The 72,089-nt window shown below is 33.2% G+C and overlaps 2 protein-coding genes and 1 pseudogene across 2 annotated transcripts; all 3 read right to left on the minus strand.

Moving 5' to 3' along the window:
- Window positions 1-11,769: 11,769 nt before the first annotated feature.
- Window positions 11,770-13,121, minus strand: LOC137829034 (uncharacterized). The gene is made up of 5 exons (XM_068635831.1): window positions 13,028-13,121; window positions 12,890-12,951; window positions 12,460-12,738; window positions 12,278-12,379; window positions 11,770-12,201 (listed from the first exon to the last, which is right to left on the minus strand). The coding sequence occupies exons 1-5, from the start codon at window positions 13,119-13,121 to the stop codon at window positions 11,770-11,772; spliced, it is 969 nt and encodes a 322-aa protein (XP_068491932.1).
- A 10,086-nt stretch (window positions 13,122-23,207) lies between these two features.
- Window positions 23,208-24,673, minus strand: LOC137828250 (transcription factor WER-like). Its single transcript, XM_068634732.1, has 3 exons — window positions 24,469-24,673; window positions 24,174-24,303; window positions 23,208-24,038 (listed from the first exon to the last, which is right to left on the minus strand). Exons 1-3 carry the CDS (start codon window positions 24,602-24,604, stop codon window positions 23,540-23,542), a joined length of 765 nt encoding a protein of 254 aa, XP_068490833.1. The 5' UTR covers window positions 24,605-24,673; the 3' UTR covers window positions 23,208-23,539.
- An 8,838-nt stretch (window positions 24,674-33,511) lies between these two features.
- Window positions 33,512-36,580, minus strand: LOC137828605 (large ribosomal subunit protein eL18y-like; annotated as a pseudogene).
- Between the last annotated feature and the right edge of the window lie 35,509 nt (window positions 36,581-72,089).

Raw genomic sequence — 72,089 nt, forward strand, 5'->3', positions numbered from 1 at the left:
ACCAAATTGGTTGCCAAGGGCTTCAATCAGAAAAAATATGTAAAATTTATAAATTCATAAATTAGGGGTTATTTTATACTTATTTTAGCAATTAATACTCATAAGTTCTTATATTTTAATATGAAATATTACTGCAATTTTGCACTTATCACTTACCCATGACCAACGCACGAGAATCCTCCACGAGAGGCACGATGAGGAGGCCTTTATTACTAATAGGGCGATGGAGGTTTTTAATTCTTTATATGCTCATCATCTTTTTATAAGAAATGAGGTACTCGACTCTAGACTTGAACTTGTTCGGCCGTTGCCAATATAAGGGAAATTTAGGTGTAAAATTTGGATAAGAGAAAATGGGCTTTTGGTTGTCTTGCAACGAGCATTTCAAAAAAAAAATTAACTTTTCGAAGGAAGAGGCGTAAATGGTAAATAGAGAACCATGTTGAGCTTCGTTCAATGAAACTCAACTGACCTTAGAATTGCATTTCAAAGTAAAAATACTTAAAATCATTTATGGTAGGCCTAATATGGAGATGATGGCATAGTATTTGAAAGAATTTTATAAAAACCCAGTTATTTGGGAGGAACAACTTCCTCCAAGGAGTCCTCTTAAATGGAAAACAAGTTTGTATGACTCATTGAAGAGTCATCTTCGATAGAAGTAACCTCTCTTCTTACCATAGGGCTATTACTATTGGAGGAATCAAAGTGAGAAAACAAAGGCAAAGAATAAGCCATTAAAGGAACATATCTAGAGAGAATAGAAGAAAATGGAAGTAAAGAGGAAAGATGAATGAAATGCTCGAGCAAGTATCAAAAGAAGCAAGAAGAAAAGTGTAAGAAATAAGAATATCGTAACTTTTACAAATGCCTAGCGACATTTCACTTTCTTGTGTAGGGTTGGGTCTTAAAGCGTGAAACATAATTTTTAAGCATTGTAATGTTTTAGGGCAACATGTCATCCTAAGCCAATGTGGCAGGGTCGTGGTGAAACATCAACCACCTAACTGACATAACCATAAGAACTCATCATTAGGTATAAAAATTCATCATTAATTTTCATGGTGTTTCATACTATTTTACAATTATTACTATTTTAATTACCATTTCTTAATAATAATAATAATTATTGTTTTAATTATACTTTAATTATACTGAGTTCGGATCATCAAGTTGGATAAGCTTGGACCATCGAGCTAGATAAACTTGGCCCTTCGAGCTATATGAAGGGTCGCAAAGTCTGGTCTAAGGCTAGTCGTGAAAATACGACCCATTTTTCAAAGCTCGGCCAAAAAACATTACCAAAGTTTAAAGTTTAGAATAAAAGTCTGGCTACCCTAAAACCAAGTTTCCTAGCTTGTGGGGTTTGTGTACTACTTAGTGTAAAATAATAATAATAATAATAATATGGTGTTTTCTTCCTGCACCTTTGTACATTCTTGATGTGAATGTAACTACAAGAACACATGATTCTTGACATTCTTAGGAACAACTTGAGCTGGATTTGAAAGGCACTTTACTTTTTAGAATTGGATCAATGTTCTAAATTCAAGAACTCACCAAAACTAAGCACCAACCAAGACTCATATGGAAGTCCATGTATTGTCAAATTGAATCAAAACAAAAGGAAAGAAGAACAAGAATTAAAACTGGACAGAATTTAAATGATAGCTACTGAACCAAAACAGAATTGAGAACACAATGCTGGAAACACAAAATTAAACGGTAGAAAAAGAAGTAAACTCTAGGAATCAAAACTACCGAATGGAAAATTGAAGAAAAGGGAAGAAGAACACTTATAGAAGAAGATGCTTGCTGGATTTTGAGAATTGGAAGAAGCCATTCACGCCACTTGGAACCTTGAACCAAGATAAGTGATGGAGTGCCACCACTTGAAGCTCACCATAGCTCACAAGATAAGGCAAAGAAGAGGAAGACTCAAAACTCACAAATTCTCTCCAAAATTGAGTATAGTCTCTCTACTATAAAATTCCAATCTGAATTGTGAAAGACCTAAGCCCTCCTTTTATAGGAGTAAGGGCTGGTCATTTACATAGCTTATTCCCTAAGCTACCCAAAAAACTCCTAAGATCACACCCCCCTTACTAAGCTCACTCCCCAAGCTTCTAGAATTTGCTAAACTAAAGCCTAAAGATGCTTTTACAAAAGAGGTGTCTCATGTTTCCCTCTAAGCACCTTTCTAAACATTATTCTATATTATTTACAATTTAAAAGAAACTATAAAGAGAGATATTTAATATGAAGCCTATTATTTGAGAGTTTGTAAACTTCTTTATCTTTAGGCTTGATCTTCTCTTTGATTTCTTTTAATTTGTGAGAAGACTAGAAGGAAGAACTTCAAATGTGTAGGTGAAAATCCTCTTCCTTCATTAATAAAATCCTCTCCTAGTGGATATCCATCAATTCTTCTTGCACCTCCATACTTTTGGTGAAAAATCAAATTTACCCTTAATGAAATTAAAAAATAAGCCTAAGTCCTTGCACCCTCCATAATCTTCTTCGTTCTAATGTAGACAATAATCCAAATTCTACAATTCGGAAGCCATTTTATGGATTCATAAATGACTTCTGAATTGTAGAATTTGGAAGCCAACTTTGTATTTCAAATTCTAAAATTTGGAAGTCATTTATGAATCCAGAAAATGACTTTCGAATTTTAGAATTCAAAAGCAAACTTTGTATTCCAAATTCTACAATCTGGAAGTCACCTATACAAATCTGAATAACTTAGAATTATTTGAAAATGGAATTATGTTACAATGGAAATCAACCAAATATTTGATAACGTATTGATAAGCTCCAGTAACCATTTAATCGATATTTCAAAAGGCTATAAATATAGCTTATTTATCGAGGGAGTACTCATACTCAACCTTTTTTAATCACTTAAATACTATTATATTTTTTCTAAAATTCTTATTGACTTGAGCGTTAGAGAGTATTTTATAGGTGGATCACCACCCCATCTTTATCTACAAAGCTTAACAACTCTTCACAAAGAAGTCAACTCGCTCGACATCCAGTTCAAACAGTTTTAGTATATATATATATATATATATATATATATAATTTTTTAAATTTAAAGAACACCATTAATTTCAGTTCTCCCACATGCTATGAGTTTGGTGAGTAAATGGTATACAAAAAATTTGGATATCAAATCTGATATTTTTCTTATACTAAGTTATATATTATTCTTAGTGAAATAATTTTTCAAAGAGGGCCATCAAATTTAATTTATATTTATGCTTATACTACTATTCCAATAAGTTGGAATAAGTTAAGGTTATTGATTTTGGCATCAAACTATTTTGTACGTGTTCTCACTTTCGGGATGAGAGGAGAAGCTCATCCCGTGCGACTATGGAGTATTTTCCAATTTCTTGTAAGACAATAAAAATAAAACTTGTAATGAAAAAGAAGTCACAATAATTTAAAAAGACAAGTTTGAAAAGGTAAAATAACATTTTTTTCCATATAAATCCATGTAAAATTTACGTAAATGACATATAAAAGTGTAATCACATATATTTTTTAATCAATTATCCATCAACTAGTATAGAGAAATTATAGTACTGAATTGTCCAATATTTTTTTAAACAAATAATTTCTGATTGTATGTTTTTCCCCAAATCATCTAAAATATATATTGAGATACTTGGTTCTAGATAGTTATCAGTCACCAATTTATATACGCATTCAGGTGATTTCAAGTTGGCTGAGTATGGGTCTTGGGTTAATGGTGGTTGGGGTGACATGTGGCTTGGAGAATGAGGCTTTTTGAATGGGAAAAGCAGTTGGAGAGTCTTTTTTTGAAGGAAATTCAAGGGTTGAGGCTTGACGTGGGTTTTGAGGATAGCTGGGTGTGGAAGGATGGGGAGCTCTTAAGGTATTCGATTAATTCTGCCTATGTTTTTTTAAGGAAGGATTCAGAGGGGGAACATAAGTATTTGTACGACAAGTTTTGGAGGTGCAAATCTTTGTCCTCAGCTCAAGTCATTGCTTGGAGGGTGTTGTCTAATAAGATTGTTACCAAGGCCAATTTGTAAAAGCGTGGGGTTGTGGTCGAAAATAGTTTTTGTGGGGTGGAAGAGAAGACAAGTCGTCATTTGTTTTTTAAATGCATATTTGGCTCATTTGGAGACAATGTTATGTTTGGCTAGGTGTGGTGTCTATGGATCACAATGACTCTTGTTATCATTTTTTACAATCTAAGTTGGGTAGAGCATCTGAATCTGTTAATGATGTTTGGGGAGCGTTATGGATTGCTGTAGTAAGTGAGATTTTGAAGCACAAGAGCAAAGTAATTTTTAAAGGTGGTGTGGTTGATGTTTCAGAAATTTTTACTATTGTTCAGTTAAAGGTTTGGTAGTGGGTCTCATCCAAGATATCTTCATTTTTTTTTCTCTTATTCTGATTGGTTTCGTGATCATTTGGTTTGTATGAGGTTAGTTATTTGATGGATTTTACAAAGTTAGTTTGTTCCTTTGTTGTGTTCACGAGCTTTGTTTATCTTTGGAGGAGTGTTTGTTGATTGTGTTAGGGAGAAGTTAACTTTTTCATTTTAGATTTTTATAAGGATTGAACCATTCATGAACTGGTTTACATTAATTTATTTTTTCTTACTTATTAAAAAAAATAATTCATATACACATCACTAAGAATATATTATAATATATTATACCATAAACATATATATATCTCAATAAAACGAACACTACAAGAAAATCATCAAATAGAAACCAATTTTTAGAAACCAAAATAATTAGTTGCAATAGTAACTAAATTAGAGACCATTTTAGAAACTAAAACAAAAATTAGTTTCTAAATTAGTTTCTATTATTTTCTATTATTGTTAAATAGTTTCTAAATTGGTATCTAATTAGCAACCAATGTTTTATCTACCAATTATTTAGTTTCTAAATTTAGTCTCTAAAACCTTGGTTGCTAATTAGAGACCAATTTAGAAACTATTTAACAATAATAGAAACTAATTTAGAAACCAATTTTTGTTTTAGTTTCCAAAATGATCTCTAATTTAGTTACTATTGCAACTAATTATTTTGGTCTCTAAAAATTAGTTTCTATTTCATCATTTTCTTGTAGTGGAAACATAAACTTTATTAATTTAATTTCATCTTTCATATTATTTGGAGGCTAAATTTTATATATAAGAATATCTTTATAAAAGTGAGTGATATCTAAACTTACACTTTCTTTTGCATTATCATCATAATTTATATATCTCTTATTAATCGAAGTGTTAAATATTTTTCTATTTAATAATAGAATATTATGTGAGAATCACCTCTGCATGTTCTATAGCTCGATAAAATGATTTCTTACCCTCTAGAGCTTCAGACAAAAACAAAATACAATCCATATAAAATCAAACTAAAATATTTTCCATCACATGTCCAATTTAATGTAGTCCCAACATGTTCGTCCCATATAATAATGAAAAGTCACAGATACAATAACATAACGTAGACCCTATCTTTGACGCATGTCCACATCAGTTTGAAAACTCTTGACAACTATTGTCGACCTTATATGTCCTTGTTTACTGACGCACGCATACCCTTGGTGTGCTTCGTCACACTGAAGGGACATGGTTTTTCACGTTTTTCTTTCCATTTCTGTTCTCATAGATCAGATACTAATTACCTAAAAGTGTATTCAGTCCCGTTTTATTTAAATTTGTATATCAAATAGTACATGAGACAAACATAAAGAGTAGAAGATTGCAGGGACTTGATATGTACTAAACAAAGAGTAGGTTTTTATATGAAGTCAATTTCTGGTAGTAATCAAATAAAAGTTTAAATTTGTATAGTACGATTTTGAAGAGATCTCAATCAAGATTATTTATCAGAATAAATTTTAAATAATGTAATGTTTCATAGATATCCTTTGACACAAAATAATTAATATAATAATATACAAATTTTTTTATAAAATATAAAATTAGTCTGATAATCTACTTTATTTTGTTATAGTTTTAAAAGTATCACAATCTTATAAATAAAAACACCAATTAAAATAAAAATATATTTATTATACTAACCTACTTCGTATCAAATTCTGACTTAAATATGACATTGAAGTACTTTTTTTACAAATATACCATCCATATTGATCGGAAATCAGATACCCCAGGACATCATCAATCCAGTAGCAGTTTAGAAAGTTTAAGAAAGAAAGATATTTCTGACATTTTAGTAATACAAAATTTATTTTAATAAGAGATTAGTAAATGTACATCATTTGTAAATGATTAAGTTTAAGAAATTTAATGACACGTTTGAACACATGATCGGAAACTGAAAACATGTTTGGTCTGCCTTCCTGAAGCAAATATGAAAAATTTGTTTTCAGTGACATAATCACAGGTCATCCTGTGAAGTAGTATTTGTTTGGTATGTAAAAGGAAGAAGAGAGAAAAAAGAAGAGTCACATAAGGGGAGAAGATCTTGGTAGCCAGCCTCGTGGTGCCTCCGCGGACAGTCCAAGACCCAAACTCCGAGGTTGTCATTTCCACTTCGGTCCCACTTTCTTCAGTGACCTCACTTTAGTGATTCACTTTACCAATATACACTCAAAATTTATCTCTCTTCCACTACTTAGTTCTACATAATAATCAATAATGCATCTAAAAGAGGGTCATTTTTTATCATCTGTTTCTATAACCCGTGTATATATTATAAATGTTACTTTGTGTACTTGTGAAATATGTTAGTATAAGTACGGAAAAATCAGGAGGAATGTTGATAATAAAAACGTGGATGAATAATGTTGTGGACTATAAAACATTACCTCAGGTCAGAAGTCGCCAACACTGCATGGCTGCATTCACTTGGTGTCCCCGATAAGTGGAGCAAAGCTTCAAAAGCAATTTCCAATCAGCTTCATCAAAGCTCATCTTTTAACGCCTTTCTTATTCCCTTCAATCTTTTTGACAAAACATATTCTCGTTTTAGTTAGGTCATCCTTATTCTAAATCAAAAGCAATTAGTTGGCCCCTAAAACGTGATTCTATGCCAGAAAGGTCATAAACCATAGAGAATTATTAAACAAAGAATAACTTTTCTTCCGAAACACCTACGCTTCAAAGTCCTTGCACTTGAACCATGATAGTGGGGGATTTCTTTAGAACAACAACACGTATATATTATGTAACGATGACTGATACCTTTTATTTTACGACCAGACTTGGGTTTTAGTTTTCAAATCATATTATATTAGTAGATTTTGTTCTGAAAAATTATTAGTAGTGGTAAAAAAGGAAAGAAAAAAAAACAGGTGCGGTAAGCGATGATTACAGCTCTGTACGTATATGCGTGTGCAGTTCATAATGCAGAGTGGTGATAAGTGATTTTACGTGTTTTGCTGTGAAAGCTGTTGCCATTGTCGTGAGAGTGCAAGATGGCCGAAACAAAAAAAGAATAAGCCATGATATCTTTATGAAACTTGAACTAGGTAGGATTCATCAAATCATAAAAGAAGTTAATGTTTCTTCTCTTGATATTTGGCCTGAGATAATAATTCAACCGTTGGAGTCTGGGTCTGCAACTCTTTTCACGTAGTTTCAAGCCTCCTCAGAAGGATCACCAAACACTAGAAATGGAAAACGAGAAAATATTATATAGAAATCATGAAGGCTGTGTCACCACATACAGAAAACACTCATTATAAATTCCCTTTCCCATGAACTCAGAACGTAAAAAGCTCATGAGGAATTTGTCTTTTCAGCAGACTAAGTAGCGCTGTTCATCATTTGTTTTGTCACTTCTGGTTCTGGTCCTGATTATACCTTCTCATCTTCCCATGAATGAACATTTGTAAACCTTTTATTTTAATACAAGAGCAAGGGGTTGTTTACATTTGACAGAAAATACGTGTACATAATTAATCAAATAAACAAATTTATCTTTCTTACATTTCTGTACTTTTTTCTCTGATTTTTATTATTTTTACGATGTAATTTTCCAGGCTTGTGATTGAAAGCCCCATTATTTTAAATCTTTAATCTTATTTAATGGTATTGTAGTGGGCTTCATATGATTGATAATGGATGGAATGCAAACATGATTGACATCACAGTCTTTTTAGAATGTCTTTGCATACCTTTTTATTTATAAAAAAAAAATGGCTAGTTGAATGGATATGTCATGACTTTGAAATGAGTTATAACCGTCTTCAAATAAAATAATTTAAATATGTAGATCATATTCCGATGATGAAGAAAGTGTTGCTTAAGTTTATAGAATATACACAATACATGTTCATGGAGGTAGACAGATTTAGGATAGTGTATTAGTAGTAAATGAAGTGATTGAAGAAGTAAAGAGGAAAAAGAGTAGTTGTGTATTCTTTATGTTTGACTATAAGAAGGCATACAACTTAGTTGTTTGAAAGTTTATTTACTACATATTGGATACAGGAGAGGTTAGATTTATGTGGCAAGTAGATTGATTGGATAAGAGCTTGTCTTTTGTCTTCATCGATTTCCGTGTCAGTAATCAGGAGTCATACTAAGGAGTTCAAACCAAGGAAGGGGTTGAGACAAGGAGACCCCTTAGCACCATTTCTTTTTTTTATTGTGGTAGAAGGTTAGTTGGAGCTATAAGCGAGGCGGTCGAGAAAGATTTGTTAGAAAGTGTGGAGATCGGAGGCTGGTCCATAAAGGTTAATATGCTTCAGTATGCGGATGACACGTTTTTTTGCAAGACGAAAGCACAAAGTGTCTTCGTTATCAAGGTCATTCTAAATTCCTTTGAAATAGCCTCTGGCCTAAAGGTCAATTTTCAGAAGAGCAAAGTCGGAGGGGTAGGATGCAGATACCTGGGATTGCCGGTAGGTGGATGTCACCAAAGAAGTAAGTTCTAGAAAAAGGTGGTGGAAAAAGTGAGAAGAAGGTTAAGCAAATGTAAAGGTAAGTTTATCTTTATGGCAGGTAGACTTTGCTTGATTAAATCGGTGTTGTCTGCTTTTCCTCTATTTTTCTTGTCTTTGTATAAAATTTCGATTATGGTGATGAAGGAAATAGTAAGGTTGCAGAGAAACTTTTTATGGGGATGGGGATCAGAAGGCAAGAAAACAGTGTGAGCTTCATGGAAAAAGGTTTATGAGTCAAAAGAGGAGGGAGGGCTCGATATGATAGATTTAAGGCGTTTTAAAATTGCCTTGTTGGGAAAGTGAATTTAGCAATTAGGTTTTGAAAATACGGGTTTGTGGAAAGAAGTTCTAGATTCGAAATATGGAGGTTGGAGGGAACTCCGGAGTTAAAGAAGACTGTTACATACGGATATAATCTGTATGTAACTTATTTAAAATTTTATTAAAAAATAACATATAATAATATTAATAATATTAATATTAATAATAATGTTAATAAGTATAATTAAAATCATAATATGACAAAAGAACTTGTCTAGTGTAGTGATACACACCAATAAACCCTATCTTGGCCCCAACAATTACAGAAATACAACATGTCCTTGGTTTTTCTCAAATGTACTCAAACTAAAAACATTTTTTATGTTATATATTAAATTATTGTTTTCAGTATATAAAACATATTACATAAACTAACGTAAATTACACACTTAAAACCGTCACATTATACAATGCATTATATGGCGTCTACTACAACGGTTCTCACTTGACTGCCACATTAAACTTTGTGGCGGCAAGAATGCTGGCGTTACGCGGTACCGCCATAGATGTAAAATGTGGTGGTTATAAACGCCAGGTTATACGAAAATAACCGCCACCACATACACGTTTTTTTGTAGTGATCTAAAAACTTCTTAGTATTTTCAATCAATTGATTTAAAAGATAACATATTGAAAAACTGTAACTTTCCAGAAAACAAAATTAAAACCAGTTGAAAAACTTTTTAACCAGTTGAAAAATGTTTGTTCTTGGATTCATCATCATTCCAAAAGGTAAAAGATAAATCAAGACATACAAAATAAAAACTAAACTACCTAGACACATAAGGCATCAAGTCTTCAATCATAGTTTCATTAAACACCAAAGTTGGATCCTTGAGATGTCCAACAATATCAACCTTAATGATAACATGAATAAGGAACATAGGGAGATTTTGAGCCAACTAAACATTATAAGTATGAGAAACAAATCCTTATTTAAAAAAAAAAAAAAAATTGGGTTACAATGGTTTAAACATGGGGATTCTAATTATATGTACTTTCATGCCATAATTAGATGGAGGAGATTAAAAAACAAAATTAGTGGAGTTCATAGTTTGGGCAATTGGATTGAAGAACCACTTATGGTTAAGGATGAAGTCCAATTTTTTTACACAAATAGGGGTAAGGTTGGACAATAATGAATTTCATAGGATACTGAAATCGAATAATTGTTTTCTGATTGCCCCTTTTGAGGAAAAAGAAATTAAGGAAGCTATTTGAGACTGTGGGAGTTGCAAAAGCCCTGACCCAGATGGTGTAACTTTCAACTTCACTAAGAATAAGTGGGACATTCTAAAAAAGATGTTATAGTTGCAGTGTAGTCTTTTCAGAGTTCTGGTAATACACTTAGGGGATGCAACACTTCCTTCATTACTTTAACTTTAATCCCTAAATATGTAAATCCATAATCTGAATATTGTACAATCTGAAACACAAGTTTTAGCTTCCAGATTCTATAACCTGAGAAGTCTTTGATTTTACATTCCAGAATTAAAGAAAAAATATTCAACGAAAAATGTCAATGAGTAATTTGAGTATTTTTCTTAAAGTATGGGATGCAAGAAGATGGGCATGGAGGTGCGTTAGAAACTACCCTCAATCCCTAATTCATAACACCTTCACGAAATTCAATAATGGTTTTTTAATATTTTTTTTATCTTTTTAAAATACATAGATTGTTTAGGTTTCAATACTCATCAAATGCTAAATGTAGTAGTCAAACCTTTGTTTCATGGATCATTAAAAATAAATCAAAGTATAATAAAAAAATCATTTTGTTTCATATAAAAATATAACACTACAAGACGGACGTAAAAGCTAAAAAACGGACGCTTATGCGTCGGATTATCGTCCGTTCCACATCCCACGAAAAAAGCCTGGAAGCAAATGAAAACTAGCGTGGTCCAGAAAGTTGGACGCATCTTGCGTGGGCCAAGCCCACGCAAAACGGACGCAACATGCAGAAGCTGGGTAGACGTAAAATGGACGCATATGCGGCGGCTTTTGCGTGGGCAGATCCGACGTATAATTTTTATTTCGCTTATGCGTCGGTCTGGCCGACGAAAATGATAAAAATATATATTTAAAAAATATCAGATTTTGCGTGGGCTTGGCCCACGCAAAAGCGGACGCATGTTTTAAAAAAAAACTTGTGTGGGCCTGTGGCCGACACATGTGATGAAGAAAAAAAAACATTTCATTTTGCTTTCTAACCAGATTACCTGTAAAAATTAAATACCAACCAAATCACATTCAAACAAATTACTATCATTCACAATACATCCATAAACACCCAAATCCACAAACACATCCAAAGTACAAAAGTAATAGAAATAGTTAAACAAAAGATATGAATACTTAAAAAAATATTACAACTAAAATTGTACATTACAAATTTAACTAGAAGTAGCAAAATGAATCTCATAGTGATGTGATAAACCTGTAAAAAAATATAAACAATATAAATAAATAAATCAAATAATTAAAATACTTAATATATAATAAAAATATCAAATAGTTAAACTTACATTATAGGATGCACTTTAAGGAACAAGGTTGATCATCTTGTTCTGGATCATACTCATAATCGAATTGTGTTGTGCTATTGGAAGTAGTTTTGTCACGTTCCATAGAGATAAGTCTATCTTTTATAACCTTCAGCTCATCCTCCAGGTGTGCATACTTCTGACTCCACATACTAAGTTCAGCACGAAGCATTTGATTTTCAGTCACATGTCCAGATTGTGAAGTGCCGGAAGCAGAGGCTTGGGTGAGAGAAGAGACTCCTTGGCGGATGTTAGCAGCCAAGTCTGCCGTACCATACACCCGACCTCTACTCTTTCCTCCGGCAGCTTCCTTCCATGTTTGAAGCTTAGTTGTAGGATCAAGTTGGTGGACATCAGTGTTAGAGTCCTGAAAACTATTTGCTTGAATGGCCTTCAAGCGCTCATGATACTTTTCCTACACATATCATTACAAAATGAAAATGTTATAAAATTAAAATATAAATATAAAACAATTTAAAAGAATAACTTACATAAGTTTCTCGAGCACGAGAATCAACCCATTCACCCTTCTTATTTGTGTGGGTGGCCATAAATAGTTCATCAGGTTCTGGAGGACAGCCATATTGACGTTCCTAACAATGTTGTACAATTTAAAACATTATAGGTTGCAAATGTAAAATGATTTTCATGTAAGGCAGTGACAAGTACTTACCAAGGTAACTGCAATATCTGAATGTGATTTTCTACCTGTGGAGTGCAGTGCTCCACCACGAGCTGAACTCCTATTGGCTTTATTTTGAGTTGATTTATCTTTGAATTTTTGTGAATCCCAATAGTTTAGAAGTTCAACCCATGCTTGCTCACCTATCCAACTAGGGCGGACAACCTTTGTCCTAGCCTTAGTCAACGTGTCACAAAGTCTTTTTTTGACTTTAGACTCGTAGACCTTTTTAATTTGGCATTCATCATGGGGTGCCCAAGTGACTCTAGTCTGTTAAAAAGAAGAAAATAGTTACTTTGAGTCCACAAGAAAAACAAGAAAACAAGTGATTGTAGTTTGTCAAAAATTAAAATTACCTGAAAGTCAGTCCATCATTTCAGTTTTTCCTCCTCAGGCATGGCATCATAATAATGATATGGACCTCTAAATTGAGATCGAATGCAATGTCCAATGGCCTCACTAGCAAAATGATTTGGTGTCCAACTACAAATACAAACAAATAAAATTACAAACATAGTAATATAAAGATAAAATTAAATGTACATTTAGGATGACTTACCCTCTACCAAGAAGTCGGATGATGACCCTACTAGTAGGGTCACGCTGGACCTCCTCAGGGGGGAGGTTATGCTCTGAAGCAGCAGTGGCACCATGGTCAACATGGTCAACATTTACTCTCTGCAGCCCTTATTTAATTTACACACCCTACATCCCTTTTTCTAATTTTCTGCTCCAATATGCTGCCCAATTTTTTTACTCTCTGCACCCCTATTTCATTTTAAACCCACGTCACTAAATGAACTTTATTGTTTCAATCATCAATATTTTTTTTTAACACTACAAAAATTAAAAACTTCATAATTATTAAGAATTCTAAATAAATAAAAATTTAAATTATTTAAACCATGGAAGTTAGCCTTACTATAGTTTTCTCTACTGGAAGACCAATTTAATATTGAGAAGGACCCAATCACACGGCTGAAAATCAAATTTCTACTATTCTAATAATTCATGTATAAGTAAAATGATTTGGGTTAACAACCCAGGAAGTAGATTGAAGAAAAATAGTTTTCGAAACTCAATTTTACAAAACAGTTTGATTTAAATTATAAATAAAGTTGTCAACTTAGATGAAACATTCACTAATTTTGATAAGAAATGACTTCAATAAGGCGTATGCAAAAGTGTATGAATGATCAAGTTTTGTTGTAAAGAAACAGAAAAGAAAAGACCATAAACAAGCAATCATGTATCTGTACACAAATATCCAATTGTGAAGACAAAAACGAGATGGTATTTGTCTATTTCATTAAACACTGCACTATCAATTATTATAAGGAAAAAGAGAAGTGAAGACAAAAACTATTTGGTAGAATAATTGAGTTTCATTGACGGGATTCGTTTAATAATTTTATCCAGTGGCTTAAGAAAAGAATTATTTACAACAATTCTTCAATACAACAAAAGTGGATGAATCCAAATTCAAAATCGGAAAGACGAAATTTAACATCTTTAAGAAACTGCGAGTGACCCACGAGGCTCATATAAATGCGCGACATCACAATAATCCAAACCAGCAACCAACAATAATCCAAACCAACAATAATCATACCAGAAACCAACAATAATCCAAACCAGCAATAATCCAAACCAGCAATAATCCAAACCAGCAACCACAGCTCAATATCCAAATAAAAAATTGGTAAAATGTGAACCTGAGGAGGAGGCAGACCTGGACCGAAGGCAGAGCAGGACACGGAAGGAGAGCTGCACGCGCGGAGGAAGCTCGACGCGGAGGAAGCTCGCGCGGAGGAAGCTCGGCGCGGAGGGGAAGCTCGACGCGTAGGAAGCTCGACGCGGAGAAAGCTCGACGCAAAGGAAGCTTGACGCGGAGGGAGAACTTGACGCAGAGGAAGCTCGACACAGTGGAAGCTCGCGCGGAGGGAAAGCTCGAAGAGGAAGCTGAACGCGGAGGAAGCTTGCGCACGGAGGTAACTGAAATTGGGAAATTAGGTTTTCAGAGATTTGGGGGTTTTGATAAACCGGGAACAAAAAAAAATTTCTATATACTCCCAGTATGCGTCCGACATCCGACGCATACTTTAAAATATTTAATTTTATTTTAATTTAAAATCGAATTCAAAATTTAATAAATAAATTAAAACATTTTTTATATAAAAAAATTTAAATTTAATATAAAAAAAATAATTTCATTATATAACAAAAACTTTTATTAATTTATAAAAAAAATTAATTTAATTTATACAATACAAAAATTAATTAAATTTACACAAAAATATTTAATTTAATTTATACAATAAATATTTACTTCAATTTATATAAAATAATTTAATTTAATTTCTACAACATAAAATTAATTTAAATTGTAAAAAAATATTATTTAATTTATATTAAATTTATAAAAAATATTTAATTTAATTTATACAATAAAAAATAACTTTAACATCTACTACCACAAATATCAATGAATCCTATTATTGAAATTGCTCATGATACCCTCATCATCCCTTCTAACTTATAATCCAAAATCTAATAATCAACTATATTCCATGATTCTAAGTTAATTCTATAACTATCACGAAATGACTCATATTTCTCAAATTGCTTATGATACTCTCTTTCAGCCTTTACAATGCACTTCTTAGTTCAACTCTTACCTTGACAATGGACTACGTTATTAACTTCTTCCTGCTAGGGAGATGAGACCTAGACAACTATTGAAGTCTTCGTCTTCTTCCCTCGGTCAGGCAGATTGTTGGGTGCTTGCCTGGGGTCCTTCTCATCTTCGTGCTTCTTTCCTCGGCTCTCGGTCTATGGCGAACACCGATGGGGGATACCTGTGAAGGCACTCTGACGCTCAAGTCAGTGAAGCGGGTGATCAGTATTCTCGTAGGTGAACAGTAATAAATGACGTACCTTTCTTCTTGGAATGTGTGCTTTGTATATTATTTTAATGGGCTGACCTTATTGGGTCTGATTAGTGGAATGAATCTCGTTTAGGGTTGTATTACCTTATCCTTAATGACGGATTAGCTTCACTGACCTTAGTTTCAGCGTTAACGGTAGTATGGGTCGGCCGACCGTGATGATTCCACTCGTCTCAGCCAACCTTCCATGGTCTCGACCAAGTCTCTCAGGTCTCGGTTGCCTCAGTCAAGTCCCTCAGGTCTCTGCCAGGTTCCCCTTGGTCTCTGCCAAGTTCCCCTTGGTCTCGGTCAGGTACACCAGGTCTTGGACAGCCAGGTGGGTCTCGGTCAAGGAGACCAAGTGTCAGTCTTGCCCATACCGGCACATAACTTATAATCCAAAATGTAATCATGAACTCTATTCCATGATTTTAAGTTCATTTTATATCACACACAGTCGAAACTTACTTATTTATGTTACATTTATTAAAAACTAAGTCTACTAAATTTACTATGTCAAAGACCTATTATTTAGTATATTGGGAAACTATATTAACACACTTATAAGGAATATTGCATATGTATCATCTCGTTACTTACTACATTATTATGTGCTTCAGTTGGAAAACATTAATTTCTTTTCGAAATCATACTCAGTAACTATAACAATGACATTTATAGAGGATGTAGTCAACTTTAGAACACTTTGGATATTGTATCAATCTAACAATTAAGAATAAGTTACTTACTCACGCACTTAATCTTAATATGTTTGTATCATATACATTTTCGCTAATTCATTAAGATGATCTTATGATTCATTTATGAGAAATAACATCTTCAAAACTGTACTGGATATCTAAACAAAAATCCTAATTCATTCATCCATTGCACACATATAACATTTAAATTTATTTAAGTTACTAATCAAAAGTTTTATCTAACTTTTTTTTTCTTAAACTAAATAAAACATTTTTAGATCAAATTTATTCTCTATTTTTAAATACATCCATTACCATTTGCATTAATTAATTACTTCATCTTGAATTGATATTCTTAAATTTATGTATATTTTATATAATATTTACAAAATTTAAATACACATTTTATTTTTATTTTTTTTTACTATTTTTTAATTAATTATTATTTTTCTATATGTTTTCAAATCTTTATAAACTTTTTAAGATAACTTCTTTTAAATAATTTTAAAATTAAACACTTCATCAATTTAATAAATGTAATTTAACTAATTTATATCATAATTTCAAAAATAAAATAGTTATAACAATATATAAATAAAGTAAATTTAAAATAAATAATTTTTGAAATAATAAAATATTTTATATAACATTTAAATAATTTAAATATATATTTTCTTTTACTCAATTAATTTTAAATCAAACACTTATTTAATTTAATAAATTTAATTTAACTAATTTATATTCAAAATTGATAAATTAAATAATTTATTATAATATTAAAGAAATAATTTTAAAATAAATATAATAAAGAATTAAATATTAAAATATTTATTATACATTAAATAAATTTGAATTTTAAAATTCTAAAAATGCGTGGGCCATTGCGGACGCATATGCGTGGGCTTTGTGGCCGACGTATATGCGTGGGCCGCGGCCGACGCACACTGATTTTTTCTTAAAAAATAAATTAAACCCATTTGTGCGTCCCTTTTGCGTCCAAGGTTATTCTTGCGTGGGCTTTTAGCCATTTTGGCCGACGAGAGTAGCGTCTGCAAGTGGCCCACCCAAAATTTTGGAAGCTAATTGTTACTTTTCTTGTAGTGTAAGTAGTTGAGGTTTTCAATTTTTCAAATTATTCTTTTCTATATTTCAATTTTGTTTATGCATGCTACATTAATTTTTTAATCATTATGTTATACTTTCGAAATACTTTCAATGGTTAATGCAGCCATACATATCAATATTTGAAAATATAAAATGATATTATACTGATTACCACAATAAAGATATAACTCTATTTAAAAATATATTTATTTTATTTTAAATTTATTGAGAATATTTTAAACATTATTTCATATTAATAGTTGAACATACAAAAATAATCATAAAAATAAAAAAAAAATTAATATCAATACATTTTGTAAATTTGGGTTACTATCTCATTGATTAGTTAAAAATCACTATTACAGTGAATTGTCTTTCCATAAAATTATATACAAATTTTAAAATAATATTACATATTTTATAGCACTTATAATTAAGAAGAGAAAAATGTTGATGAATATGCTGATACTACATACAAAGTGGTTCTTTGTGACATAAAGTTGCTTCAAATTATTGAAAGTATTGCTTGAATGCGAGAGAGTGATGATTTGAGATAGAAATTTTTTAGAAGAGAATATCTAAATTACAGATACTACGTTCTTTTTCACTAATTTTTCTAATGAGTTCTATGAAAAGGATTTATGGAGAATTTTTTAGCATTGGGAAAGAGTTCTAGATGTCTTCATCTCTAGAAAGTTAAATGTAAAATAAAAAACATTTTGGATTTGTTAGATTCCATGGGGTGAAGGATTCACTCGCCTTGGAAAGAAAGTTGGATTCCATTTGGATAGGAACCTGGAAGTTGTAGGCAAATAAACCTGAGTATAGTAGGTAAGAGATTCCAAAGAAAGAATGGACTTCCAGGCAGCGAGATGTTCATACTCAGAAAGTCTGGAGTCAAAAGGATCAACAACGTTCTTTTGCTCAAGTTGTTAAGAGCGGAAATGCGAGCAACGCCCATAAGAGTGTAGAAGACAACATGCCCCAATTCATAGTCAAGGTGGAGTCATCCAAGTGACTCGATAAGTGCTTTTTCGAAAGGTTGTTGGAGGCAGCAAATGTGTAGTCCATCAAGGAGAGCTTTTTTCTGGGAGAGTTTAGTGAGATTAAGATACCTAGGGGAAAAGTATGTGCCCTTGTGTTGCGAATACGGGGGCATAATTGAGAAGGCAATTATTGAGAACAAATATTGGTTTGACAATCTTTTTGGATCAATAGTTCCTTGGAACAACTCTTTTGTGGTAACTGGGAAGTTTGTATGGGTTAGTTGTAGTGGTATCCCGTAGGTACTCTGGAGCAGTCAATGTTTTGAATGCATTGGGGCTTTAATCAGTATTGTTGTAGAGGTTAACGAGGCAACCATTGCAAGAGAGGTGTTAGAGTTCGCGAGGTTGCGCATCAGAATCCCAGTGGGAGAGGTGGCAAAACTAGTGAAATCAGTGATAAAAAATGACATCTCTGTCAGGTCTCCCTTGAGGAAGAGAATTGTATTCCATTTCCCTTGTTAGGGTCTCTCTAAAATAAGTGGGGCGCAGTCACTAAGGATGAATCTAAGGCCCACTTGGGCACTAGCGTTGGAGAAGAGTTTTTCGAATCCGAGTGTTTCGACTACGATGGTAGGACTTGAGGCAAGGGAGGTAAGGAGAAAATTGTTTAGTTTCCAGTTGAGGTGGGAGAGTTTCCAAAAGGTGACGTATGCATTAGTGGTGGAGTTATTTTTGTTGTGAAAAGTCAAAACATTGCTTTGGAAATGAGAAAATAGGGTAAAGGCATAATGGGAAACGTGGCGGGGTGTAAGTCTAATGATCTCTTAGCTGGGAATAACTGCGGAACAACTTTTGAAGGGACATGATCTGATTACCTAATTTTAGGTGAGCCTTTTCAGGCCCAATTAAGGGCAAAAAGTTGGGTGGGAAAATTTGTAGGTTTTGGCCCATCTGCTGAGGTGACTGAGCACTTTAGGCATGTTGTTCTTGGAGGAGATGTTGACAGGGGTGTGCTCGCGGTGCTGCAACGGCGCCAAGATGGTAGGAGGTTTGAGAGCCACTCCATTCGTGGGCACCCATGTGCGATCTATAGTGGTTTGCAGAGTAGTGAAGGAGCTCGATGGTGGCTTCGCGCTCGAAGAGGTGACAAAGGGTGGCAAGGTGGAGGGCGATGTGGCTCTATGCAAAGCCATTGTAGGAGCTGGTTCAGGTGTGGGGTGGAACGAAGGCATGACAGCGAGTGAAACAGAGAGACTGTGCGGCAAGGGGCTCATGCGAAGTGGAGATGGTGCCATATGACGACCATATGGTTGACTTCTCGGGCGAAAGGGTGGGTACTAAAAGTTACAGTGAGCTTTATACCACCTTCGGTGAGGAAAAGAATTGCAAGACCATCAAGATCTGATACTTGGTGATTGACGCAAACAGTTCCTATAACATCCTCCTGGGACGACCGTCCATCAATCGGCTGATGGCGATGAAGTTCCCTTCGCTGTCAGGAGACATCCTCACGGTCCATGTTGACCAAAAGGTGGCGAGAGAATGTTATGCCGAGAGTCTAAGGGTGGAGCCTTTGTGGGATGATCGCTCCCCTAAATGCAAATCTTCTCACAAGCAGGGCTCTCCCCGAGAAACCCAACTGACACCGGTGATACCCACAGTCGCTTTGGTGGACCTTAATCCCTAAACGACCGAAGATAGGCTGGAAGGTAGGGAATAGTTACGTCGAGTGCCCCTCCTTGACAAGGAGCACAACACCTGCGTCAGCACGACCATCGTGGCCACTAAGGTCGAGATAATGCACGTCACACTAAAAAAGAACGTAGATTTGTTCACGTGGACCCCATCCAACATGTCGGGGGTAAGTCCGGATATTATCACCCACATGCTCTCGGTATTCAAGGAAGAGCGACCAATCGTGCAGAAGAAGAAAGATTATGGTGACGAGAAGCGTCTTGCGGCTAAGGAGGAAGCCTAAAAGCTCCTATCGGCCAGGTTCATCTGCGAAGCCCGGTACACAACTTGGTAATACACCTTTAAGTAAGATCCACCTTACTAATCCGACCCAACAAGGTAGGTCATTAAAATAATATAAATAAGGCACATTCCAAGAAGTAGTTACGTCATTTATTACTGTGCTCTAACAACTGACTACTGAACCCTTTTTGCTGACTTGAGCATTGGAGTGTCTTCTGTAGGTACCCCCTCCATTCAGTATTCTCTAGAAGACTGAGTGATCGAGCAACCGAGATTGAAAGAAGTAGCGAAAAGTTTGGAAGAGGAAGCTTAGGCATAGACAAACTGCCCGACAGGAAGGAGGAAGACGAAGCTTCTCAATAATTCTCTAGGCCCCATCTTGTTTTCGGTTCTCTCTAGGGAGAGAACAAAAAACAAGATTGTTATTAAGGTCAATTTGGAGAGATGTGGGGTTGTGGTCGAAAGTAAGCTTTACTGCTTGTGTGGGGTGAAAGAGGATTCGACAAGTCATTTGTTTTTTGGTTGCAAAGTTTCTTGGCTAGTTTGAAATCTTTGCTATATGTGGTTAGGAGTGAGTTTGGTAGACTTTCTTACCTCGGTTTCACATTTCATGCATTTTAAATTACTTGACGTGTCCACGTCTCTTAATCTAATTTTTGAAAATGTTTGGATTGCGTTGGTAAGTGAGATTAGGAGACATAAAAATATTTGCATTTTTAAAGGTGGAGTGATTGATCATTCTGAAATTTGTCCTTAGCACAACTAAAGGTTTGGTCTTGGATTTTCTTAAAAGTTTCCTCAGTGGGCTTTTTCTTCTCTTATTGGTGCCTAAAACTCGTGGTTTTTATGTACTCGATTAAAAGTCTTTGATTGCTTATAGGGTGGTTGGGTTGGTCTGTGGTGTCTTTGAGGGGTGTTAACTCTTGTGGTGCCTTTGAGTGGTAGGTGTTATTGGCTAGTGTTGTTTGTGTAGGTAATTGGTGGCAAAACTTTTGCTTTTTGTTTTTCTTTGGAGTGAGGCGTGTATGTCCCTATTGTTCTCTATAAGGGTTTGACCACTCTTGAAGTGGGTCGTATTTATTTATTTATTTTTTCTTGCTGATAAAAAAATGCATACATAATAGGAAGGCTTATGTCTCATAAAATTCAACGGAATTGTCCCTGAAGAGGAATACAATCTATGAGAACAATACAAATTAATTTTTTCACATTTTTTATCATTAAAAAATAAATATAATAAAAAAATCTTTTGGAATACTCCAACTCTTATAGAAAAAAGATAAACTATTAATTCACCGTACATGAAAAATACTTTTGTCTTGCATACATAAAATAAAACCTATCTAAAAAACACACTGCACACACCTGATTTCCAAGCTTTGTATTTGATTTATGTAAAGTGGAACATTAACTGCCCGAAGGCATTAGAATAATCATAGGGCAGGTAGTTCAATCATATTGAATTGTCTTTGAAAGAATGTGCTTAGTTTTCAGGAATAGGAATCTTTTGTGACATGTGATTCTATGGTTTTGGTTGAAATATGTAAAGAATTGGTCACATACTGCTTCTTCTTACACCTCCATCATTTCTTCTTCTTACACCTCCATCATTTCTTCAGCCACCTCCATATATTTTAAAAATTCTAAATTACACTTTAGTAAAAGGATAAAAATAGAAGCAATGTTTTACATTTTGTTGTTGAGTGAAGAAGGAGGTCGTAGTGCTCGGTATTGTTGTGGTGGTGATGGTGGTGTTGACGGTGGTTGGCAGCTTTGTTTGTCATTCTCAGTGAGTTTTGCAACCCGGTGCCCTTAAATGCTTATCTTTCGGATTTGGTAATCTATTGGATCAATGGATTACATATCCGTAATTATTAATGTGAAGGAATCATGTCTTGGATTACATAACACAGAATTTAGTTACGGATGTGGAATAACATTCCAGATTACTCAATTCGTAATAGAATATTATGTTTTGCATTAAGTAATCCATAACATTTTTCTAGATTCGAAACTAAATTTCTTGTTACGTAATCTGAAAGACAAACACAAAATTAAAGGTTCTGGATTAGTAAATTCGTACATATACTCATCTAAATTACATAATCCACTATGAAATGAGCTATTGATCATCCAATCCAAAACCTATTTAACAAACTAAGAATACAGATTATGTAATCCATAACCTATTTAAGAAAATAAACCTATTGGATTATGTAATCCAAAACCTAACTAAACACTCACTGGATTACGTAATCCGAAACCTAATTAAACAAAAAAAAAATACCGAATTAGTTGATCCGGTTTAAAACACTTTCACTAAATTTAAATTAAAAAACTTAAAAATTCAAACAATCAAAACTACTAACCATTGATGAATAACCTTGTGGTGAATGAAGAAGGTAAGTGTGGTGAATGTTTGAAAGAGAGGTTTGGAGGGGAAGGTAGGCAGAATTGCTGCTGGGAGTAAATGTTCGTGTTAAAAGTGAAAAGTGAAAAGAGAAAAGTGAAAAGTTAGTTAGGTTAAAGTAAAAATTATGTTAGATTTTAATTTTTTAATATTATTTGCTGAAGGGTATAGTGGTAAAATGAGTTTTAGAATGAACTGAATTGTGACTGAGGAGGGTAGAGAGCTAACTGTTGAATCATATTTTGAAGGGCCATAGGAGCATGTTTTGATGGAGGGAGGACTTGTGAGAGTAAGCTCTATCCTCCTGTTTGCATAAAATTATCTCATAAATAAGCCACCAAGGAAGGCATAGCTGCAAAAAGTAATCGTGCCCTTTCTGTTTTTTGGGTAATCAGTCTGATTTATTTTTACAAGTCAAATCTTACATAAGATGCACAACTTGTTTAAACTGCTTTGCTGTAAACTTATTTTGGGAATGGTTTGGAAACATAGTCTCTGTTTTATATATAGATTGAAATATCCTATTGAAAGATCCCTTAAATATTCATTTTAATTTAATTCATTATATATATAAAAAAAACTCATAAAAAGACTCATAAAAAGACTCATAGAATAACATTGTTTATAAGTAACATTTATTTTCATAACTCTCATACATCAATTCACCAAAATTGCAATATAACTCTCATAGGATGATTCTCCCCACCTAACACACAACTAGTATATATCAAAATAAGCCACACCAAAAGTCACAACCATCAAAATTCCATTTAATATGGAATATTCTAACAAAAAGACTTAGATATAACTCTAGGCAAGTTCTTGTACTATTTTTTAAATCAAAGTTAAAATGTTACCTCAATAACCATAACTTGGTTATATGAAATATTGAGATAAAATTTAAACTTTGACTAAATAACAATACTAAAACCACCCCAAGACGCTATAGTTAAGGTATGTTAACTATTAAAATAAAGGAAAATCCACATCATCTAGTGGAAAATAGTCTTCATTCTTCCAATTATCGTACCATGTTTCACACATCGCATCATTAACGCCGCATGATTCATCTCCAAAATGTTGGGGTAATTCAACACAAGCATATCCATTGAAATGGCAATCCTCCTGGGGCATCAACAGGTCACTTAAATCAAAGTGTGTGGGGAAACCTTCTTCGCAGCCATCATGATGATCAGGTGGGGTAGATTCAAATGGGTTTTCAGTCCAATCCTTTGTGTTGACTGAATCATTGAGTGCTACAGTTGGAATCATACCCTCATTACACCTTACTGGTTGAGAAGATTTGGTAGGATCAATATCTGTGCACTGTGGAGATTCAATTCCTAATTCCATATTGTTGTTATCATTGTGTTTCTCCTCTACTTTCTTTCTCAAATAAGTATTCCAGTAGTTCTTGATTTCATTGTCTGTACGCCCAGGCAACCGTCCCGCAATAAGAGACCATCTGTAACAGATATATAATGAATGAAAAAGGGGTGTCAGAACTTACCCATTTCAACAAATTTTTTCTGGTATATTCTTGTGTCTCGAAAATGGAAAATTCTCTGCAAATGTATATCTATCATATAAAGAGATGTACCTATTCCCTAAGAGGCTATGTAGCCTGATAATGAGATCTTCTTCATCCGAAGAAATGTTTCCTCTCTTTATATCTGGCTTTAGATAATTCAACCATCGAAGTCTGCAACTCTTCCCCCCTCGTTTTAAACCTACACACACACACCTATATATATTCACAACTAGCAAACTCATGCAATGAAAACTGGAAAAAAAAAAAACTGAACAAGTTGATGTGAAACACTCTTAGAAACAAGTTGATGATTTTTGTTTTGTGCTTTCAACCAAATAATTCACACACGCACACATATATATACCAGTTCTTCTGGAAATCTGCCCCCATTTTCCTTCTCCATGGAGGTGAACGTAGTTAACAAGGATTTGGTCTTCCTCAGCAGACCAAGCACCTCTGTTAACAGCATCTTGGTTCTCATGACCTCCCTTTCTTTTCATCTTTACTAGCTCTCTCTTCTACCCTTTGGTTCTGCACAAAATTGTTGTGTGCCTATTCTTTTCATTGGTTTCTCACGTCTTTGTGGCTAAAGACTATATATAGTTGTTTCCTTGAATAGATGCTCATTTTTTTAAGTTAAAAAAAAATAATTCTGCAGTTGACGAACTCGACAACAGTATGGCTTTTGAAATGAGACTGGTAGACGGTAGTGCGCGCCTTCTTTTCTTCCCCCAAGAGAACAGTGATTTTTTAAATTATGAAGTTTTCAAATTTTGATGCATGCAAAAGTACTGGTAAAGAATTTCATTATTTTAACTAATGAGAAAGTATAATCATTATAAACTATTAAATTAAATTCAATGTTTATACGTTAATCCTCAACTAGAGAAATTGTGATAATATATCGAAATTAACAGAATAAAAAAGATTAAGTGAAATAAAAATTAATACAGACGTATATATATGGATTGTGTTTCTACAAGTTTTTCACGGATAACAATATCTTATTGTCCTTTTTATACAAATATATTTCACGAGAAAAAAATTCCTAGAGGAAAAATATAATCATTATAAACGATATAAAATTTGTCCTTCATGTATTTAATAGACTTATGTGTTTAAAACTTGAATTCAATTTTTTTGATTAAATTAAAATGATTTTAAACGAAAAAATATACAATATAGTTAATAGTTTTCACTTCTATTCTATGTGATCGAAACTGATGACAACTCTCAAGTTGTTGTATTGTCAAATTAAACTTCATACTTCGTAACTTTTATAAAATATAAGATTAAAAATGTTTAAGAATAGAGTCAATATAGATCTTAGTAATAAGTTATTATTATTACTAATTACAAATAAAGATTATTTAAACTGATTATTACAAAATTGACAAACTTATACTAATGATAGTAAATTATAAAAATCATGTATTATTTTTTACACCATCTATTTTTGTACATGTCATGCAATTTTGTTGGAGGGAAAGAGAGACGAAACATAATTTTAAAAAGTGATGAACTAATTATGTTATTTTTTTTTATGTATTTTTCTTCATATTTTTTAACTTGTACTTTAATTTTTATTTATTTATTTTAGTATTTTCTAACTTATTTGTCTCATATATAGCAAGAGTGTAAATATTGGAGAGCCATGGTAATTAAGTCATTCCATATAAATGTAAAACTTCACGAGTTAGTACCAAAAACATCACACGAAATCAACGAAGCATCATAAATTTTATAGCATGCAAATCTAGTCGTGTGAATTCGTGAAATCTTTCTCATGTAAGAAACAGCAGTGCTCTAAAAACAATGGCGAACAGAACTGAGTAAAGAAATTTGGGATCATATCAAACCTCAAATCAGGTCAATTTGATGACTCAAAAACCTGCATATCCCTGCTATCATTATTGGTACAGTTATTATTATTATAGCTAAAGGGTCCCTCCAATCGGATTTTACAGTATCTCATCTCAAGAACTACTTATAATCTTTATCATTACAGTATTATGAGATAACGTTGAGGAAATATAATACGGAAGAAATCTCATAAAGATGAATTTCCCTGTGAAGTTTGATCTGTGAACCATTATGTTTTGGTCAGTCATAGAAAATAGTAACAAAGAAAAATGAACCTGAACTGAAACAGAGAATAGATGATGGTGTTTGTAGTTTGTTTGTAGTACCAGCCTCGTGGCATGGTGTCACCTAAGCAAAAGGGAGTTCTGACCCAAACTTTGAGAAGAAATATCATCATTCAAATTGGGGACCAGTTTTGTAGCATAGTATTTCTAGGATTTATTTTATCATTCAAACTCTTCTAAACTGTCACATCTGTGAAAAAAGAGTAAATAAATAAATTATTAATTAAAAAACGGGATGTTTTTAATTAGTTGAGTTTATTTTCCATTTTCATGTTTCAAATCAAATTGTAAAATAACTATTTTTATTATATCTTGAGATAATTCCCAACTTATTTTTAGAAATTTTGAAATTATATTGGTTTGTTATCTATAATTTAGATTAAGCTAGTATTTTAACTTTGCATTGTACAAGATCATATTTTTCTCGTATAATTAAAAATTATATATATAGAGTTAAAAGGTCTATCATGACCTATAAATGCATTATCTTCTCCTTATATATCAATGTATACTTGTCATAATGGAAAATAACAACATCTATAAGAAAGGTAGGTTCGTGATATATATAAAAGTTCAATCATAACAATTTATAGCAATGGGCCCGGTTCTAATGAAATTAATTTTAATTTTATTAAAATAAATTGGAACACTATTAAGTGGAACAAATACAAGTTCTCAATTTATAAAACATATTAAATGCAAAAAAAGAGACATGCATGTGATGTTTCTAAAATCTTTTAGCATGTTTTTCTCTTTCATGAGAGGATGAAAACTTAAAGAGATATGTCTTTTTATTGATAAAATAAATAAATAAACAAACAAATAAATAAAAATATTTAAGAAATATCTAATTTTTATAAAAAAAATGTTATTTCACGTAGTTCAAAGAAACAGAAATCATATAATAAATATTTTAGAATAGTGATTGTTCCAATGATATAAATTAGTAGATAATTTTAGTAGTTAATTAGATATAAATTTAAAAATTATTTTTAATAATAAAAATTACTTTAGATACTAATAATTTTTTTAGTTTATAAGATAATATCTAATTTAATTAATATAATCACTAATTATTTTTAATATAATCTTTATCACTAATTAATATATCAAATTTTTACTAACACTAACCACTTATGTCATAATTGCTACTCAAATTAAAGTAAATATGAGGAGCAATAAAAATATTTGGTATCATAATTGTAATGTGTTGGATAAGAATTTTTTTTAGCTTAATTTTGCAGGGTGTCATTAGTTTGATGAAGATTGATATATTGTGAGGATGACTATTTTTTTTAGGATTGATTGAACCAACATTAATTAGGATTATTTTTACTATGTCAATTGAAAAAAAATTACCACGGACATTGATAAAAATAAGTCAATAAATAAAGTATTGTAAAAACAACGGATGTCACCAACCTAAATTATTGCAGTTAAACTAAAAATAATCTCGTTTAACATCAATTAAAAAATGTTTTGCAAATATAAAATGAAATTTTCTTGAAGAACTTTGATAAGAAAAAATAGCATAATCGACTAAAAAATACTGTCAATATTAATATTATTGAATTTTTAAAAATCATTTGATATTTAAATAATTTTTGAATTTTTATGATAATTGAAATACTTTATTCAAGTAAAGAAATAAAATTCAATAAATTGTCTTATTCAAATAATTTTTTTAAATAAAACAATTTAAATAAGATCAATTTAAATTCAATATATTGAAATTAGACTTTCTTTCATTGTAAAAGGCCTCTAATATGGAAGAAAATCTCAAACATGGCTTGGAACCGATGCAAGTCATAGTGATAGTTAATTAATCCAATATAAATTATTGGTATACCCTTCTCAACTATTATCTCTTATATATATATATATATATATTGTGGTTTTTTCTTATTTCATTGTTTATTTTCTTTATTAAATATAAAAATGGTTATCACATTCATCATCCAATGAATCACTTTTAAAACAATTACTCATATATTCATACTTATATCTATCCAAAGTTGTATACATTGATTTATAAATTCTTTTTTGAAAAACTTAATTTACCTCCATGTTGACAGGGGGTCCCTGACCCAAATTTCGAGGACAATATCGTCATTCCAAGTCGGGAACCAGTTTCAAGGACTTCTGCAAACTGCTCCAAACAGTTAAATTCGTATAAAAAGAAGTTGACCAAATTGTTATAGGAAAAAATAAATATATTTTTTATTTTTTATTATAATATATAATTTATTTTTTATTAGACCTGGTACTCTTAGTTGAACATGAGAACTTGTTCCTAATGTTTTTTGATCCGCAGAACTTGTTCCTAATAATGTCGTTGATAACTTTTGGCACATGGTCTGGGATGGGAATGTAGTCTAAGTTGAGAAAGAAACGGTGATATATTATATATATAAAGTGCAATTATTTGTCTCATATATTTTTTTTAAATGTTTAAAAATGAAAAAGGTGGTAATGATGATGAACTGACACAGCAAATTAATTAGTTGGGTTGGTTTTGGAACGAGAAAGAAAATGGTTTTGAATAATAAAGGAAAATGTTGTCTGATAATGCAAGAATAATGTTGTTGAGTTTTTGAAGGAAGAGGAGAAGATGAAGAATGGTAGATGATAGCTATAGGAATGAGAACGGAAATTATAAACAGTTGAAAGCTATGTTAGTGGGATGTACGAAAGCATAGAGTCTCCAATTCAAATTCTAAGTTCTGAATTCTGCATTCTGCATTCTGCATTCAAACTCGTTGTGTCCCCAAGAAATGTAGCAAAGATTGAAAAGCAAGTTACGATCTTTAACGTCTTTTGTGCTTATCATACCTTTTTCATATGCTTTTAGTACACATTTTGGCGTTAAAAAGTTTCTCACTCCATCTTTCTATTTCAATTCCGAAGCAATTAGTCAGGAATAAACATGTACTTCAAACTCATTTAACAAACAAAACAAACATACATATGAAAATGTATTAAACTATTTTTCAAATAAAAAACTAAATCTTTATAATAAATAAATAAAAAGTGACATAGGATGAAAAAATCAATTTTGAACTATTTATTTGGCAGAAAAAAAAAATGAAGATAATACTTTTAGTCATGAGTGAGATTAGATTTTTTTGTCCGATAGATTGGATAAAATCTACGACAGAAAAAAAAAAGACAACTTTGTCTAGGTCTTTCATAGAAAAACAAAAGAAAACTTCAGACTTTCCATAAACTTGGGGGAGAATATTTGTTGCACTGTACTTGTTCGGCTTTACCTTTTATTGAAAAATAAAAATATGTACATAAAAAAGTACATATTTTCATATAAAAATTATGTAATTAAAATTTTAATTTGTTAATTAAATTTAACTTATTGAAATTAGTATAGTGAGACCATGTATCACTCAGCCAAATAAGTTGAGAAAAATATTTCGACTCATTTTATTTTATTTTATCATCCAATTCTTACTTAATTTCTCTCACACTTCTATTTTTCTCTTTTTGCTTGTTATGAATATTTTATCTTTCTTCACTTTTAAACTAAACAGATAAAAAAAAGAGATAAACTAAGAATAGGAGCAAGAAAGTGAATCAATAACCGAAAGGAAACATGGAAAATTAAAAGTCATACTAATAACGCCGTCTGTGTCTAATCTCCATATTTTCTTTCTGCACCCCATAAATATTCAACTTTTCATTTTATCCTTTTTGCATTATGTGAATCGATAGTCAAAAGTATTTTTTTAAACTTCACAAAAAAACTTCTAAATGTACAATTCGAAAATTCTTTCTGACTTTTGGATTATACCATTTGAAGTCATTTTTTACTTAAAAAAACTTTTGAACACAACTTATAAGTCATTTTTTCTTAAAGAAATGATTCTGAATTTTATAATTCAAAAATCTATAAGTCATTTTTGGTTTCTAATGGTATAATTTGATTGGGTAATTCTAAAGTTAAAATAACTTTTGGGTTGTATAATTCACTTTCAAATTATACCATCCAAAAATCAAAATTTTAGATTATGTAATTCAAAATAAAAGATAACTTTTAGATGGTATAATTTAAAAGGGATAAAATGAAAACTTTCATATTTATGAAGGTGCAGGAAGAAATATATGGAGGTGGAGGAAGTAATGGTCCAACAAATAAAACCAACCAATCCAAACATTTCAAAGGAGTGGACAAACCTAAATCATATTGCTTCTCCTCGTACTAAATATGAAAATACCTTTTTATTTTTATTGTGTTACTCCCTTAGAGTTATAAAATCTGGAAGTAATCTTAAAAAATATATATTCCAGATTACATAATTCATAAGCTAATCTTGGATCCAGAAATAGCTTATGTAATCCAAAATATATTTTTTAAAAATGGTATTCCGGATTATATAATCTGGAAGTCTTTTATGGATTTAAGAGTAGCTTATGGATTATGTGATCTTGACATATTTTGAATTACATAATTCGAAAGTTAATCTCACCTCAAAAAAGACTTTTGAATTATGTAATCCAAAAACTAATCACACATGTAAAAAAAGGCTTCCGGATTACATAATTCGGAAGCTAATATCATATCAGAAAAAGATTTATGGATTATGTAATAAAAAACTAATTACACATAAAAAAAACTTTCAGATTATATAATTTAGAAGCTAATTACAAATATTAAAAAAAAAATTTAGAATACAAAAAATTATTTATGAGAGTGACACAAGAACGAATGGAAGGTCAGAAGAAACAGTCCCTAAATCAATACTTAGTCCCTAAAACAATACTTATTGCAAAACCCAAAATAAAAACAAAATCTAAATTAAAAACAAGGCCACAGTTGATGTTCAAATGGCCCACAATGTCATATTTTGAGTGTTTGAAACCTTTACAACAACTTCAGAATATCACTAACGGTGATATCAGAGCGCAAAGATTTATAGAAAGGTAACACAGAAGAAATTAGAAGAAAAAGAACGAGATTAAAAACAAAATTATAAGATTAAAGACTAAGTAGTTTGTTCTAAATACCAACTTTATTCTAGTACACATTGTTTGGAATAACAGATTTTTGATTTTTTTTTTCATCTTTGTCCACTATTTTGATGTCTTGAAGTTAATCAAGATAAAATATTAATAATTATCAACTTCTGTAACAAACGTTATAATCGGATAATATGGAAGATCAAAATAACAGGAAATTCAAATGATATCCTTTTCAAGAACTAAAATGCAACCTTCATATGTCTTTTTCCTTTACTGTTATTTAATTTACTTCATTAATACAGAAAGCAGGATGAAATCAGCTTCTTAGTTATAACAGAGCTAAATGCATCCAATAAATGGCTTTGTGATCAAAAGACAAAATAACAACGCTATTCAAAACAAAAGGGTGTTCAAAATATTCTTATAAATATTATTTGCGAGATTAAAATACCCTTTTGTCTTATTTTATACTTAGAAATAGAGTACAAATATTGATCACCGTTAACATTTTTTTAAATAGGTATCTTGATTGTACTAATTAAAAAATTGATAATAAAATCAGTAAATTTAAATTCTTCTACTTAAGGGAATAAAACTTAATTAAATTTGTGGGTTGAAAATAATATGATTTTGATTAAAAAAATAAGTATCTATTACAAATTAGAAAATTTATAAAAATAAACTATAGTATTCATTCAATTTACACTCATTGTTCACTCCAACTATTTGTTTCTTTTTTTTTCATTCAATTATCATTTCAATTTGATTACCTTATTATTCAAAATTATTGTAATCTAAATTTTTCATATAATTATATGTGTATATGACTTTTAACACTATCTTTTTTTTCATAAAAGTCACGTTAACTTTCATCATATAAGAAATAATATAAAATTAAAAAAAAAAGAGTACAAAGACTAAATCAAATCTATGAAAAAAAATAAAGAAATTTTTATAATAGCCTAAACAACTACATTTGGATGTGCTCCTAAAGTTCAACTTTTAACACTACTTTATTAGTGACGTAATTTATTACTTTTATCAAGATTCACAACTAAATATCTTTTAACATATCGTTCTCTTAACTTCTAAAATAATAAATTCATTTAACATATTGCGGATAAATTGTTTTATAAAGCTATTTTTCTTTATAAAAGAAATATATATATATATATATATATATATATATATATATATAAATAATATCACAATATCTGTGGAATTATGTGAAATTAAATTTTGGACTGGACCAAGCAACCCCATAGTTGAGACCGAGGAACATTGTATTCTGCACTCCCAATTTTTAAACATACACCTCTACAAGGGAATGACATGTCAAAATATTCTTAAAAAAGTATTTGAATTCTCCATTCTAATATATACTTTTAGATTAAAAAATATCTTTCAGAAATATATTAATAATTTTGAATTGTACAATCTAATAATATATTTTAACTTGTATTTTTAATTCATAAATATATTTTGGAATGTACCGTCCAAAATATATTTTAAAAGTATATTATAAAAGGTACAATATAGAATATATATTTGAGAATATTTTTGAATTTAGAAATTATTACATAATACATTTCAAAATGTAATTTCATTACAAGGAACAATATCTATAGCCTTCATAAAAAACAGACTCAAATGTTGGATTTTGAACGCTAGGTTGTAGTTACTTGTGTAGGCTTAACCCTCTCTAGTTTGAAGCTAGTAGACACAGCCTAACCCTCACTGTTAGAGTAAGGTTAGAGTTATATCCGTCCTAGCTAAGAGCAAGCTTCCTCCTAAAATAGAGAGGGACAAGCCCTCACTTAGTCTAACCTAGAGAGGGCTAGACCCTTGCTAAATCGTAACCCATTATGAACATGCATGGGCTAAGCCCTAGCTAGCTCATTATGACTTAAAGAGGGCTAAAGCATAGTTATGGTGAAAATGGACTTGGTGAGGGATTGACCCTCCCTCCCACGCAAAGCATAAAAAAGAGAGTTGATGATCCTATTTAGAATCTCATTCTCACATTTTTTTAATAACTTGCATAATTCTATTATCACATCCATAATAACCTATCCATATTTCATCCACATTTAAATATCACCTATCTAGCCATTTACAAATTTACCATCCACCATTTATAAATATCCAACATTATGCATTTTCAATCATCCAATCACTTTCAATGTAAGAAGTACTTTTGTAAAGTGAATGTAATACATGCTTCCCAAAGCATAAGACTAAGTGAGCAATGAAAACAATGGAAAGTACTTGTAAAAAAAATGACAATAATTAAAATGAAATAAAAATATATTTACTAATATAGAATATAGAACATAATGAGCAAGTAATTTATCTTACAGTAGAAGTGGTAATCAAGGAACATGGTGATCATCAAAGTTTCTAGCATAGTAAGGGTGGACCTGACTAGTATTTGTTGAAGTGTCTGCAACATGTTTTTCCATCATCATAGGTAATTGTTGTTGCATCAACCTCACTATGTCCTCTAACTTTGAACTCTTCTTATCAGCCCTATCTGCTTTTGGCTTTGCTTCTAAGATTTGTTGTTTAATTTGTGCATTCTCAACTAGTTGATCATCATGATCAATACTAGAAGCTAATACAGAGGGTTGAGTGAGGGATGAGGCACCATGGTGGAAGTTAGCAACCAAATCCCCAGTGCCATAAACTTTACCTCTACTCTTCCCTCCAACAAAATTTTTCCAGCACTGAAGCTTTATTTTTGCATCAATGGAGAGATACCAGAAGTTGATCCTTCTGAACTCCCTGATCGCATCATCCTCAACCGCTCATGATAGATTTCCTAAGAGTAAAGGAAATATAAAATGTTAGTCATTTACATTTAAAAATTTAATGAAGTATTAAATTTAAAACAAAACAATTACTTACATAAGTCTCTCGAGAATGATCATCTACCTAATCACCCTTCTTGTTTGTGTGAGTGACTCATCTGGTTCAGCAGGTCATCCATATTTATGTTCCTGAGAAAGGTGTTATCGTTACAAAGATTTTATGTCTTATACATCTGATTTGAATTACATATAATTTCTTACACATAAAGAATGAGTAATATTTACTAGGTCTAATGCAATATCCAAGTCTGATTTTCAGCCACTTGAATGCAATTCTCCACCTTTACATGAAGATCGATTGATTTTGTTATGGGATGATTTGTCTTTGAACTTTTGGGAATCCAAATAGTTCAAAAGTTCACCCCATTCTTCTTCTCCTATCGAAGTAGGTCTAAAGCCCTTTACGCGAGATTTACTAAACATGTTACATAGGCGTTTCCTGACTTTTGACTCATAAATCTTTCTAATCTGGCACTCATCATGAGGGGCCCAAGTCACTCTAGTCTAAAAAATTGAAGAACAATTACATTAATATCATAATATTTAAGTATGAATAAATTGTTATTCATTGTAATTAATAATAAAACTGACCTTAAATTAAGTCCACAATCTAAGTTGGGTGTCCTCACCCATGGCTTCATAATGGTGGTATGCCTATGACAAAATGTTGAATTTCAGAACACTACCAAAAAAATTAGAAAGCTATCTTCTTAAACTCTAAATCCTCTGTTATTCTTGCTTCCTCTAACCTTCTCAAACTTTCTTCCCTTGGATCGATCATAGGGTTTGGAATGGTTGTGTGGCACACTAGAAGCAAGACCAAAGTGTTTCACAGCTTCCCGGACATTCTTAGGGCCTCTAAGAAGGACCGTATTCTGACCCAAAGGAGCCCTAAGTGCAAGCTGATCAAAGGTCAAGCATTCACCGTATGTCTTATCTACTCTTGCACGTGCTCTCTCTGTAAACTTAAGTGTTGTAATCTTCAATTGCGGAACTTCATATACTATGATATCATCAGGTACCGTCCCCACTACAACAACAATTTTATCTTCCTTCCCCTTTGTATGCCTAATCAACCTTGACAAAGAAAGTGGAGGTTTGTTCACCTTGCTCATGAACAAGCGCTTGAGTATCACGACATTGAAATTGCTGCCAGTCCTTCAAACAAGGAAGCGATAAAGCTTGACAAGTAGTTTGAGGTAGATGTCGTTGGACTTGGGTGATGTTATTTTGGTCTTGTCCTCTTACCCCCAACCTTAAGATCAATCCCCATTGCTGTTTTGGGTGTTGGAACAACACACACCTATGAATGGTTATGTCTCTCCCAGTTTTCCTCTTCTCTTGTGAGCATAAAATACATCACAACAGAGATAATCTTCCCTTAGGCTTCAATTAGTTGATTTTTTTATTTTTTCCAAGAGTTTTCTTTATGGTTCAACACCCACACAACCATGAACAAATTAGTTTAAGTATTTAAATTCCAAAACAACCCACCATCAAATCCATCCACATTCAAATCTTTATACAAGACAAAACAAGAAAAAACCTAAAAAACAAGTGTCAATGGAACACAACATAACAATCCTCATCTCCCCTAACCATTCTAATAAACTAAACGGCCTACACCCAGTGCTACACCACCAGAGACCAGCAGATGGCCAACCTTTATAATCTCAAAGTTGATGCATACAGAGCATAGAATGGCCTGCAACACATATGCATCACATGCTGCATAATGTTATCCATTCACCTTCAGGTATGCTTGTTCCTACACCTTTGTACCCTTGTTCCGAGTGTGATCAACTTGAATATGCAGTTATATACATAGTTCCATAGAGACAACACTATAGTAGCTGTCCTAATACATAATTGACTCTGTTGGATGATGTACTTAGGGATGTAAAGATGGAGTACAAAATTTTGAAGCAGAAAGTGAGAGAATACAACAAGAAGGATGCACAATTCTATGGCAGCATGTTTGCTAAAATGAATAAACTAGAAGAAGCAAGAACAACAACAACAAAGCAGGAACTTGTAACATTGGCCAACTGAGATAATAGCATAAATAAAACTGAAACTCTAAACAATTTAAAACGTTTAGAAAATATTAAATATTTGGATGTCTAACAAATTTAAGACTCTTCCCCTCTGTTTTGGCCAATTTCAACTGCTGTCATTTCCTTATTTATTCTCTCACCTTAACTAACTCTGACCATAGGGAGTGAAACACTCTTCTAACATCAAACCCTAAATACAAAGCTCTTTGCCTTGCAGGTTAGATTGTTTGATGATCGATAACGTAGGGTAAATGCCTAATGTCGACTATTTTTCATACTTAAGAGTTAAAATTGTTGTTCTGCGATTAAAACTACCAGAAACCCACACCATCTCAACTAATATGCATCAAAAATATTTGAACGAAATTAAACACAAACCAAAACCACAGTTAAACCTCAAAGCGGAACTAATAATGAAGGATAAAAAATCACTAAACTAACCTTTCAATCACGACCGCCAACAATGCTAACAATGTAAGGTTCGTGTTCGTCTTTTACTCCACCTCTTTGAAAACAATGGAACCTACAATGCACCAATGAAGTAATCAAGAAAGAAAATCAGAAAATGAAATGAGAGAGAAAGACAGTGAATGAGAGGGAAACCGAAATTTCCTAATTGCAAGAGACCACACGAAGAGGAAAATAGAAAATGAGAGCCAAAGAGAAATAAGACAGTGAGGAAAACAGAAAATGAGAGCCAAAGAGAAATGAGAGAGTGAGTGCAAGGGAGAGTAAAAATTACTCTGTACACGTGGCGCCTGGACAGTTGTGCAGATGCTGCTACTCACTCAACCAACAACGACAAAGAGAAGGTTAAGTCGTTCCTGCCACTAACCATTGAGACGGTGAGGTCCAGTCTGAACCTAGCCCACGCCTTGCTTACAACGATCGCAGGGACGTCTCGTGCTCTAAACCAGTGACGACAGAGACCTCGTGCGTTCCAAACCAATGTAGCGTAGAGACGGTCATGCCCTTCTTCTGCTCTAGAGTTCGCTCATCCCTAGCCAAAGTCTCCGAATGTTGGCTTAGCTCGCCACACTGTGTGTTTTTCCTCTATTTGTGTTCATTTTGCGTCTCTATGACCCACGCGTTGGTAAATGTTATCTTTGCAACATTTTTTTGACGCTATAACACACAATAATAATGTTTACTCTAATAATGTTTACTGTGTCTGACACTTAAATTTGATTTCTAAATTAATATTTTCTCGTAGAGTTTGAATTTAAAAATAAATAAATATATATTTAGTGTTTTTGGTAATTTTGGTTTTGGTTTTTTTTTTTTAGTTTGGGCTTTGTTGTTTTTTGTTTACCAAAGTCCATTAGAGTTTTTTTTTCCTTCCCTTTTGTAATATAAAAATATGGCATCAGCAGATGCGGAGGGTTAATGAAATCAGATTTTGGTTTTTCACTATTCTAATTGGTCTCTGTCCACCGCTTCTCTTCTTCTCTATCTTGCCACTTTTGATCAAGAATGATGCAGAACTTCAAGATGGTATCAGAGCGGGTATAACCCGCTCTGCTCCGCTGCCTCTTTTTTTCTTTCTCCTCCTACGAATCTCTCCTCGTTTTCTTTTCCCCTTTCTTGGCTTCGTCTTCCTCATGGCTGCGACACAAGAAGCCAAGAATGATCCAAACAATGCATTCTACCTTCATCCAGGAGAAAGTCCAGCGATGGTTTTAGTCACGCCGCATCTTGATGGATCCAACTACCATTCTTGGAGTAGAGCAATGAAGCGTGCCCTACTTTCAAAGAACAAGTTCAAATTTGTCAACGGGGAGATACCAGAACCTTCAAGTAGTGACAGTTAATACGAAGCGTGGGAGAGGTGCAACGTTATGGTGATCTCATGGATCACGCGAAGTCTAACAACACAGATAGCTCAAAGCACTGTGTATATCGATAGTGCAAAAGAACTGTGGGAAGACCTTAGAGAAAGATTTGCAAAAAGTAACCATTTTCGTGTTTTGGACCTATTACAAGAGATTAATTCCATCAAGCAAGGTGAAAGGAGTATCACAGATTATTACACTGACTCCAAAACTTTGTGGGAGGAGTTGGATTCTTTACGCCCTTTGCCAGCCTGTGTGTGCAAGACGAAGTGTGGTTGCGGGATGATGAAAACTATAGCAAATTATAAGGATTCTGAGCGGGTGATGTGCTTCTTGAAAGGATTGGGAGAAACATACAACACTGTTAAAACCCAAATCTTGCTAACAGAACCTCTACCAGGTATTAATCGTGTCTTTTCTTTAGTTTTACAACAAGAACGACATTTGAATGAGAGCATGGGAATAGACACGAAGGTCTTGATTAATAGCGCTAATCAACAAAGAACAAACAACAAAACTAACAACAGTAATCATGGGTGGCGCAACTATGGAAGAGGAAGAGGAAAAAACTATGGAAAACAATGTTCCTTCTGCAACAAGATGAACCACACCGCAGATGAGTGTTATTACAAACATGGTTTCCCACCATGGATAAAACAAAGAAGTGCTGCGAACGCTTTTGAGAAGGATGAAGAAAATGAAGCTGAAAAAGGAAAATCTACCCATTAAGAAACTCTTAACGAATAGATTGTCAAAAGCTTTGGAACAGAACAGCTGCAACAACTTGTGGATATGATTCAAAATTCCAGGAATAAAGAGAAAGCGATTAACAACACCATAGGAGAATATTCAAAAACGAGCAACAACTCAGGTAAGGAAGGTATAAGTAATTGGATTCTTGATACAGGAGCCACTGATCATGTGTCATGCTCCAATTCTTTCTTTATAAGCTATTACAAAATAAAACCTGTGAGAGTTAAGTTACCCAATAATCATACTGTTACTGCTATGTATGCTGGTACCGTGACTTTGTCAAAGAACATAACTCTACATAATGTTTTGTACATTCTAGAATTTACATTGAATATAATTTCTGTTCAGCGGCTAACAACATCCTTGAGATGCCAACTTGTTTTTTTTCATAATATGTGTCAGATACAGGAGAAGCATTCTTTGAAGATGATTGGTCAAGCTGAAATACACAATGGACTCTACCATTTGCACATAGAAAAAGGAGACGGGTTGATTTGTAGTATGTACAATAATAATGTTTTCAAATCTGATAATAAACTTGACATTTGGCATTGTAGAATGGGTCATCCCTCAAACAGAGTGCTGGATAAATTGGCTAAGAAATATTCTGATGTGCTTTTGATAATATGAATGTCTAGTGTTCCTTGTCATTTAGCTAAACAACATAAACTGCCTTTTCCCCTTAGTAAAACTTTTAGTAAGCATGCTTTTGATCTTGTTCATATGGATATTTGGGGCCCTTTTGGTGTTACTTCTGTTCACGGACACAAATATTTTTTAACGATAGTAGATGATTATAGTAGATATACATGGGTTCACTTAATGAAAACCAAAAGTGATGCTAGGGAATTCTTGCAGAATTTTATCATGTATGTTAGGAATCAATTCAATAAAGGCATAAAGGTTATTAGAACTGATAATGGGAAGGAGTTTTGCTGGAAGGATTTTTATGATTTACATGGTATTTTACATCAAACATATTGCAATGAAACACCACAGCAAAACTCCACTGTTGAAAGGAAGCATCAACATATTCTAAATATCACACGTTGTCTTATGTTTCAATCTAACTTGCCTAAGGTTTTTTGGTCATATGCTGTTTTACATTCTGTGCATTTGATAAATTGTTTGCCATCTCCTGTTATACAAAACAAATGTCCTTATGAGCTAATGTATGAATGTATGCCTGACATCTCTGATATGAGAATTTTTGGGTGTTTATGTTTTGCTTCTACTCTTGAACAAAACAGACACAAGCTTGATCCTAGAGCACGAAAGTGAATTTTCCTTGGCTTCAAACAAGGTACTAAGGGGTATGTTGTTTTAGATGTTAACTCTAGAGAGATTTTTGTATCAAGAAATGTAGTTTTCTATGAAACTTTCTTTTATAACATAAGTGATAGAGATGAGCAGGAAATTGTCCAAGAAAACAGTGACTTCATAGGAAAAATATATGATGATCTTCCTCTGCAAAATGAAGCTGAAAGATGTACTCAACATGAAGAATTGAGACGTTCAACTAGGATCAGGAAAACACCAGCATTCTTGGAGGATTATCATCACCAGATCATGATGGCACCATGTAGCAAGAAAGTAGAAGAAAACATAAAGGTGCGTTATCCACTTAGCTCTGTTTTATCCTACAAAAATCTTTCAGAAAACCAACTAAACTACTCTTTGTCCATATCCTCACAAACCGAGCCACAAAGTTAAGAAGAAGCAAAACAGTTTCCTGAATGGGTAGAAGCCATGAAGGCAGAAATAGAAGCTCTTGAAGTCAACAAAACTTGGGAAATAATGGATCTTCCTCCTAACAAAGTACCCATCGGCTGTAAGTGGGTTTATAAGATTAAACGCAAAGCTGATGGAGAAATTGAGAGGTACAAGGCAAGACTTGTCGCCAAAGGGTATACACAACGTGAAGGCATAGATTACATGGAAACTTATTCACCTGTGGCCAGGCTCACTACTGTTCGAACTATCATTGTTGTAGCTGCTACCATGGATTGGCACCTTGAACAGTTGGGTGTGAATAATGCATTCTTGCATGGTGATTTGCAAGAGGAGGTCTATATGGAGTTGCCCGCTGGTGTAACCAGCAAAAGAACCCAACCAATCTGTCGCCTAACCAAATCCTTATATGGGTTAAAGCAAGCAAGTAAGCAATGGTATGACAAACTCACTACTTTTCTTCTTAGTATTAATTTTGCTCGTTCAAAGGCAGATAATTCTCTTTTTATTAAAGCTGCTGGAACATCCTTTATCGCTCTTCTCATATATGTTGATGATATATTAGTTGCTGGTAACAACATGAAAGATATAGAGGATGTTAAAAATTCCCTAAATACGGCTTTTAAAATAAAAGATCTTGGTCATTCAAAGTTTTTCTTAGGACTAGAAATTGCTAGAACCAAGAATGGCATCCATATCTGTCAGAGGAAATATGCACTCGAAATTTTAGCTGATGCAGGTATGTTGAATGCAAAGCCAGCAGTCACACCCATGACTAAGAAGAATGAAAAGTTTTTTGATCAAAATTCAACCGTGCATGACATTGGTACATACTGAAGGATCATTAGAAGGCTACTATATTTAGTTCATACAAGACCAGATATCAGTTTTTCTATACAATTCCTAAGTCAGTTTGTTCAAGCACCTTCAAAATTGCATCACCAAGCTGTTCAGAGGATACTCAGATATATAAAGGCATCACCAGCGCAAGGTATTTACTATCCCAAAAATAATAATATTCAAATTAAAGCTTTTTCTGATTCTGACTGGGCCTCATGCATTACAACACGTCGATCCACCACTGGATTCCTTATTTACCTTGGAGAATCATTGTTGTCATGGAGAACCAAGAAGCAAAGTACAGTGTCAAGATCTTCTTCCGAAGCTGAATATAGAGCTCTTGCAACTACCTGTTGTGAAGTACAATGGCTCAGCTATCTTCTTGAAGATCTTCATGTGATAACCAGCAACAATGCTAGCCTTTTCTGTGATAGCCAATCTGCACGTCACATTGCACATAACAATACCTTTCATGAAAGAACTAAACACATAGACATTGATTGTCATGTGGTGAGGGAGAAGCTACAACAAGGTCTCTTCCAGTTACTTCCAATCAGTTATGAAAATCAACCTGCAGACCTTCTCACAAAAGCACTTGACAAAGAAAGGTTTCATAAGCTACTCTCCGAGCTTGGTGTCTGCAACATTCATCCACCAGCTTGAGGGGGGGTTTTAGTGTTTTTGGTCATTTTGGTTTTGGTTTTTGTTTCTTAGTTTGGGCTTTGTTGTTCTTTGTTTACCAAAGCCCATTAGAGTTTTTTTTTTCCTTCCCTTTTGTAATATAAAAATATGGCATCAGCAGATGCGGAGGGTTAATGAAATCAGATTTTGGTTTTCCACTATTCTAATTGGTCTCTGTGCACCGCTTCTCTTCTTCTCCATCTTGCCACTTTTGATCAAGAATGATGCAGAACTTCAAGATATATATATATATATATATATATATATATATATATATATATATATATATTCTAATTTTTATAAGAATGCTGCATCAATATATGCGGTGCACATCGCAATGGCCGTGACACCCAAGTCAAACCACGCGCTTGGATGAGGTCATTTTCCAGAAGGGGTTAGTGTCGGGATATGATGAAACAATAAACAATAATGAAAGGAATATATATTGTTTATATATATATATATTTATTTATTTTGTAATATGATTTTTGATACTGGATAAAATTTTATATTAATTAATTAATAATAAGGAATACCAAATTGTTTAGTAAAACTAGCTTAAAATAATTTCATCTACTAAGATCGAATATAAAACAAGAACTGGAAGATTATCATGCGTGCATTTATTGAAGTCAAGAACGATTTATTTTGTAATTTTAATCAATAGTATATAGTTAAACAAAGTGAGACAGAAGTTGAATCTTAAATCAGTAACGTAATGAGAAAAAATAGTTTAATTTGTCTGAAATCTAAAGTGAAACTTCTCACTGGGGGCAATGAGCGAATTTAGTTTTACTGCTTAACCATTTAACGATTCGTATTAATTCATGTTTAAGATTTTCAAAACCTTTTCCACTATGACATTGAAATGTTTGTCAAATGATTTGTTTTCTTTACTAATCTTCATATTATTACTTCATTCTTTTATCTTTTTCAGGACTTCTTAATAATTCTTAACAATTTAGAAAAAAAAGTCATTTTGTTATAATAATTTTCTCAAAACGTGTATTATCTTTAACAATAAATAATATGATGAGTATGAAAAAATAATTAGACTAACACAATTTTGCTTACAAAAAATGAAGGGATGTAACATTTCAAAGTAAAAAGAACATTGCAATTCGAATTTCAAGAGAAGAAAAATGCAATTTACGCAAAGAATGTCTCTATGTGTTTGTGATGGAAAATTTTGGTAGATATAATGAAAATAATTTATTTTGGTAACAATGTTGTATTAAGATAAACTGGGAATTGCCTAAGACGAAATTATGATCTGAGACAATAATACAAGTATTTGTGGTATTTTTCTTATGATTGTTTTCAACAAAAAAAATATAATTATAAAGATATCTTTTAGAGACATTATTTCCTCCTTAATAATAGATTATTTACTATGACTTTAAGTGTGAAATTATTAAAAAATGAATCTAAATATTTAGAAACATATTTGCTAATAAAATATTATTTAAAATAAGATTTATTTGAAATTTAAGAGAAAATAATAATCAATAAATAAAATGCATAAATTAAATAATACAAAAAGTAAAATAAAGCAATTAAAGTAATTGACAACATTATTATAAAACATAAGTTTAATATTTAATAACACTAATTCTAATTAAAGATAGCCTAATAATAACTTTCATTCATTTATTATGTGATAACTCAAATATGTTATTTGACATCCGATCTTATTTTTTAAAAAAATGGCATATAAAAAATTTTAATATTAAAGAATATTATTTGGATTAGAGAAATAAAATGAGTAATAATATAATATGACAATATTTTTATGTTAATTATAGTTGTAGGGAATATGTAGCAGTGGTGAAATTGTCCTTTTATATAGGAGCACGAGGTGTGTGAGTGTCTTGCTTCTCATTATACGAAATGGGACTGAATTTCTGGCAGTGCACCATTAACGCTGCCATTTGCAATTTATGCTCATCTCTCTTTTGACCAGTTTTGGTATACAACTTTTTCCTTCCATAATCTTTTTTTTTTTTTATTTCTTGTGTTTAATGACGAATGTTCAAATTAAGAGTTATAGAAACCATATGGAAAAAATTCATGATGTTTACTTCTAGAACCGCTTCAGTGATGTTGAAGGATCCTAAACCGATGAACGTGTGAAAGGAGATAATAGAAAGTAGTAATGGAGCTCCACCGTGGCCGTTTTTTTCCATTTATTTTGACGGAGGAGATGATACCCACCATTTTCAGCAACTTGTTTATTTGTTACTCTCTATTTGCTTGCAATCATTGATTATTTGCTCAATCCGACTCGTCAAAAATCAAAATCTAGAATCCAATATAAATTTACAATTCAAATCAAACTTTAACCTCGAAAGTCTTACAAAGGGTAATGAGAGGACGAAATTCTAATTCCCTCTAACTTAGAGAAGACTAGGATGGGATAAATCTAACTTGCTCAAGAGAACCAAATTCATTTTTTTATTAGTAAGAAAAAAAATATAATTCACTTTTAAGAGTAATTCAACTCTAATACAGAATAAAAGAGACAAACACATCTCTATCCAAAGTAAAATAAAACCCAATAAAAGTGTCACCAACTACTTACTAAAAAAACATCCTAGCTAATATAAACACAAAAGCAAATAGTAAGAGTGCAGTCCTAACTTAATGAATGGTAGAGAGTAGTAACGAGGGTCAAACCATAGTTAGGTTGAATACGAAAAGACATGGGAGTGAGATTGATCCTTGCTAAGTCCATGCATAGTAGGAGAAAAAAAAACTTGTTGCTCCTATTTAGAATTTCAAAATCACCTTATTATACATTTTCAAATATCATCCAATCACTGAATTATACTTTCCAATCTTCCAACAACAATCTAATTGCAATTGAATTTTTTTAATCCAAATAAATGTTCAAATTAAAATTCACAAATTAATCTGAAAACAACATGAAAATTAAAATTATAAAAAAATAATTATTAAAATATAATAACAATCAATGTGCTAATGAAAGAAAATACAAATATTATATGGATATTACTAAGGGAAAAAAGTGTTCAATTTTGTTGGGTTTAATAGTGTCAAAGTTCAAGAGGGGGTGAATTGACCTTTTAAAACTTTATCGCAGAAACAGTGTTTAACACAGTTTACAGAAAATAAATCGATTTATGTGAAAATGAACAGATTTATTTTGGCACTGTTTGTGTTTGAAAATCGTTTATACAACAAGGTTAATCACAAGATTATGCAGATAGATTTTTCAGATGCACACACACTGATATTAGAACGAAAAACAGTGAATCACCAAAACAGCAACCTTCAATTTCAAGCAAGTGATTAAGGTTCAATTAATGGCTTGACAGTTTATTGAGTGATCTATCAATCAACCTGTTCTAATGGCTTTTAACAAATTATAAGTGTTCTTATTGAAATCAACCAGTTTTCCAGAAATTAAGAACAATATGAACCGTGCCCAGAAAGAACAGATTTATTTTTAATTGAAAAAATTTATTTCTTTACTGTTTTATCAATTATGCAGAAACTTAATTGCAGAGATTGAGAGAGAATGAACACAAGGCAGTTATACTAGTTCACTCAACTGAGCTACATCCAGTCTTCACCTACAATAAGGTGAAATTCACTAAATCACAATACAAACAACCACAATTCCCACTGTTCTTGAAACCTACAAGAACTTAGGTACTCTTGCTGAAAAAACCTATTTAAGCTCACACACACTCTTCAAGAAAACCTATCAAGAAGAGTGTTCAACCAAACTATTACAAGGAATGAAAAGTGAAACGACTACACCTGATTGAGGATACAAAGATCTGCCTTAAACTAGTAGGCAAGATTGCTAGAACAGTAGCAGCACCTCACACCAAGCTTTTGGAACCAAACCAAGAACAAACACTTTGTGATTTTCGAAATCTTTGAAGAACAAATGCTAATCCTTTGTAAACTCTTAATTCTCTGCTGTAAAACTTGTTTTTACAAATATATGAACGATGTTTAAACTCAAAAACAAGTTTTCATTTTATAGAAAACCAACTTATAACAGAATTTTGAAAAACAGTTAAAGCTGTTATAAAATGAACAGATTGAAAATAAAATGAACAGATTTATTTTCAAAAGCAGTTAGAGAATTTGTTAAGTGAGGAGACTTAGTCAACCATTCTGGTGCAGAGATAAAACTGAAAAATGTTTAAGCTAGATATGGCACCAGAGACAAAAAGAATCTATTCATTTACAGATGAACAAATTTATTTTTCAAAACGAAAACAGAGAAAGTTTAACTATTTAAAACTCAGTCGTTTTGAAAGGTAGAAGACTTAGTCAAAATACTTGATGCACAAAATCTAATTTTCACAAGACTTAGCCAAGACATCAGTATTAAAAAAAGAATCTGTTTATTTAGAAAAGAACAGATTTATTTTTATGCAGTAAACGTGTTTTTTGTAAAACATGTGAAAAACAGTTTAAGAAACCTTATGCTTGTTCTTATCACATGGCCAGTGGTTATGAGGTGAGTTACCCAACAAAAAGCCCACTCTTAAACAACCTCTAAGCACTACCTAAGACACACTTAAAGCAATAGCAAAAATACACATAAAAAGTACATAGAAGTCTTCATCAAACACAATCTTGAAGGGGCAGCAACCATCTTCAACAATCTCCCCCTGTTTGATGGAGACAAATCCCCATAGTTCTTGTTGCTTGAAGAACCTGCACTGCACCACAAATTAAACCAGAAAAATAGAACTTTGCCTAACATGTAAAATGGTTTAAAGGTGCAAAATTTAACTCCCTGTTTTAGCTAGCTTCACCTAGCTTGGTGAGCTATTTTTCTCCCCCTTTGGATTCATCAAACAGCATGTAATCATAGGAAAGAAATATAAAACAGAAATCATAATCATAATAGTCCAGAAAGTAAAACCATATTTTCAGCATTACAGACATTTGAAAACTGATAAAGAAAGCATTAAAAACAGAAGGCTATTGATCCTTGTAGTATAATTCTGCCAGTTGTGCCTGAACCCCTTCAATTTGATCATCAAGGTGTTGAAACCTTGCGTGAGTAGTCTCAAAGTATGCCCTTTGTTCTGCAGACATTACATCAAGGCGATACAACACTTGCCTTTCAAACATAGACATTGGTTCTCCTCGGTATTTTGGAGCTTGATAGGCAACTATGGCATTTGCAGCAACTTCCTCATGCACAGATTGGGTAGCAGGTGATTCGTCCTCCATGGGAACAGCTTCATCCTCATCCTCATTGTTGAGGTTTGATGCTTCATGTTCTGCTTGAGGGTCCTTTCCTTTAAGAACCACCCACTTGTCCTCAATTTTGTGAAATCCCATTTTGGTGAGAGTTGAATTATCAATCTCACTTACAGCTTTGATAGGGTCGTTTCTCTCATTTGTAACATCAACACCAAAGTAATCAATCAATTTGGAAACAAGAATAGCATAGGGAAAGTGGTAATCAGCCAACCTTTTTGATTTGAGCATGTGTTCATTGATAATGAAAACCCAATTTACCTTAATCTGGTTAATGATGCAATATAGAAGAATTAGATCCTCTTCATGTAAAACTGCATGGTTTGTACCTCTTGGGATAAGTTGCCATGCTATGATGTAGGCAACAAGTCGTGGAGTGAGGTTCAAATGCCCTGCATGGAACCTGCTTATACTCTCTGTAGGATTCCTCATGCAGCTTTTATAGTATTGCAGCTTGTTGAATTCTTGGATTCCACTGGTGTTTCCCTTTCCTACTTTCAGTCCAGCATACTTTATTCCAGCCACAGAATTCCACACCTCACTTGTGATCTTCATCTTGGTCCCTTTCACATAAGAGACAACATTCTTTCCATCCAATGTGAGGTTAGTGTAAAACACCTTAACCAAGTCAGGATATACGTTACCCGTTAATTCCAGCAGCTTTTTCAGTTTCTGGTGCTTCAACACAGCCCTTGTTTCTGCCAGTTTCTCAGATTTCAGCCAGTTGAAATCCAACACCTTGGGTATATTAATCTGCTTCCTGCTTGTCTCGTGGATGTAGGCATTGATTGCTTCTTCATTTCCAGCGAACCAACCTTCTAGCACACCTTGAAAGGTTGTTTGCTTGCCCTTATTTTTCTGTTTCTTGGAAGAAGAAGCCATGGTTGAACCAGAATTTTTCTCTTGTTTCAAATGGTGAGAACAGAAAATGGGTAGCCAATGTGGGTAGCAGATATTCACACAGATTTATATAGAAATGAATAGGTTGATATGACAGTTATGAGTGGATATGCATGAAGATTTTATGCTTTGAATTTGTGCAGAGAATCTTTGAAAATATGCAACAAATATTTAGGGTCACGATGCACACAACTCATACCTTCATTGAGCACCCAAACCATCAAATCGGTTACATAACCATGACCAAAACCGTCAAAGGTACAGAGGTTAATGCCCACTAGGTCAGTCAAGCAGTTATAAATGCATATCAGTACAAAAAATAAACACATTCAATTACGAATAAACAGATTTAATTTTTCACTGCTAGGCACAATTGACATTTATAATACCCAATTCATTGAGCAGAAAATTAAACCTATCTTTGGCTAATGGTTTTGTGAACAAATCAGCAAGTTGTAAATCAGTACCAATGAACTTAATCTCACATGTTCCATTAGATATGTGTTCCCTTAGAAAATGATGCCTAATTTCAATGTGTTTGGTTCTTGAATGCATGACAGGATTTTTGGTTAAGTTGATTGCACTTGTATTATCACACAGCAGAGGTATATGGTTAAGTAAGATACCAAAATCATTTAATTGTTGTCTTAGCCATATAGTTTGAGCACAGCAACTCCCTGCTGCAATGTATTCTGCTTCAGCAGTGGAGAGAGCTACACAAGCCTGCTTTATGCATTGCCATGAAATCAAGCTTGATCCTAGCAAATGACAGGTTCCACTTGTGCTCTTCCTATCAATTTTGCAACCTGCAAAATCTGAATCAGAATATCCAGTTAAATTTAATGAAATATTACCTGGATACCACAAGCCAACTTCTCTAGTTCCTTGCAAATACTTCAAAATCCTTTTGACAGCATTGTAGTGTGATTCTTTAGGAGCAGATTGAAACCTTGTACACATGCACACTGCAAACATTATGTCTGGCCTGCTGGCAGTGAGATACAGTAGTGATCCTATGAGTCCTCTGTATTTGGTTTCATCAACAGAGATTCCAGCTTCATCATGATCCAAATGACAGCTTGTTGAGAAGGGTGTGCTGATTGGTTTACACTTGTCCATTTCAAATTTCTTCAGCAGATCCTTGCAATACTTAGCTTGACTTAAGAAAATGCCATCCTTAAGTTGTTTGACCTGCAAGCCTAGAAAATAGTTCAACTCACCCATCATTGACATTTCAAACTCACTATTCATGACTTTCACGAAAGCTTCACACAATTCTCCATTGTTTGATCCAAAAGTGATGTCATCCACATATACTTGTACTAGAATTGAGTCATCTCATTTCTTCTTAATGAACAAGGTCTTATCTAATGTGCCTCTGTCATAGCCTTGTGAGGTAAGAAAATCACTTAGCCTCTCATACCATTGCCTAGGAGCTTGCTTGAGTCCATAGAGAGCCTTTTTGAGTTTGAACACATATTCTAGATGTTGATGGTCTTCAAAACCTGGTGGTTGTGAAACAAATACCTCTTCATTTATATAACCATTTAGAAAGACACTCTTCACATCCATTTGAAACAGCTTGAACCCTTTGATGCAGGAGAAGGCAAACAACAATCTAACAGCTTCTAACCGAGCCACTGGTGCATAGGTCTCATCATAGTCTATCCCTTCTTCTTGATTGTACCCTTTAGCTACTAGCCTAGCCTTGTTTCTGGTGATCACTCCATGCTCATCCATCTTGTTTCTAAATACCCATTTTGTCCCAATTATATTCATCTCAGGTATTCTAGGTACAAGAGTCCAGACCTCATTAAGAGCAAATTGATTCAGTTCCTCTTGCATAGCTAAAATCCAGTTGCTGTCCTTGAGAGCTTCATTCAGATTCTTGGGTTCAACTTGAGATACAAAGGCCATTGCTTCACAGAAATTGTTCAAGGATTTTCTAGTTGACACTCCTTTCTCAATGTTCCCAATGACATTATCAAGGGTTAAGTCTCTTGGGGTTTTCCCCTCTTTTGGCAAACCTGCAGCTGCAGTAGATTCTTGTATAGCATGTGTATCAACAGTATCAAAATGAATCGATTCATTTTGATTTAAAACAGATTTAAATTCATTACTGTCAAGGTCATCATCAACAGTTTTAGATATGCTATGATCAGTTTCATCAAAAACAACATGCATTGATTCTTCTACTATAAGCAACCTTTTATTGAAGACTCTATATGCATGACCATTCAAAGCATAACCAATGTGCACACCTTCATCAGATTTAGCATCAAACTTACCAAGATTTTCTTTGCCATTATTCAATACAAAGCATTTACACCCAAATACCCTAAGGTGGCTCACACTAGGTTTTCTGCCCTTATACAATTCATATGGGGTTTTCTTAAGAATTGGTCTTATTAAGGTCCTATTTAACACATAAGCTGCAGTATAGACTGCATCAGCCCAAAAATACTTAGGAAGCTTAGATTCATTTAACATAGTTCTAGCTAGTTCCTCTAATGATCTGTTTTGCCTTTCAACTACACCATTTTGTTGGGGTGTCCTAGGGGCTGAAAAGGTATGTGCTATCCCATGCTTCTCACAGAACCTCTCAAATCTAGCATTCTGAAACTCTCCCCCATGATCACTTCGAATTGATTTTATGCAGCAACCATTTTCATTTTGCAGAATTTTTGCTAATTTCTTAAAGGCAGTGTAAGCATCATGTTTATGTGCAAGAAATAGAGTCCATGTAAATCTAGAGTAATCATCCACAACAACTAAAGCATACAAATTTCCAGCCAAGCTAGCTACTCTAGATGGACCAAATAAGTCCATATGTAACACATCCAATGGATTTTTTGTAGAGACAATATCCTTTAACTTGAAAGAGGATTTGATTTGTTTACCTTTCACACAAGCATCACAAAGCCTGTTGTCCTGAAATTTAATGTTAGGTAAACCAGAAACTAAATCTTTAGATTTCAATTTATTCAAGTGATTTGTGTGTATGTGAGCTAACCTCCTGTGCCACAGCCAAGACTCATCACTTCTGGACAGCAAACACTCATTTGAAGAGTTAGTTTCCATGATATTCAGCAGATATATGTTATTCACTCTCTTACCAGTAAACAGTACCTTACTAGATGAATTACTTGAGATTGTGCAGCCTTTTGACTCAAAGTTCACCTTGTATCCTTTGTCACAAAGCTGACTTATGCTGAGAAGACTATGCTTGAGTCCTTCTACATAGAGCACATTCTCAATGGTTGTTGAGTTCCCTGTTCCAACAGTGCCTCTGCCCAAAATCCTCCCTCGGTTATTATCACCATAGGTTACATGTCCTTCTGCTTTGAGCTTCAAGCTAGTAAACTTTGTAAGATCTCCAGTCATATGCTTGGAATAGCCACTGTCCAAGTACCATTGATTTTTCTTGCTGCCAATCTGCAAAACAGAATAAAAATGATACAAATGGTACCCTTTTCAGTATAGGGTCCAGCACAGATTAAAACCTTCTCTTTGGTAGCCATTTTGCTAAGTTCTTAGGCACAAGATGCTTTCTAGCAATGCAAGACCTAGAGGTATGACCAGATTTCATGCAGTAAAAACAGGTTACATGAGATGCCTTTTTGCCACTGTTAAAAGCTGAAAAACTGATTTTGCTGGAACAAAAAAACTTGAAAGCTTTTTGACATTGGTTACATTTCCAGGGGTATAACCAAGACCATTCTTATTGAAAACAACATTCTGTGAGCCAAGAGAGACTCAAGGTTTTCTCTTCCCTTGGTGAAATTGGAAAGGGTTTTCAGCAAATACTCCACTTGTTTTTCCAATTTTTTGCAGTTTTCATAGGTTTTAATAGAGGCATGCAAGCATGTTAGTTCAAGGCTTACCAAATCTATTTTGGCTTTATGCAATTCTTCCTCAAGTGTTTTTACTTTAGGTGCAAGCACATTATTTACCTTCTGCAGCTTATTGCATATTACAACTAGCCTAGTTGCTTCATCATGAGTTTCCTTGAAAGCAGCAAGCAATTGATCATAGTTATCTGAATCCACAGAGAAATCACTTACTGAATCAGAGATTGACTCCTCATCCTTCATCATGAAGCACAAGTTGTTTTCCTCATCTTCTGTTGAAGAGCTACTGGTTGAAGATACTTCATTTTCCTCCCATGAAATGTAAGCCCTTCTTCCCTTGCTCCTTTCAACTCTCTTGCTGGCAGATTTGTCCTTTGCTTGATTATCTGGACAATCTGTTTTTGATGTGCCCTGTTTTGCCACAGCCAAAGCAAGTATATTTAGAGGAATTTGAATCATTGGGTTTAGGATACCTTCTTTTCTGCTGGTTCCTATTTCTGCTTTTCTTCCTCAAGAATTTGCTGAATCCTTTTGTAAGAAGACTGATTGTGTCATCATCTTCAGCATCTTCTTTTTCCTCCTTGATCTCACTCTGTTCAGTTGCTTTCAGTGCAAGACCTTTGGGTTTTCTCTCTGTTGTTTCCTGCTCTTTGAGTCTCTTGAGCTCTAGCTCATGCTCCATTAGCTTTCCAAACAGTGCAGCAGTTTCCAGCTTTGACAAATCACGGCTTTCAGATATGGCAGTCACCTTTGGTTGCCAGCTTCTGTCGAGGCACTTCAATATCTTTATGTTGAGTTCCTCTCTGTCAAATTCTTTTCCCAAACCAGTGAGGTGATTCACAATATGGGTGAACCTTTTCTGCACATCAGCAATGCTCTCCTCGTGTTGCATTCTAAACAGTTCATATTCTTGGATGAGAGAGTGTTTTCTTGACCTCTTCACATCTTCAGTACCTTCATGAGTGACTTCTAAGACTTCCCACATCTCCTTAGCTGACTTACATTGCGATATCCTGAAGAACTCATCCATTGTCAATGCAGAGGTTATGATGTTCTTGGCCACAAGATCATGTTGAGCCTTCCTCCTTTCGGTCTCATTCCATTCAGATCTTGGCTTTACCACTTCTTCATCCTTGACAACCTACATTGGCACATAAGGTCCATGGACCACAACTTCCCAAATTAATGCATCAATAGATTCCATGAAAATTCTCATTCTAACTTTCCAAAATGCATAATTCATTCCATTGAACATAGGTGGTCTATTAACAGCAGATCCTTCAGCAAAAAGCACATTAAACTCAAACATTATTACAAACAAACTTGATTAAAATACAAGTCCTAGCTTTCATACCAATTGTTGGGTTTAATAGTGTCAAAGTTCAAGAGGGGGGGTGAATTGACCTTTTAAAACTTTCTCGCAGAAACAGTGTTTAACACAGTTTACAGAAAATAAATCGATTTATGTGAAAATGAACAGATTTATTTTGGCACTGTTTGTGTTTGAAAATCGTTTATACAGCAAGGTTAATCACAAGATTATGCAGATAGATTTTCCAGATGCACACACACTGATATTAGAACGAAAAACAGTGAATCACCAAAACAACAACCTTCAATTTCAAGCAAGTGATTAAGGTTCAATTAATGGCTTGACAGTTTATTGAGTGATCTATTACAATCAACCTGTTCTAATGGCTTTTAACAGATTATAAGTGTTCTTATTGAAATCAACCAGTTTTCCAGAAATTAAGAACAATATGAACCGTGCCCAGAAAGAACAGATTTATTTTTAATTGAACAAATTTATTTCTTTACTGTTTTATCAATTATGCATAAACTTAATTGCAGAGATTGAGAGAGAATGAACACAAGGCAGTTATACTAGTTCACTCAACTGAGCTACATCCAGTCTTCACCTACAACAAGGTGAAATTCACTAAATCACAATACAAACAACCACAATTCCCACTGTTCTTGAAACCTACAAGAACTTAGGTACTCTTGCTGAAAAAACCTATTTCAGCTCCCACACACTCTTCAAGAAAACCTATCAAGAAGAGTGTTCAACCAAACTATTACAAGGAATGAAAAGTGAAACGACTACACCTGATTGAGGATACAAAGATCTGCCTTAAACTAGTAGGCAAGATTGCTAGAACAGTAGCAGCACCTCATACCAAGCTTTTGGAACCAAACCAAGAACAAGCACTTTGTGATTTTCGAAATCTTTGAAGAACAAATGCTAATCCTTTGTAAACTCTTAATTCTCTGCTGTAAAACTTGTTTTTACAAATGTATGAACGATGTTTAAACTCAAAAACAAGTTTTCATTTTATAGAAAACCAACTTATAACAAAATTTTGAAAAACAGTTAAAGCTGTTATAAAATGAACAGATTGAAAATAAAATGAACAGATTTATTTTCAAAAGCAGTTAGAGAATTTGTTAAGTGAGGAGACTTAGTCAACCATTCTGGTGCAGAGATAAAACTGAAAAATGTTTAAGCTAGATATGACACCAGAGACAAAAAGAATCTATTCATTTACAGATGAACAAATTTATTTTTCAAAACGAAAACAGAGAAAGTTTAACTATTTAAAACTCAGTCGTTTTGAAAGGTAGAAGGCTTAGTCAAAATACTTGATGCACAAAATCTAATTTTCACAAGACTTAGCCAAGGCATCAGTATTAAAAAAAGAATCTGTTTATTTAGAAAAGAACAGATTTATTTTTATGCAGTAAACGTGTTTTTTGTAAAACATGTGAAAAATAGTTTAAGAAACCTTATGCTTGTTCTTATCACATGGCCAGTGGTTATGAGGTGAGTTACCCAACAAAAAGCCCACTCTTAAACAACCTCTAAGCACTACCTAAGGCACAATTAAAGCAATAGCAAAAATACACATAAAAAGTACATAAAAGTCTTCATCAAACACAATCTTGAAGGGGCAGCAACCATCTTCAAAAAATTTAACCGATATAGTGTTTCCAAAAGCATAACAAGAGTTGAGAAATGGGAAATATATGTAAGAAAAAAATAACAACACCTCAATAGAAAATTGAAGAGTAACGACAAGAAGTGATTGGGTTAGTTCCTCATATAAAATTATTGACTCTCGAGATATAGTAATATGGAGAAGACAAAATTGTTTCAAGCACCAAGATTAAAATGAACTAAAAACTGTATTTAGATATAAATTGAAGGAAGTAAAAGTATAGAACACAGTGAGCAAGTAACGTAACTTACACTGTAAGTGGTCATCAAGGAAGGGAGTGACCACCAAAGTCTTTGACATAGTGGAGGTGGAACTAACTGATACCTATTGAACTCTCTGCAACATGTCGTTCCATCATCATAATTAATTGTTGTTGCATCAACCTCACTATGTCCTTCAGCTCTGCAGTCCTTTGGTTAGTCTGATTTTCTCTTTTAGTTGTTTCTAGGATTTGTTGTTTAAAGTTGTGTGTTCTTAGCAAGTTGCTCATCATGATCAATGGTAGAAGCTAATACACTGGGTTAAGTGAGGGATGAGGCACCATGGTGGAAGTTAGCAGCTAAATCCACAGTGTCATAAACTTCACCTCTACTCTTCCATCTAGAAATATCTTTGCAGCACATTTATTGTTGCGTCTATAGGAGAGACATCAAAAGTTGATCCTTTTGAACTCTCTGATTGCATCTTCATCGGCGACTCATGATAGGTTTCCTACATAGGTAGTGGAAGTTGAAAATGTTAGTAATTTATGTTAAAAATATAAAGGAAGTAACAAATTTAAAGCAAATACTTACATAAGTCTGTCGAGAACGACCACGTGTGAGTGACGAAAAATAATTCATTAGGTTCAACAGGTCGTTCATATTTCCTGAGAAAGGTTGTATCGTTACAAATAATTTTTGTCTTATAAATATTAATTGAATTACATGTAATTTCATACACAAAAGTAATGAGTAATCCTTACCAGGTCTAATGCAATATCCAAGTGTGATATTTGGCTAGTTGAGTGCAATGCTCCACCACAAACTAAAGACTGATTGATTTTGTTTTGAGATAATTTGTCTTTGAACTTTTGGATATCCCAATAGTTCAAAACCTTGCTACCATTCAAAATGGTGTACATGCATTTCCCTTTGTGAAGTGGTTTAACGCCTTCATTTTAAAACACTATATAGGGAACCTAAAGAGCACCAAAGACAGGACACAAGTGACTTCACTATATCTCTGACTTTGCTTATCTCCATTTAACTACTATTGACCTAGTTATTATCGGACTTTTGTTGTCGAGGGCCCCTCCTACCCTAAATGTTCACACTAACTTAAAGACCACCTAACATAGGAAGCATGCAAAATCAATTCCAAATACATTGCATCACTCACTCTACTCATCTCTAACTAATTATTATCAGATACCATAGAGTTGTATACAAAGATAACCAAAACTCCCTCCAAATACACACCACTTATATGTGTATAGGAAATTAGTGTTTTTATTTGATGACTGGAATGATTTTGTTTGCTTGATGAGTAAAAATTAATGAGTAATATTTTTTTTAACAAGGTTTGATTTATGCTATTGTAGTTGTAATTAATTTTACAGTTATTCACAACATATTTAAGAAAATTATCCATTGTGACCTTTACTTTTTCATTTTTTATTTTTAAATTGTGACCTTTACTTTAATACTATTAATAATAATAAATAATAATAATAATAAAATATGTTTTCTTGTAATATTATTATATATTTTAATTATAAGCATTTATGATTTAAATTGTAATCTTAATACATATCAATATTTTTTAAATAACATATCACAATAATTGTAATAATAAATTAATATTATTATTTTACACATTATGGAGTTTGATCATCTCTATACTAAAGGGAAAGTTTCCACATTGTAGTTAGTGTTTGACCTTGTTTTTAACTTTCATTAAGTGATGATTTAACCCGAATATTAACGAGGGCTTAGGTTATAAACTTTCATAAACATTAATAACTACATGTCGATGTAAAAAAAATTATCCTCCAACGTTCACCATGTAAGGGAAGCTGAACCCACACTATTTTACCGATTACCGATAACGTTCCCTTCTTCCTTGTTGCATCTAGAATGTCCGTAATTGATATATTTTTCAAAGATAAGTTTTCTATACATTTTTTATTTTGAATTTTTTAATGTCAAAGTTATATATATTTAATAAAAATTATTTTTACACGCTTAATTTTCTTTAAAACAATCATAAAATATAATATCGGTACTGTCTAGGTCGAAAAGTCTCGACCGAAAGGTTGTACCGAAAGTCTCGACCGAAAGGTTGTACCGAAAGTCTCAACCGAAAGGTTAAATATAAAAAGTAAATAAGTAAAATTAAATTAGTGATTATAGCAAAGCCCATAAGATGGGTCCAAATATACAGGTGTGTGTTTTCAAAATGTTAGGTGCAAAAAGAAAAGACCCAAGTAACTCTTAAGCCCAATAAGAGAGCCTTATAAATAGAGGTTCAACTCAAGAGGTAAGGGGATTCAATTTATCTGATGAACATAAAACTATATCTGACTTTGGCATCGGAGCGCCTTGCAGGTACACACACCCACCTGTGAGGAGAAGAAGCCGAGAGCCCAACTCGAGTAGAAGCCATGAGAGCCCAACCCGAGAAGAAGCCGAGAGCACCTAGCTGAAGGAGAAGCCGAGAGCACCTAGCTGAAGGAGAAGCCGAGAGCATCTACCTTGAGGAGAAGCCTAGAGCACCCAATGTGAGGAGAAGCCCAGAGTATCTAGCCCAAGAAGAGACCGAGAGAGTCCAACCCAAAGTTCGGAAGATTTGTATAAGACTTAATCTTGTCAACCTGATTCTAGTGTTCTTGGTCCTTGTTGTAAGAACATTTTGGCGCCCACCGTGGGGCCGAGAAGTAGCTGAAAAAGGTTGAAGACAAGATGAATCAAATGAGAAGAACAAGGTGGAGAACAATCTAGGGAGCAGAGAGATAATCAAAATTCCATGTCAATGACTATGCTCATGCAGTTACAAAGAGAGTTCGAAACACTAAAGAAAAGCAATGAAGAAAAGTTAAGTATGTTAAGGGCGGAGAATGCGTACATGAAAAGGAAGTTGAATGAAGAGACGATTTTAAACACATCATTTGAAACTGTTCAACCAAGAACACATATCCACCAAAGGGTACATAATGAGAAAAGATTTGAAACTACAAGGAAGAGAATACCAGAGACTTCTGGTATTTTTGTAGGAATATTTGTTAGGAGGCATCCATTTTCCGAAGCCATTATAGAAACCCCACTGCCCGAAAATTGGAAGAATTTTACCATGGAGAAATATGATGGAGGTACAGATCCTGATGAACACATTGCAGTATACACAACGCAGATAAGTTTGTATACGTGGAATGATGCCATTTTGTGTCGAGTATTCCCAACAACTTTGAAGGGAGGGGCTCTGAGTTGGTTTACTCGGTTGCCACCGTTATCCATTGATTGTTTCAACACTTTAGTAAAAAAGTTTGGAGCTTATTTTGCTACAAGCCGACCACATCATCTGACATCAATTGCCTTAGTGAATATAAGGCAAGAAAAGGGAGAATCCCTAAGAACATTTATGGAGCGCTTTGGAAAGGTAGCACTAAATATCCGGAATCTCAGTCCGAAAGTCACAATGCATCATATGATTACAGCACTAAAACCGGGACCATTTGCCGACAGTCTTTGCAAAAAATCGGCAACCAATCTTGATGAGTTAAGGCAACGTGCATCAAAGTTTATGCAGATGGAAGAGTTGAGAGAATTTCGAGGGCGGATGGAAATGATAAGAAGATAAGTGAAAAGGAAGGAGGACATTCGTTTAGAAAAGAAAGAGAATAATTTCGTAGCCGAAAGTTTCAACAATATACACCGTTTAGTAATGGAGCAAGAATCTTACAATAAGCAATGACAATAAAGATAATCTCACCACCAAAGAAGGAAAGAACTTCAGAAAGAGCATATCAGAGTAAACATTGTCAATACCACAAGAATCATGGTCGTCATACAGAAGAATGTGTAGCTTTGAAAGATAGAATTGAAGAATTGATTCAAGTTGGGCAGTTGAAACGCTTTGTTAGAGATGGAGGGCTAAGGAGCAGACAAAGTCCAAGGCAGTTAAACACTCATCATTGTATGTAAAACCTTTCGGTCAAGGATGATTTTTCATGTATAAAGAAAGTCTTATTCAAGATTGAAACACTTAATGAAGAAGTTATTCATATGAAGAGTCAAATTGTTAAATCCATCAATGCTTCGCATACTTCAAACCTCTCGGTCCAGAGAGTGTATCTCGTTCTTCAAACCTCTCGGTCCTGGATGCTTTCACTTCAAGTGAAATTCCTCCTGAGAGTGTATCTCGTACTTCAAGCCTCTCGGATCAAGATGTTTTCACTCCAGGTGAAATCCCTCCCGAGAGTGTATCTCATTCTTCAAACCTCTCGGTCCTGGATGCTTTCACTTCAAGTGAAATCCCTCCCGAGAGTCTATCTCGTACTTCAAACCTCTCGGTCCAAGATGTTTTCACTCCAGGTGAAATCCCTCCCGAGAGTGTATCTCGTTCTTCAAACCTCTCGGTCCTGGATGCTTTCACTTCAAGTGAAATCCCTCCCGAGAGTGTATCTCGTACTTCAAGCCTCTCGGATCAAGATGTTTTCACTCCAGGTGAAATCCCTCCCGAGAGTGTATCTCGTTCTTCAAACCTCTCGGTCCTGGATGCTTTCACTTCAAGTGAAATCCCTCCCGAGAGTGTATCTCGTTCTTCAAGCCTCTCGGATCAAGATGTTTTCACTCCAGGTGAAATCCCTTTCGAGAATGTATCTTGTACTTCAAGCCTCTCGGATCAAGATGCTTTCACTCCAGGTGAAATCCCTCTCTCAAGTGTGTTTCATTCAAATCAAATCTCAATCAACGGAGTTCTTATTTAAGAAGTCGAAAAGTTATAGTACGAAAGGTTGACAAAAAACAAAAACTGAGAGCTCTTATAAAAAAACCGAAAGGTTCCAATACAAAAATCGAGAGGTCTCATTTTTTGCATGGCAGAAAACAAAAACCGAGAGGTCTTATAAAAAAACCGAAAGGTTCTAATACAAAAACTGAGAGGTCTCATTTTTTGCATGGCAGAAAACAAGAACCGAGAGGTCTTATCAAAAAACCGAAAGGTTCCAATACAAAACCAAGAGGTCTCCTTTTTTGCATGACAGAAAACAAAAACTGAGAGCTCTTATCAAAAAACCGAAAGGTTCCAATACAAAACCGAGAGATCTTATAAAAAACCGAAAGGTTCTAATACAAAAACCGAGAGGTCTCATTTTTTGCATGGCAGAAAACAAAAACTGAGAGGTCTTATAAAAACCGAAAGGTTCCAATACAAAAACCGAGAGCTCTTATCAAAAAACCGAAAGGTTCCAATACAAAACCGAGAGGTCTTATAAAAAACCGAAAGGTTCTAATACAAAAACCGAGAGGTCTCATTTTTTGCATGGAAGAAAACAAAAACCGAGAGGTCTTATCAAAAAACCGAAAGGTTCCAATACAAAACCGAGAGGTCTCATTTTTTGCATGGCAGAAAACAAAAACCGATAGGTTTTATCAAAAACCGAAAGGTCTCATTTTTTGCATGGCACAAAACAAAAACCGAGAGGTTTTATCAAAAAAATCGAAAGGTTCTAATGCAAAACCGAGAGGTCTCAAGACAAAACCGAGAAGTCTAAATAAACATTGGCGTATCAGTATCAAGTCCAAAAGTTCAAACCTATAAAAATAGTCAAAATTGGTCTCTAACTAGAAAAACCGAGAACTTTAATTAGGAAGTTCATAGACAATTATTTTCGATTCAAACTCAAAAATCAAAAGGTCCAGGTTGCAAAGTATTTAAATAATTTTATACTTGAAAACCGAAAGGATAAGATGAATTTATCTTAGGTTGGAAAAATAAATCAGTTAAAACCGAATACTAAAATCCAAAAGGTGGAACCGGATAAATTGGTTATATTAGATCATCTAATTTTATCTTTTCTGCATACTTATGTTAAATAAGATTATTCACTAGCAAGCGATTAAGTTTCGTGCTAAGTAAGTAAAATATTACATATGGTTTGATGCTATACATCCAAAATAACTTCTTCCGGATTTCATGTCAATAATAAGTAAATAATAGCTTATGATCGAAAGATAACATTTAAATCATTTAAGTCAGATGACTGAAAGGTTAGGTTGGCACCGAGAAGTCTATGATAGCATTTGCTCGTAACCGAAAAACAAAATTAATCAATCAGATCACATAACCGGAAGAACAAGATTGAGAATTCTATGATAGCATTTGCTCGTAACCGAAAAACAAAATTAATCAATCGGATCACATAACCGAAAGAACAAGATTGAGAAGTCTGTGATAATATTTATGGGTAACCGAAAAATAACATTAAATATTTCAAACAAATAACAAGTTGGTTAGGCCGAGAGGTCTAAAATGATATTTAATTGGTAACAAAAAATGGCTCGAATTAAAAGAAAACAATAAACAATTATATTAAGTTCAAAAGGTGGTTTCACGACGAACCTAAAACTTTCCAAAAGGAACTATTTCATGTAAATCTTTCGGCATAAACTACTTTCACTTAAACCTTTTTTCCAAAGAATATTATATGTAGTTCTCGTGGTCAAAGATGCTTTTTTAGTTGGGCAAAGTGCATAGAAAATTATCGAAAACTAATGTCGAATACTAATGATGCCAAAAGATGAGGTCGAACATGTTTGTTATATTAAATGAGTTTAACTAAGATATATCTTTTAAGCATAGTTAGCCAGATACTAAGCCGGATACTGAAACCGAAAAGGCGAGATGTATTTATTTTAGGTTGGAAAAATACTAAAACCGAAAGCTAGGATCCGACACGTTGGTTATATTAGGTGATATATGGTGCGGTGAACGTGGACAATCACATCTTCACTTTATCCAAAATAACCATCAAGTGGCTGGGACAAAACATGTTAAGAACCCTGGAACTTTACTTGGGAGTTCTTACAAAACAACAAACTAAAACAAGCTATTCGGCGCCGACATGCCTATCATCATCAGCGCCACCATCTTCATCTTCATCATAAGGAATTTCACTGATGGGCATCACTTCGTCATTATAAAAATCTTTGCCCACGTCGAAATTTCCAGCATCCAATGGAATCTTTTAAAAATACTCGGCTTGCTGGAGAGGTTTTTCAAAACCCAACTTGTGTTGCTGAACAACATAACCCTTAGCTCGAGTAACCCTAGAATTCAACTGGTTTATCACAGATTCTAAACGAAGATTATTATCAGCTTCAGCTTTCTTCGCAGCAGAAAGATCAGCGAAGTTTCCTTTCAATCGTTGAATCTCATCGTCAAGGGATAACTTATGAGCCGTTAACTCAGTAACCTCATCCTTCAAAGACTCTTTCTCAGCTTCATAACAATCCTTAGCCTTAGACAACTCTTCAACTTGGGAAGTTAAGGATCTGATCTTCTCATTTGATTCAGTTGCTTCCTTTTTCAATTTTTCAAGTTCAAAAGAAGAAACAACATCCTTAGTCTCTTCTCTTATTGCTTTGCCAATTAGTAAAGTCCGACTAGCAAGCTCAATCACCGAATTTGTAAGAGAAGGAATAGTAGCCTACGAGAACATGTCACGAGAAGAAGCATTGGGACTAGTATGCACAAAATCCGAAAGGTAAACACGACTTCAAATATTGTTATCAATTTTCAACAAGTTATAGGCCGAAAGGAAATCCGAAAGGTAAACGACTTCAAACAATTGTTATCAATTTTCAATAAGTTATAGGCCGAAAGGTTGACCGAAAGGAAATCCGAAAGGTAAACATCTTCAAAAAAAAAGAAAAAATTATGTTATTCAAGACTCTTGCTGGATTCAACCAACTCTTTATTCAGCTTCAAGATCTATAGCTTCTTCACTTGAACTCATATCACTACTAGCTTTATTCTTCACAACAGGAATGATGGCAGATGAAACAATTGAATGAATATCCTCATTCATCTCAATTACTTTCCTGATAGCCTCGTTACTCATGTCCAAAAATTCTGTAAATTCATCAGAAATGGAAACAGAGCTTGAAGAAGACATTATACCTTTTGAGAGTATTCAGTTCAATCTTTCTGAATCAATAAAAACAAAAAACCCTTCCAAACGAAGCGTTACGATATCACAATTATAACTCGTCATGTCAATCGGCATAATCAAGATAAGTACACGAAACAAGGCAATACTTTGATACGAAAGGTATTAAATACAAAATTTGTCCTTTTCATTAGGCATAACGTCTTTTTCAAATCCTCATGCCTGGGGGGCTAGTGTATTGTCTAGGCCGAAAAGTCTCGACCGAAAGGTTGTACCGAAAGTCTCAACAGAAAGGTTAAATATAAAAAGTAAATAAGTAAAATTAAATTAGTGATTATAGCAAAGCCCATAAGATGGGCCCAAATATACAGGTGTGTGTTTTCAAAATGTTAGGTGCAAAAAGAAAAGACCCAAGTAACTCTTAAGCCCAATAAGAGAGCCTTATAAATAGAGGTTCAACTCAAGAGGTAAGGGGATTCAATTTATCTGATGAACATAAAACTATATCTGACTTTGGCATCGGAGCGCCTTGCAGGTACACACACCCACCTGTGAGGAGAAGAAGCCGAGAGCCCAACTCGAGTAGAAGCCATGAGAGCCCAACCCGAGAAGAAGCCGAGAGCACCTAGCTGAAGGAGAAGCCGAGAGCACCTAGCTGAAGGAGAAGCCGAGAGCACCTAGCTGAAGGAGAAGCCGAGAGCATCTACCTTGAGGAGAAGCCTAGAGCACCCAATGTGAGGAGAAGCCCAGAGTATCCAGCCCAAGAAGAGACCGAGGTCCAACCCAAAGTTCGGAAGATTTGTATAAGACTTAATCTTGTCAACCTGATTCTAGTGTTCTTGGTCCTTGTTGTAAGAACAATATCCATGACACTTATAATTATATTATAATTTCTTTGAAAATAAAAGTCACATTATTCATTTTTTGTTAAATTCTGAATAATTCTATATTATTATGTAGAAGGGATATACAATTAAATAACTTTTGTTTTTGTTCAAAATGTAAATGAAGGTATGTTTCATAAAATAAAATAAAAAAGTGTAATTAAGCGTATTAATTTTATATTTTGTTTAAAGAAAAACTTAAATGAGGATAGAAGATAAAATTTAAATAATAAAAAAGTGTAAATAGAATGTTGGGTGCCAATAATTTCGTCCATATAAGAAATGATATATTTGTTTTCATCCGATATAGACAGAGTTTCATTACCCTTACAAATAAAGAGTGTATAAATCAAATTTAAATAATTCCACTACATTATTGATTTTAGAAAAGGGTATATAGTGTTGGAATTTTGTTTTGCGAGTGTGTTTTAATTTTATTTTGCAAGTTTTCTTTTCTTCTTTGTCTAGAAATTCTCTTATATTGGTTCCATATGTAATGCTTATTAATTTTTTTTGTGAAGTGTGTGATGCTTATTTAATTTGTATTTTATTCTGATTCGTATTCTTTTTTTTCCATCAGGCATATTATTATATACCCCACCTATATTTTCTACAAGATCCAATTAATTCATTAGCATTACAAAAGTTAATTAATTATTTATTTAGTTAATAGTATTACATTTATACTAAATTAATATGACTTTTGAATCTTTCCCAATTGTAAAATTAAGATTCTAAAAAAATACTTAGTTCCATATAAAGTTAGATTCCTAAAATACATAGTACATTTTTTCACTTATTATATATTAAATTTTTTAAAAGAATGACTCATGATTAATAGTAATTTAATGGAAAAAAATGTATACAATATTTTAAGTTAATTATTTCTTATAAAATAAATATATATATTTTTTTAATTTAGGTCTTATAAAAAAGACGGGAGGGAGTAAATACTTTATTGTTAAGAAATAGCTTTTCTGTGTAGATTTTATATTGAACCTATGTAAATTACAGCAACGACTATGCATAAACAACCTACATTAAATTTTATTTTCGTAAATTTTTAAGATTAGTTTTGATTAGTGAGCCTAAAAGCTTTAACTAGTGCTATTATCCATTTTAATTATCATAATATGGTTTTAAAAATTTAAAGTAACTAAAACTAATTTATTTATTTTTTTAAAAATAAACGCATTTGCTGATAAAAATAAAATAAAAATAAGTATAACTAATTTAGCTTAACTAGCAGTAAACGAGAAATAATAACGAGATATTTTTTAACATGCATCATTTTTTAGTTAATCATATGTTGTCCCAAATAAAACTTACATGAAGTTTATTGACATTTTATGACGGTTAAAACATACTTTTTATGACGGTTTTAGACCCGTTATAGATGCAAGCAACATAAAAAGTTTTTATTTTCTATGTCATATTTAAAAGAGCCATCATAAAAAATTTACTTTCTATTACTAATTTATTTTTAACCATCATAGAAAATAACACATTTTATGACGGTTAAAATTACACCTATCATAAAAAATATTACTTTTTATGACACATATGGTTTTAACCATTATAAAATATGTTATTTTCTATGATTGATAATATTTTAATCGTCATAGAATGTGTTTTTTATAATTATTTTGTGATATATTCATTTTCTTATATGCATAATGTACCCTGTATAATAACCACAATTCTCAAGCAAATATTTTTAAAATAGAATCTTAACGATCTAGCATATAAATAATGATATATTTAACTAAAAGTTAATATGTTGAAATTCATACAAAATTGTTAACTAGTTCTAAAATTATCATTTAGAGTAAATACTTAAAAATGAATATGTTGAAGTTCATACAAAATTGTTAACTAGTTCTAAAATTATCATTTAGAGTAAATACTTAAAAGTGAATATGTTGAAGTTCATACAAAATATTTAACTAGTTCTAACATGAGAATTTACAGTACTTAAAAGAAATGATGCCCACTGATCTCGAACCTCTTGTAGAACTTCCAACTTCAATGGAGATGGATAATTGAATATCTACATAATCAAACATTGAAGATGAAATTAACATTTAACACATTTAACATATTTAACATGTTTGAGTTAATTGTATATTACCTCCTTCCACGAGTCCTTAATGTTAGCAGATATAATTTTATGCATATGTCTCATCAAATAATACCCGCACTCAAAGTTTCCCGGTTGATATGAGCACTACAAGTTAAATACAAATAAAATAATATAATAATTTATACATTGCAAATTAAATACCCTTTGTTTTTCTTAATGTCAAATAACAATGATAACATTATGATCACAAACCAGGACAAATTCTAATTGCCTTTAAATTTTGTTTGTTCAAAAATTAAAACCAATACAGAATATACCCAAATTAAATATAATATTTAGATATTAGACTTTCAAGTTATTCATATATATATATATAGTATAATATTTAAATATTATATTGTAATTGACTAAATAAAAGATAGTAATATTATTATTAAAAACATCCTGTGTGTGGGCAATGAAATAATTAAATAAAAAATATGTATTTCTTATTTATATAAACTCATTTTAAATTCTAGAAAATTTTCAAATGCTCAAAATCTCATCATTTAGGTTGTTTAAGTTATTACTACTGATACATTAAAAAAAATTGTGAAAAATTTATTTTATCTCAAAGTTGTTTGGAATAGACTAAAGCAAAAAGTGAAAAAAGTGAAAAAGTGTAAAAAGTGAAAAAGTAGAAAAGGAAATCTGTGAATTCGTACATCTTTGGAAAAAAAAAATCATATCTGCGCACCATGCCTATTGCACCTTCGCGCTCCCCTATTCTCATCTTTGCGCACTCATGCTACTGCACACTCCTCCCAGCACTGCTCTCATTCACTCCTTCTCCTAAATCTTCCATTCCATTCTCCTTTTCCCCAACTTCAAATTTATTACATACTACAAGTTTCTACTAGAATAATATTTTTCAACTAAAAATACCCGTTGAGCACAATGGAAGACACAAAAAGAAGAAATGGGACGAGATTTGCAGTAAAGAAATGAAAAGATACCTGTTGAACGCAATGGAAGCACAAGCAGAAAAATTTTGACGACACAAACTTGCAAATTTCATAGAGATGTGTAGACCTTCAATGTCTCTAACACTTTGGAAATCTATTTGAGACATCCACAAATAAAGCACACATGAGAAATTAGGGTGAAATTGAAATTAGGAAAAGAGAGAGATTCTAGAACCTAAACTTACATAGAGAGGCAAAGAGAGTAGGAAGATGCGAGTAAAAAAGCATAAGCATGAATATTTGCTGAATACGGAGACAATGTTAGTGGAGGAATGGAGAGATGAGCTAGTAAAATGGTAAAACTCTAAAAAATTTACTATGACAGGTGTCATAGTAAAAAATATAAAATATATTTATTATGATGGTTCCTTATTAAAAAATATAAAATATATTTATTATGATGGTTTTTTTATAAATGATATAATAAGTTCTTTTATAATTACTATTGTGCCACCACAACACTTATTATGACAGGTAAAATATAACCGTCATAATAAGTTGTCATTAAATGTATCTTTTGTATTAGTGTACAGTAAAGTTTATCCAATAATGTAGACTTTCGGTAGAGTTAGTGTGAAAATGTTTTATTTTTCAACAATAAAAACCCTTGCAAAAAGAAGCTAGGGACGTATAAAAAATATGATAAACAAGATCACATTTTCATAACACATTATTAAAAGTATTTTAAATAAAAATTAATTATAAAAACAAAAAATAATTAGTTGTTATATTAACTAAATTAGATATTATTTTAAATAAAAAAATTATTGGTATCTAAATTAATTTATATTATTAATAAATAATTTTTAAATTGATATATAATTAGTTACTAATTATTTAAATTTTAAAGTTGGTAGCTAATTAAATATTATTTTTCAATAATAAAAACTATTATACATTCCAATAATTCTTTTAGTTTCTAAAATAATATTTAATTTAGTAAATATAATAACTAATTATTTTTTGTCTTTAAAATGAGTTTTTATATAATGATTTTTCTTTTCTTGTAGTGACATGAGAAAATTATCACATACCCTTGCACTACTTAGTATATGGTACATTTTTTTTATCAACAACAAATTAATTGAATATAAAAGGGACAAAAAACTAGCACTAGCTGTTTCACATTCACAACTTGTCATCCACTTGGTCCATCAGACCTTGCCTAAAACTCCATCTAATTATAGTGGCTTCATACCAATGCAGAAAAAGTTACATGGATACTCTGGTCCTTGGCTCAACAAGATTATAAAAACCTGCACCCACCCGTGCCTAGTCCCCAATTCCAGCAACCCTCCAATTGGACTTCCAATACCTGATACAACCCCCACTTATCCATCCAAGCCTTACTCATATGCCTGTTTTACTCACATTGCAGGTTCAAACCAGTTTGCTACCTACATAACCACCAGTATAACATATATACTTGTTTGTTTATATCTACATCTCCGCCAAGTGGCTATCCAACATAACTTACACAAGCATGTGACATTAATGTCAAAAGTTTGATGTGCATGACATCTCCCTTCCATATCAGAACCAGCAATAGCAGGCTTAGAAGACCTTTGCAGTACACCAGTAGAGTCTTCCAGGTAGTGCCTTGTGCTTTGTGTAAAAAAACCTCAAAAGTATTTGTTTCAATGCCATCTTCTTGCACCATGACAGCACCAAGGCACCACATCAGCTGGCCGACAAAATTCCCTTAGCTTAACCTCTTCCACCACCTGCTTTCCATTTTACTTCCTCCACCCTCCTTTACTTGCCTAGCACATTCCACAACTCTCCTACAATACTAGTGTTGTGCATCATTTGTATTACCAAAAAAATACATCACCAGAGGAACCCCTAAAACCTTCATCTGCCTGCAGCTTTACAAATAGCACCCCAGCAGCTCCACCCTAACACACCCTGCATCACCTTACTCTGTTCTGCTTGGTGTCCTCTAACCTGTTTTCATACCATCACAACACTTTCCTGCTTAACTTCATATTAGTTCTTCCTAATCTCATTTGTATATTAGGTACCATGCTGCTGATTTTTATTCTTAGTACATCTTTGTCTTTTCTTAGGTTCTTGTTGCATCTACTTATTACATTTATTCATTTTCATTGTATTATTTGTGGTGTAACTACTTAATGCTACTTTTCTTCATTATGTCCTCATCAGTCTTGTTGGAACCTCCATTTTGAATGATCATCCCTGGTGTAATTTTCTAACCTTGAAGAATAACATGATTATGGTTGTCTCTTTCTTGTGCTAAAGGTATAGAGTTGTCCAGTTTGGTATCCATCTCGAGATTAATTCTCCTTTATATGTCACCATTCTTCACTTGAAAAGTAGGCTTTCCATTGTTGATTTACTTTATTCAATGATTCAGGTAGGTCTTTGTGGTTTCGGCTTAGGCAATCAAATTGTTAAATCTATATTAAAGAACAAAACGTCCACATAGCAATTCCCAACTTCCCCACCGCTACAAAAAAAAATGATTTAAGACAACAATGAAAAATCGTGGCCTATAAAAATTATTGTCTAAGCTTTAGGCAACAAATTGTCAATGAATTCATAGTCGTGGTCTAGGTGGTCATGGTATAAAGTAATAGACAAAGATTTTTTTATTAGGAAACAAAATTATAAAAATCGTTGTTGCTTATTCTTTTAAGCCACATTTATAAAATTGTGGACATATTTTAAGCAACACTTTTTTAAGTGTTGCTTAAAGTATAAAACAACAATAATATTTTTAGGTAAGGATTTAAAAATTGGTGTATATTGTCCCAACCAGTCCTTGGTCATCGACTCCCGTGACTGACCTCAAACATCGCACAACGACGCTTGGTAATGGAAGGGGGCCATGTAAGGTGGGCCTCATACGCACTTACCAGGGGATTGGTTAGTCCTCGGACATTGGTATCATATACCCCGATGTTGGAGATCAACATCAGACCTCGCCAACAGAGGGGGAGATCGGACATCGGAGGTCTGAACATTGTAGTGGGCCACCTGAGGTGGGCCCTAGAGTTATCCTAAGTTAACAGTTAAGACATGAGAAGAGGGAAGCTTAAGTCACGAGGGATCCATGCATGTGGTATGTATAGTGCATACAGGCGCGACACGTGAGAATAATCCTTAGAGGCGTTAAAAACCATTAGGAGGGTTTCCAAGGGAGGCTGCATGCATGACACGTAGTAGGGCACCCATAGAAACAGATGGCACCAGAGATTAGGTGTACAAGTTGGTACCCAGGCGGCCACTTTGTTATTCGTTGCGCTCCAGTTAAGGGAAGTTCTATGTGCCAAATACGCTAAGATTACATAAATAGCGGCGCAAGGACGTTCCCCAAGGAACCCTAGACAAGGGTAACAACACAAAGGTAAACCTAGTTTCAACCTATATAAAGGATGCCAAGAACCCTAGCAAGGGACGAAGTTTCTAAGACTAAAACTACTTTATACATTTGGTGTTTCTTTGCCCTTATACTGACCTGGCGTCGGAGTGCAAACGACCGTCAAGGCACCCCTTTGTCTTTGCAGGTGAGAGATTCTTTGATCAAGAAAGTACGATTCTCAGACAAAGATAGGTTGGTCAAAGGCTGCCGTCAGAGTCAACCGGCGAAGCAAGTCAATCGGCATAAACATATATAGTAATCCATGAATCATTTAAATAATTTTTTTATAATATTATTTTATAAAGCCATATTTAAAAAACCGTTGCTTTTTCCATTTTAGACCACAATTTTATAAATGTTGTAAATTTTGTGTTGTCTAAAGTAAAAAAAATGTTGTAGTGCACCTTGCATGTCTAACATAGATATAACCTACCCTGTAACAAAAACTTAATACACACCATCAATCATAGATAAAACTATAGGAACTTAATGATTAAACATGGTTATAATTTTAGTCTATGATTATGTAAACATAAGATCTTATCATTGTTGTCTAGGGATTAAAACCCGCTACATGTTTCATACCTTTGTTATATATATTTTTTTATGGTCAATATCTCGTGTGAGTGATTGTGAGCATTAAATAAGTAAAACTTGCCTAACAGTGCATTGATTTTAGGCACGTGATTTGGTTCATGCACTAGTCAGAATACAAGAAATTAGCTCTAGGATATTCATGTGTGATCCAGGTCGAGGCTTTGAGTTATGCAACAGTGAAAAGTTCTTGAGCATCTACTTTTGCATTTATAAAAAGATGACATTGTTTATATGAAACTTAACACTCCAAACTATCGCCACTGACATATAATTCCACACTATATTAGTTAGTATTCAATCTTAGATGCCAAAATTGGCATAAATCAATGTCTGGATTATTATGATATGCAGAGGAGACTCTTTTCCAAAAATCACACATTTTCCATATGTGTGCAACTATCCTACAAGTGAAGAACATGTGTGTAAAAATTTCATCATTGACTTGACATATGACACATATTCTACTACCCAACTCCACCCATATAATATGTAACTTATCTCGTGTGGCCACCTTACTAATAATCACATGCCATGTGAAGTGTTTCACAATTAGTAAGGCTTTTATTTTCCAAAAGAGGTCATATAAAAATCCCTTTTCATCTCCATTTGTGCTATTTAGCCTCTTATATTATGATTTCACTGTATAGACTTGTGTTTCCTCATCGTTCCAAATCTATTCACCCTCTCTATCCCTAACTAGACTTTTCCCACCTACCTCGTGCATAAAGTTAGCCACCATATTCCTCTCCCACTCAAACCACTCCCTTCTCCATGGTAAGTTCCATGTCCATCAGTCTCCATTCCAAAGTCTAGCCTCACCTAGATTTTGCTTCCTTTATGATTAAGTTATATACAACCTTGGATACCTTTCTTTTAAAGAGGACTTACCTGACCATCTATCTTTCCAAAATTTAATTTTATTGCGTATCCCTATATTCTACCTTATGTTAAAATTGAACCAAATACCCTTTGGCAAGCTATTTTGAACAATTCCA

This window comes from Phaseolus vulgaris, chromosome 7 (assembly GCF_000499845.2).
Source record: "Phaseolus vulgaris cultivar G19833 chromosome 7, P. vulgaris v2.0, whole genome shotgun sequence".
Classification (NCBI taxonomy): Eukaryota; Viridiplantae; Streptophyta; class Magnoliopsida; order Fabales; family Fabaceae; genus Phaseolus; species Phaseolus vulgaris.

Coding starts and splice junctions, on each gene's coding strand:
- LOC137828250 (XM_068634732.1), bottom strand. CDS start 24,604: ATGAAAAGAAAGGGAGGTCATGAGAACCAAGATGCTGTTAACAGAGGT. Junction 24,304..24,468: donor GCAGATTTCCAGAAGAACTG/GTATATATATGT, acceptor GTGTGTGTGTAG/GTTTAAAACGAGGGGGGAAG. Junction 24,039..24,173: donor CATAGCCTCTTAGGGAATAG/GTACATCTCTTT, acceptor TATCTGTTACAG/ATGGTCTCTTATTGCGGGAC.
- LOC137829034 (XM_068635831.1), bottom strand. CDS start 13,121: ATGGTGCCACTGCTGCTTCAGAGCATAACCTCCCCCCTGAGGAGGTCC. Junction 12,739..12,889: donor CATTCGATCTCAATTTAGAG/GTCCATATCATT, acceptor TCTTTTTAACAG/ACTAGAGTCACTTGGGCACC. Junction 12,202..12,277: donor CTCGTGCTCGAGAAACTTAT/GTAAGTTATTCT, acceptor TGATATGTGTAG/GAAAAGTATCATGAGCGCTT.